At 32.2% G+C, this 72,089-nt stretch overlaps 1 protein-coding gene across 1 annotated transcript; it reads right to left on the bottom strand.

The window, feature by feature from the left end:
• Window positions 1-18,723: 18,723 nt before the first annotated feature.
• LOC139901359 (uncharacterized) lies at window positions 18,724-57,364 on the bottom strand. The gene is made up of 4 exons (XM_071884081.1): window positions 57,346-57,364; window positions 55,027-56,804; window positions 54,175-54,383; window positions 18,724-19,453 (listed from the first exon to the last, which is right to left on the bottom strand). The coding sequence occupies exons 1-4, from the start codon at window positions 57,362-57,364 to the stop codon at window positions 18,724-18,726; spliced, it is 2,736 nt and encodes a 911-aa protein (XP_071740182.1).
• Window positions 57,365-72,089: the final 14,725 nt, after the last annotated feature.

Here is a 72,089-nt window from a genome sequence, read left to right as displayed (position 1 = left end):
TATATCACTGAAGAATTTCTTTAGTCTTTGGTACGATAATCCTTTTTCAAGGAATCCACATACTAAATAGTTTGCATAGTCTGCAAACCATGGTATTTCTTTATAATCTATCTTCAATAGATATTCATCAGGAAAGTTGTCTTGTATGACCGATTCATTTAGAACTTCTAATTCGGGATTTTCAAGACGAGAAAGATGATCAGCGGCGAGATTTTCTGCTCCTCTTTTATCTCGGATTTCAATATCAAATTCTTGTAAGAGTAAGATCCAACGGATTAATCTTGGTTTAGCATCTTGTTTTGAAAATAGGTATCTAAGAGCAGAATGGTCGGTATAGACCACCGTTTTTGCTAGAACGAGATATGATCGAAATTTGTCAAAAGCAAAGACAATAGCAAGGAGTTCTTTTTCAGTAGTTGTATAGTTCGTTTGTGCTCCTTGTAACGTCTTACTAGCATAATATATAGGTTGAAATCGTTTTTCAATCCTTTGTCCTAAAACGGCTCCCATTGCAAAATCACTTGCATCGTACATTAGTTCAAATGGTAGATTCCAATTTGGTGTGATCATGATCGACGCATTAGTGAGTTTTTCTTTAAGAATATTAAAAGATTTGATACACTCATCTGAAAAGATGAATGGAGCATCCTTTTCTAGGAGTTTATTCATAGGAGTGGCAATTTTAGAAAAATCTTTTATGAAACGTCGGTAAAAACCGGCATGCCCTAGAAAACTCCTAACTCCTCTAACATTGGTGGGATGTGGAAGTTTAGCAATTACATCTACTTTAGCTCTATCCACTTCAATTCCTTCTTTTGAAATTTTATGTCCAAGAACGATGCCTTCTTTAACCATGAAATGGCATTTCTCCCAATTAAGTACTAGATTTGATTGTTCGCATCTAAGAAGTATTCGTTCCAGATTAACTAGACATGATTCAAATGTATCACCGAAGACTGAAAAGTCATCCATGAATACTTCCATGCATTCTTCTATCATGTCGTGAAAAATTGCCATCATACACCTTTGAAAGGTTGCAGGGGCGTTGCAAAGTCCAAATGGCATGCGTTTGTAAGCAAAAGTACCATAAGGGCACGTGAATGTGGTTTTCTCTTGATCTTCGGGTGCTATTGGAATTTGAAAATATCCGGAAAATCCATCTAGAAAACAATAGTAACTATTTCCGGCTAATCTTTCCAACATTTGATCTATGAAAGGTAAGGGAAAGTGATCTTTTCTGGTGGCGTCATTTAATTTTCTATAATCGATACATACACGCCATCCTGTTACAGTCCTAGTAGGAATAAGCTCATTTTTCTCATTTGTAATGACAGTCATGCCACCCTTCTTAGGTACGCATTGAACTGGGCTTACCCATGGACTATCAGAGATTGGATAAATTAGACCTGCATCTAGCAGTTTAATAATCTCTTTCTCAACTACATCTTGCATATTAGGATTTAGTCTTCGTTGGCGTTGCACATACGTTTTATGACCTTCTTCCATAAGGATTTTATGTGTGCAATACGAAGGACTTATTCCTTTAATATCATGAATCTTCCATGCAATGGCAGGTTTATGAGCTTTCAACACAGAAATGAGTTGTGATTTCTCATTTTCAGTAAGAGAAGACGATATTATTACAGGTAATTCAGATTCACCATGTAAATAAGCGTATTCCAAATGGTTTGGAAGTGGCTTTAACTCTAATTTCAGAGGTTCTTCTATCGATGATTTATATCGATATTTGTCTTCTTCTTTTAGCATTTGAATTTCTTCTGTTGTTGGTTCATATCCATTAGCTATTAATATAGCTAACATTTCAGCTTCATCAATTGGTTCATTACCTTCTCCTAAAGAACATTCTCCTGTTCCTTGTAATTCTGGAAATTCTTCTAATAATTCTGTATGTGCATCTATAGTTTGAATATAATATCATGTATCATCTGCAGATTGTGGTTGTTGCATTGCTCTATCAACTGAAAAGGTAACACTCTCATCCTCTATACTTAGGGTCAATTTCTTACCGAACACGTCTATCATTGCTTTAGCCGTGTTTAAGAATGGTCTTCCTAATATGAGAGGAACTTGAGAATCTTCTTCCATGTCCAGAACAACAAAATCTACTGGAAAATACTAAAGTACCAACTTTAACTAGCATGTTCTCCATTATCCCTCTAGGATATTTTATTGATCTATCGGCTAGTTGTATGCTTATTCTGGTTGGTTTCAATTCTCCAAGGTCTAGTTTAGTGTATAGTGAATACGGCATTAGATTTATACTAGCACCTAAGTCTGCCAATGCTTCTATTGAACTAAGACTACCCAGAAAACATGGAATTGTGAAACTTCCTGGATCAGATAGTTTTTCTGGTATCTTATTCAACAGCACTGCTGAACAATTAGCATTCATAGTAACAGCCGAGAGTTCTTCCATTTTCTTTCTATTTGAAATTAGATCTTTCAAGAATTTAGCATATCTAGGCATTCCTGAAATCACATCAATGAAAGTAAGATTTACATTTATCTGTTTAAACATATCCAAGAATTTGGATTGCTCGGCTTCAAGTTTCTCTTTCTTCATTTTACTCGGGTAAGGAAGTGGTGGTTGGTATGGTTTAACATAAGGTTTAGCCTTAACTGTGTTATATTCATTAACCTTTTCAACTACCGGTTCTTTTTCCTTATCTTGATCAGGTTGTGGTTCTTGTGGAGTAGGAATAGCTTTATCAGAAGTTACAGGTATTTCAGGTGGTTTAAGTGTTGTACCACTTCTTGTGATAATGGCTTTAGCTGTTTCATTCCGGGGGTTAGCATTTGTATCACTAGGTAGACTTCCCGGTTTTCTTTCACCTATTAACCTTGCTAGGTTACTCACTTCTTGTTCCAGATTTTGAATAGAAGCTTGTTGATTTCTAAATGCTTGAGCATTTTGTTCATTGGTTTGTTTTTGAGATGTGAAAAACTGCGTTTGAGTTTCAACTAGCTTCGTCATCATATCTTCTAAATTCGGCTTTTTATCATCGGTTTGTTGTGGTGGTTTGTTTTGAAAATTAGGTCTTTGCTGATTGTAAGTATTATTGGATACTTGTTGATTGCTAGGACCTTGTTGGTTGTTGTATGGAATATTTCTGTTATAATTCTGGTTTTGATTGTAAATTGGTCTTGGCGGTTGATAATTATTCTGATAATTATTTCCAGGCCTTTGGTTTATGTATGAAATATTCTCTCTTTGTTCCATTGTTAATTCAATACTGAGACAATCTTTTGTCAAATGTGGTCCTCCACACTGCTTACAACTAATTCGTATTGAGTGAATATCTTTAGTCATCTTTTCCATTCGTCTCTCCACAGCATCTATCTTTGCGGAAATGGAATCTAAGTCATGGCTAGAATCGGCTCTAGCTGCTTTAGATGATCTAACGATATCTTTTTCTTGGTGCCACTCATGTGAGTGGGAAGCAGTGTTATCAATAATTTTGTAAGCATCAGTTTCGGTTTTCTTCATAATAAAACCACCAGCTGCTATATCTATGTCTTTCCTTGTAGTGATGTCGCATCCTTGGTAGAATATTTGTACTATTTAACAGGTATCTAAACCATGTTGCGGACATCCTCTTAACAATTTTCCATATCTAGTCCATGCCTCATATAGAGTTTCATTCGGTTTCTGTGTAAACGTAACAATTTCTGCTTGAAGTCTTACGGCTTTAGATGCCGGAAAGAATTGTTTAAGAAATTTGTCAACTAAAACATCCCATGTATCGATCGCCCCTTCAGGTAACGATTCCAACCAATCTTTGGCTTCTCCCTTTAAAGTCCAGGGAAATAACATGAGATATATCTGTTCATCCTCCACTTCTCGGATTTTAAATAGTGTGCAGATCCTATTAAAGGTACGTAGATGTTCATTTGGATCTTCCTTCGGCGCACCACTAAATTGGCATTGATTAGTCACCATGTGTAGAATTTGTCCTTTGATTTCATAATCTGGCGCATTAATGTCTGGATGAGTAATTGCGTGACCTTGGCCAGTGCGTTTAGCTCTCATTCGGTCTTCCATACTTAAAGGTTCCAGATTCTCCATAATTGAATTTGTTGAATCGGAATCACTAGAGGATTCTGATTTAATGGTTCGTTCCTCAACAATCTCTGTTTGAATGATTGGTGGTTCCGGAAGAAAGTTTAATGGTTCAGGATCTACGAACCGTTCCTGAATATTCTCCGGATTCTCAATTGTGAGGTCGGGTTCAAAAAATGGATTATCGGAAATTTGAACTGAAGTACTTGGTCGACTGGATGACGATTCTAAAGAAAAATTAACGGCGGTTATATTTGCTAAATGTCTTGATCTAGTTACAGGTGGTGAACGTACAAAAGGTGGTGATCGTCTTGCTCGGTGCATTCACTGAATATCCTATTAGTTTTTAAAAGGAAAGAAAAATTATACTCCGTAATAAGTTATCCAATTAATAGACTTTTCTGATTTTTCCCACGTTTTGAATAGCCAAAAGATGCAGCAGAGGGGCAGGATTCGTTTGGTCTCAATATAATTGAGGACTGTTTGGCTCCAATAACCCGGTCCACGTACAAATCCAACTATTACTACGAACCAGAAAATTTTGATGTCAATCAATTTAACCACTTAAAATAAATTTTCGTAATTTTAAGAAAATTAGATAAGAAGTAGAATAAAAATCTATGTCCTAAAAACTAGAATAGCGAGAAATAAGAAAGAAAAAGAGTTCGTCGAAAAAGGTCGAAAAAGAAAAATGGTTGAAAAATAAAAGGTGACGGAAAAATTAAAGAAACTTATAAAACTTAAAAGTACTTGACTAACCTAACCTTATTACTACAACTAACTTAAAATTATAATCGCAAATTGAGATTACTAATTGGAATGATAATTGATACATAGGTAAAAGGTGTCTAAAAATATTAAAGCTTACAAGAAAAACTATATCCCAAATGGAAATAACTTAAAAAGAAACTAAAACTTAAAAAGGCGTCGCAAAATTCTAAAGCACCTAAATCTTAGTCTAAGAAAAAGCACTTAAGGAATTCTACGGCAAAGCCTAAAAATCTAGGAGTAAAAATAACTATGGCAAAATCTAAGTTTAAAACTAAATATGAGCTAAAAATACAAATATTACGCTAAAACAATTAAAAAGTGACAAAATATAAAAATATACAAAAAGTTATAAAAAGTACAATTTTTATAAAAATATTATTTTTATATTATTTATTTAATAAAACTACTAATTTTACAATTTAATTAAACTAATTTAACTAAATTAAACAAATTAAATAAAAAGTAAAACTAATTATAATAAAACTAATTATAATAATAATAATTAATTAGGGTTTAAAATAATAATTATTAATAATTACTCGTAATTAATACTGAATTAGGGTTTCTGTCAGCGTGTCAGGTTTACTCCGCGAGTTGCGTTATTTAATGCATCAAACCCCGCGAGTGGCGGGGTTCAGAAATTCAGATGACAGCTTATTTAAATTCGACGCGTTTTTCTTTATTTATTTTTTTTCTTTCTGTTTTTAATTTTTCTGTTTCTATATAAATAAAAGATATTTAAACAAAACTTTATATCTTTATAAACTAAAATAAAAATAAAGAAACTTATAAAACTTAAATATTTAACAAAATCTTAAAAATACATAAATTATTATTTTTTTTTCTTTTTTTTCTTTTTATATTTTCGAATATTTAAAACGTACTTTTATAAAAACGAATTTTAATAAAAGTAAAATAAAAATCTTTATTTTTTCTTTCTATATTAGTGTTGCGCTTCCGGATTTTAAGAGACTCCCCGGCAGCGGCGCCAAAAATACTTGATGTTTTAGCAGAGTAGTATATAAAATAGCTTATATTTTTGCAGAAAATACTATTAAATACGATACAATTTTACACAAGATATTTATTTATTTATAGAATGGATATACTTAAACCTTGCTACAACACTTATAGGCAGTGTACCTAATCGTACAGTAGTGTAGTTTTTAGTAAGTCCGGTTCATTCCACAGGGAATCTTTTTAAACAAAGCTTAACGCTATATTAGTTTACTTTTATAAAAATACAAATATATATATATATATAAGTAATATTATTATTATAAAGGGGGGTTTTTACCGTTTAATGACCGGTTTGTCGATTTTAAAATTTTAGTCGCAGTTAAAACCAAATGTAAAATATTAAAAATAAATACAAGACTTAAATTAAAGCATAAAGTAAATAACGATAATGAAATTGCGATTAATAAAAATGCGATAAAATAAACTTGCGAATATTAAAAGTGCAATTAAATACAATAACAATAAATAAAAATGCGATAATTAGAAGTGCAATTAAATATAAAATAAAGGAAATTAAATATGAAATAAAAGAATTATGCTTATTTAAACTTCCGTAATCATGATGTTTGACGTGTTGATTTTAGTTTTATGCCCATGGGTTAATTGTCCTTTGTCCTGGATTATTTAATATGTCCGTCTAGTTTTTGTCCATAACAGTCCATCAGTCATAAATATAAAGTGCGAGTGTCCTCGTCAAATTATTCTTATACCCGAAGTTAAATATTCCAACTAATTGGGGACTTAAACTATAACAAGATTTTAATACTTTGTTTAATAATTACACCAGGATGTCGACTGAGTGTAACCCAAGGTTTTAATATTTTGTTATCAATTATACCAAGTGTCCTTGTACATAATTTCACCCCTGTTTTAATTATTCTAGTGACTATTAATCCATTCCCGTGTCCGGTTAAATGAACGATTATTCGTACATATAAATACCCCGCCCATCGTGTCCGATTGAGTGTATATGGTAATTTATAGGGACGCCCAATTGTAAATCTTTATATTAACATTAACAAACTATCATTTAGTTAAACAAATATAAAGCCCATTAATAGCTCATAGTCTAATTTCCACAAGTGTCGTTCTTTTGTCCAAACCCCAATTATGGTACAAAGCCCAATTACCCAATTTTAGTAATTAGCCCAACATCATGATTACTTCGTTTTAAATAAGCATAATAATAATTTTGCTACGAGACATTAATGTAAAAAGGTTGAACATAACTTACAATGATTAAAAATAGCGTAGCGTTACACGGACAGAATTTCGACTTACACCCTTACAATATTCGCTAACATACCCTTATTATTAGAATTATAATTAAAATTAAAATTAAAATTAAAATATAAATATAAATATTTACGTAGTATTATGAGAGAAGAAGAAAAAGATTATTTTTTACGATCAGAATGCGCGAGCTTTATAGGGAGTTTCTGAAATTGGGGTTCCGCGACTCGCGGCCATTTTGGCCTTCAAACTCCGCGAGTCGCGGAGTTTACTTTTACAGCTCACACAAGCTTGGCTCTTTGTTTACCGACGGTTTTAAATATAAATATAATATATTAAATAATTATAAGAATTATTTAAATATTATATTATATTTATGTGCATAGTTGACTTGTAATTTTTAGTCCGTTGCGTCGAGCGTTGAGAGTTGACTCTGGTCCCGGTTCCGGATTTTCGAACGTCCTTGCGTACAATTTAATATCTTGTACTTTGCGTTTTGAATCTTGTACTCTTGTAATTTCGAGACGTTTCTTATCAATAATTGGAACTTCTTTGATTGTCTTTTGTACTTTTGAGCTTTTTGGTCGTTTGCGTCTTCAATTCGTCGAATCTGTCTTTTGTCTTCACCTTTTATTATTTAAACGAATATCACTTTTAAATGGAACAATTACAACTAAAAGCTTGTCTTTCTTGAGGAATAATGCTATGAAATATATGTTCGTTTTTAGCATTATCAAACCCCGCTTGAACCCGGTTGAAACCTAGAACCTTATTACCCATAAGGAATATACGGATTGTTGAAGTTTCTGTTAAACTGAGCTCTCCCTTGAAATTGATTGTTGTTATGTTGACTAATATACGCGATTTCCTCTTTTTGATTCATAGTCAACCCTGCGTCACAATTCTTTGCTAAATGAAGCCCACCATAGAATTCACACCTAACTTTCATACTATGGATGTCTTTGTCCAACTTCTCTAAATGTATACCAAACTTATCCAACTTAGCATTAATCGAACCAAAATCATCATAAGCATCGGTGCTTGCGACTGAAGAACAAGATCGAGACAAATCATTGTCTTCATGCCATTCATGAGAGTACTCCGCTTGCTTTTCAATTATTTCAAAAGCCTCTTGCTCTGTTTTATCCATGAGACTACCTCATGCATCTTGATCAATAAACACACGAGTAGTAACATTACACCCCTTATAGAAAACCTGTGCCTTGTGAAAAGTATCCAACCCGTGTTGGGGGCAAGCTCGCAACAAACATCAGAAGCGCAAACATGATTTTTTTTTTTTTTTTTTTTTGCCTCTGGTGAAAAAAATTCATGGTACCACCACTGTTCCCATTCAATGAAACCCAAATATTAACGACCAAAAAACGTTGCAGGATTAAACGTGAAAAGTAACTATATACTAAATATATCAAAAATAAAGAAGTGTAAACATAATTTTTTATTTTTGTTATAAACATAATTGAAATTGAAATTGAAATTAAAATATACACTCATTGCTGCCAAAAGGAACTTTGTTTCGTACCCTTAATTAAGTCATGCTTGTTAAAGTGTGCACATAACAAATGATGTAAACCACATACAAAGATGCCTTATGTCAATCTATTTCCCATTTGTGGGTTTTATGAAGCATTTTTATAAGATTAATTGGATCAATAATCATACATTTGGTAATTATATTTTATGAAGTCCCAAAGAAATACCAAAAAGTGGACACAGTATAATGTCCATTTTTAGAGGGAATATATATTGTTAGGTAATCCTCCACCTTCTAGCTTTTCAACCTTTTACACTTCCTTCCAATGGGCTGTATCACTAAAGTTATGTTACTAGTTAATAAGTGGATGCGCTATAAATGGATTTTGATTCGAGGGATAAGGGACACCAAGTATTTTTTTTATTTTTATTTTTTAATTTTTTTTTTAATTTTTTGCCCAAAACCAATATTAAATATATTAATATATTATTAATAAAAAGATCCGAAGATCTAGTAGTGTTACAAGTGTTACATATGGTGCATTGTCATACATTGATAAACCGCGTCCAACACGAAACACGTTTGACAACCAACTATTACATTTGTGTGACACCAATTGAAGCTCGGAAACAAACCCCGAAGCACATTAACCACAACCAACTACCTAATACAATTACGTGACACCAATTGAAGCTAGGAAGCGAACCCCGAGGCACATTAAACCGCCATTGAGAAGTAGCCACTACTAGAAGAACAAACCTAGAAAAACGACCATTCCTGAACCTATTCAGCAACGCTAACCAGGCTCCACACACCCCTCGATTGCAAGCCCCCACCCTACATTTCGTGCCCCTGCCAAAAAACCACCCGCCGGGTGAAAGGACCCGTTCATATACATTATAAACGATTCACAATAGTTGATTACATTGCGAGGTATTTGACCTCTATATGATACATTTTACAAACATTGCATTCGTTTTTAAAAGACAATCTTTCTTTACATCGAAAATTGACAGGCATGCATACCATTTCATAATATCCACTATCCAACTATAAATTGATTTAATAATAATCTTTGATGAACTCAATGACTCGAATGCAACGTTCTTCGAAATATGCTATGAAAGACTCCAAGTAATATCTTTAAAATGAGCAAATGCACAGCGGAAGATTTCTTTAACACCTGAGAATAAACATGCTTTAAAGTGTCAACCAAAAGGTTGGTGAGTTCATTAGTTTATCATAATCATTTATTTCCATCATTTTAATAGACCACAAGAATTTCATTTCCAGTTCTCATAAATATACGTCCCATGCATAGAGACAAAAATAATCATTCATATGGTGAACACCTGGTAACCGACATTAACAATATGCATATAAGAATATCCCCTATCATTCCGGGATCCTCCTTCGGACATGATATAAATTTCGAAGTACTAAAGCATCCGGTACTTTGGATGGGGTTTGTTAGGCCCAATAGATCTATCTTTAGGATTCGCGTCAATTAGGGTGTCTGTTCCCTAATTCTTAGATTACCAGACTTTAATAAAAAGGGGCATATTCGGTTTAATAATCCATCCATAGAATGTAGTTTCATTTACTTGTGTCTATTTCGTAAAACATTTATAAAAGTAGCGCATGTATTCTCAGCCCAAAAATATAAAGGGTAAAAAGGCAAATGAAACTCACCATACTGTATTTCGTAGTAAAAATACATATAACGTCATTGAACAAGTGCAAGGTTGGCCTCGGATTCACGAACCTATATTAATTATATATATTTATATGTTGGTCAATATTTGTATAGCAATTTAGGTCAGGTCATAGTGTAATCCTATCCTATAGCTCGAGTCTGACTCTACAGTATAGTAACATGTTATATTAATCATGCTCAATTAAGATTTTAGTAAAAGGTGACGTGTGAAACAACGTAACACAAATGGTTTCATAATCATAAAATAGTATTTTAGGTTTTTTTTTTTTTAGAGAAAATCAACACAAAAAGTTAACTGAAAAGTTAACAGAAAAAGTCAAAGTTCAAAGTTCAAAGTCAAAGGTTAAAGTCAAAAGTCAAAGGTCAAAGTAAAAATGAGGTCGCATGCAAATATATAATAACTTATACAAAAATGATTTTCGGTCAAACATGACTAAACGGGCCACTTCAGCTATTTTTAGAAAAATTATCGGAACTCCGATTGATAAACGGCCAAAGATAAAAGTTACACATTACCAAAAAGATTAAGCATAAATATTACACAAGTAAACTAAACCTAGACAACTCGTAGTTGCCAACGCATTTTCGGCGTTTCAAAGTTAATTTTTCAGCTTTAATAAATTTACAAAAGTGACCGAGTAGCCTACTTTGTAGATTTTTAGAAAATTCCTCAAAACTCGTATTGACAAACGGTCAAAGCCTGCAAATTCTCGTTACCACAAAGATATAACATGATTTTTGACAAGAGTAAACACATATCAGGCCGACCATGACAACTGATACAAAACTGACATTTTTAAATAAAAAAATTTCAGCTCTTTTTAGAATTTTAAAATGTGACCAAACCGTCAATTTGATGATTTTTAGAAAAATCGTCGAGACTCGAATTGACAAACGGCCAGAGTCTTTTGTTAGACCTTACAGCAAAGAATTCAGTGGTATTTTTTTTATATATGAAACAACGCAGATCAGCGAGAATTTCAGTTCCCGTTTCGACATTTCATCAAAATTTGCAAAACTTCTTTTGTCCATAACTTGACAACCGTTCAACGAAACGAGACGTGCTTTATATGAAAATTCATCTACTCGACGAGTAGAATCCAAATAACCACTTTTTATAACCCAAAAAATTAGTTCACTAATTATCATCAGCAATTTTAATTACGAAATTAATTATGCAATTTGTTTATTTCATAACTTTCTAACCGTTACTTGGATTCAAGTGATTCTTAAACCAAAATTCAACTATTTTTCGCTAGCTTTCCAACAACATGCATATCTTATACCTTATCTCAATCGTATATGTAACTAATTCAGGAATCAACATAACCTATCTAATGGCAATATCAAAAGTACAAGCATGCATAATCCTATATACTCGAGCACTAGTCAGGGATACACTATTAGTATGTAAAAATTAAATTATGAGTACTCACATATCAATATTGAGATTCAATATTGCAGGAAAGGTACGTAAACGCAACGGAGATGATAAACACTATATTGACCTCACGAGCATACCCATGAACCATACTCAATCACCTCCATAGCTATAACCCATAATTTTCTTAATCCTATCCCACTCAAAAAAACAACTTCGAAATTACTCGGACAGCACTCCGTCGTAATATTTTATGTATACTAATAATATCTTGAGATAATACGGAGTAAATGTATATATGTAAATCGATTGAGAGAGTTTAGAGAAAACTATTTTCAAGTTTCTATGAAATAATGAAACCTATTGAATTCTATTTATAATAGATTTTTGAATTATTAAAGTGAATTATAAAAGTATGAATTATTAAAGTGAATTATTAAAGTATGAATTATTAAAGTGAATTATTAAAGTATGAATTATTAAAGTGAATTATTAAAGTATGAATTATTAAAGTGAATTATTAAAGTATGAATTATTAAAGTTAAAGTAAAGTAAAAATAAAGTAAAGGTAAAGTTTAAGTATAGTAAAAGTATAAAACTATGTACGTATAATACGCGTATAAATATATATAATATTAATTTAAATCGTTATATATATTTAATAAAATAAAATATAAATATCGTTATCTTTATCATACTAGTTAAGTAATGAGTTGTCAAAAGTGGTTCTAGATATTTATAAAAGTTATATACGTTTTAATAATAAAGTTCTTTTTAAACTGAAAACGTTTTTGTACGTTTGAAACTAAATAGATCAATCGAGTCTTTATGAGATTCAATCTTCCACTATCCTTTGTCTAGTTCTCAATGATTGACAATTTGTTCATATTTATAAATCACTTTACCATTTTTCGAATATTGTTAAAATGAAAAGATTTCTCAAATCAACGTGGGCCTTTCAACAGAGACTTGTAATCATAATTTAATATATCTGATAATTCAATCATTTGATCTTATCTTCTAATTTCATTGATAAACATTTTGAAACAGATACAATCATATAAAGTATTTAATCTAATATTTTGTTTACATTTCAAGTTATAATATATATACACATATACATATATAATCATATTCGTTTAATGGTTCGTGAATCGTTGGAACTTGGTCGAGGTTGAATGAATGTATGAACATAGTTTAAAATTCTTGAAATTTAACTTAACAAATATTGCTTATCGTGTCGGAATCATATAAAGATTAAAGTTTAAATTTGGTTGGAAATTTCCGGGTTGTCACACCGGGCAACCCAAGAACACCCACCCCGAGACCGCAACCAGAGACCCGAAAGAACCCCACATTTAGCTAGCAAATCCAAGAAAAACCCGAACCGAGCCACTCAGAGACCCTAACCAATTGACACCCAACCTACGGACAGCCGAGAGACAACCGAGAGATGCCTTCGAAAAACCAATTTATTGGTACTTAACAACGTAAAAGCTGCTAAGGCGGCAACAACGTCGAACCGGTCCGCACCGAATTCGACGACGAGGAAGATGGAACGGGCATAATTAAGAACAAGAAAACAAAAAAGAGAAAAGGCTCCTAATAAACAGAAAACCAAGGGGGCGAAATGGAACAGAAGAAAGGAAAAAGAAAAATGAACGAAACCGGAAACCAAATCAGGCCAAAAGCCAGCGGAAGTACAAGGAAGCCGGCTCACCAAGAAAAACTCGCCCATTTGAAAAAAGAAATATGAAAAAAGAAGCCAAAACCCAAAACCGGCAAAACCACGGAAAGTCCGTCAACAGATCTGGTGAGCAGAATATAACGAGATCCTAACAAAAACCGACGATTACCCTTAAAAGACAGCAGAACTCGCATGGAGTTTGTCGCCTGCCATCAAGAAAAGAATAACGGTCGGAGGTCGCCGGAACAGGAAATCAAAACGGCTGAAAACTTGAAACTGAACGAAAGAAATGGAAACAAGAAACAAACCTCAACCGTAACCGGAAAACATAAAGGACAAGCCTTTCGTCGCATGCCGCCGGAAAAGAGAGAGATAGAGCCACCTGCTTCCACGACAACCGGAGTTCGAGCAGATCTGAAAAAAGGGTTAAAAGAAAGCAGGAAAAAGCGAAATAAAAGTCATCGGACCTCCGGCGAGATGCCGGAGGCCGGAAACGAGACCACAACGGTTACAAAACGAGGAAAAGCCTTCGAAAAGGCAAACAAAGGATGCTGGAGAAGAACAATTGCCTCCTAGAAGGGAGAAAGGTAAAAACTTTAAAGTTGGATAAGTGTTTGGACGGTCGAACAAGAAGAAAAATTACTCCGGTGGACACCAAGTCTTCTAATCTAAATAGATAGATGTAAATTTATAGTAGGGTATAGGAAAGATGGAAGAAAATATGAGATTCTAAAAAAATAAAATTTAGGAAGAGTTGTATCAATAAAACGAAGAAAAACGTTTATGATGTGTATACTTCAACTTGAGTACAAGATATAGAGGTTTATGAAAGATCAGCATAACATACCGTAAAAGAACCATGATCTTAAATGGATATGTAAAAATGATAATATTTACAAGCTTAGTTTTGAAATTAGTTATTGTAATAATTTATTTGTGTTAATTATTTATGGAGGGTTGCTGTGATAAGTTTTGGATAGTTCAAGGGACTGAAAAGCATGCAGTTATTTTAAAGGACCTAACATGGCTTTATCAATTTTAGAAATAGATAAGTGAAAATCTAATTCCCTACTGCAACTATGTGTACCGTCGTACTTATGAAGGGGCAGGGTAGGCGCTTGCCCTCAGTGGATTTGTAATTTTTGGTGCAAATTTTTTTGATTTTTCGATTTTCCCCCAGTGATTTTTTTTGCCCCAAACCCTTCATATTTTGCCTAAAATCTTTCTATTTTGTCTAAAAACCTTCAAATTTTCCTCAAAAAACTCTATATCCTACCCATAAAACCTCCATATTTTGCCACACAAAAAAAAAATTCTTATGTTTTTAAAAAAAATTTCGCCACCGATGAAAATAATTTCTGATTCCACCACTGACTATGTGATTAGGATTGGATGTGGTTGTGATCATAATGAGAATTGCTTCTTTAACCATGTAAATTATTTCATCAACTATAAATTATACGTTAATATGTTATACTATTCAATTAAATAATGCATATGTTTAATGAATAAAGTAATTACAGTATTTAGATGATTAATATATTATTAGCCTTAACTAAAATATAGGACATTTCATTCATACATGTTAAAACATTAGACAACTTAGGTTATTCCCAATCATTCTGTTTCACTAAATCTGTCAAGTTATATACTAATGAACATAAACACAAAGTCACCTCATTCTTGTGTCCACCACTACCTTCTAAAATGATTTCTCCCTCACTTGACTCTGTTTGTGTCTCCACCCAAAAATCATAAAGGTGTCATAAACAATTAAACATTACTACGTATTTATCTATAAATACAGAATGAATTGAGAACTTGTATTATAACCCTAACTTCACAAATGGCAGCTAATGGTTTTCACCTAATTGTAACTCTTCTTGCTTTATCTCATCTTGTGTTCATGACTAATGGTATCTCAACATCTGGTAATTCTTTAATTAGCATGCATGCATCATTTAGTTGCATTGTCCCACCTTATTTGGATATATACATGCATTACATACTCACTGTACAATTGTTTTTAAATCTATTACAGGGAGGGTTCATAGACATTTGTTGCATGAGAAAGTAGATATATTGGCACCTGAGCACAAGCAAGACCAGGTACACTCTATATAAAATTATGTATTACACGTAATCACGAGTTTTTTCAAGTAAGCTAAATAATTTTTTTAATTGAAATGGATTAAACAGATGGTGAATATGGAACAAAATGAGTTTTTAGAAGATGAATTCATGAGTGAGAGGATGGATTTGGAAAAAACCGACTATCCAGGACCAGGCGCAAACAAAAATCACACTCCAAAACCGCCACAACGCGATTAAAATTTGATTATATTATATATGGTCCTAGTTATTTATGGGTGTTTTTTCATAACCTAATTATGGTTTGAGATCAAAGTGATTTTATAAACTAGGGTCTGGTAGTAAGTTTCAAATTAGATGGTGGAGTATTTTGGTGACTTCATTTCTGGTTATTGGTAATGAACAAGAAAGGTGGAGTTCGCGCGCTTCTGCTTGAAAAGTGTTAGCGATATAACTATTTTTTTTTTTTTTTAAAATATTATATATTTTAAACCGTGTAATAACGAGTGTATGTATTCATGTATATTATCCTATCAACTTTCTTCAAATGATAAAGACATAATAGGGCAAAAAAAAAGACAAAAAAAATATTTAAAATGATGAAAAGTGTTCGACTAATAGGGATCCGAAGGAAAAAAAGGTGAAGGGATCCGATAAAAAAAAAAAAGGTGAATGGTGGCCGACCACTATTGATGAATAGTGGCCGGCCAATAGGATTTGAGCATTCCACTTTCATCCTTAGTATATATAGTAATAATAATAATAATTGTGTGCATGTGTGTGTATTTTATGTATCAATAACCTTGTAAGAAGCAGAAGTTATCATTTTACTAAGTGGATAAATATATTGTAAGTTTACTTGTTTAAATTGCAACTATATTTCACGTTTAGTTTGTACAAGTTCTTTTCTATTTCTGTTAAACCATATATTACGAGAAATGAAACAAATAAAATCAAATAAAAAAATATTAACAAGGAAAACTCAACTGGCTTCACATACATGTCAATTGTTATATTGTTCTTAAGTAATTAATCATTTTTTGTTGATCCATTTTATTTGTTATCTAGCTTTGAAGAACTGTTAACTAAGTACTATACGTACAATTGATAACGAATATAAAGTGATATCGTACATCTAAATTTTACTACTTGATAGATTCAAATGAAGGCTCTTTGGTTAAATAACATGATACGGTTTAACAACTGACCTAGCTTGGACATATTGTAAAATTCGATGCAATTCTTGCGACTAGCTTCTTCATATAAAGGTGAATATGTTTCCATATATATTTCGATAACCTTTTGACTATATATAATCAGAATGAAAATGACGATGGACGTGCTTGAGTTTATATTGTATCCCAAGGAACTTGTAACCGTTCCATTCATACATATTTTAGTTTCATTGAACAACTAGTTGAAATAACATGAATGCAAATACTCAATAAGTCACTTGTAGATCTTTCGATGTAAAAGATAGTCATAAATCACGATCTTTGCAAACATGCTAGTTCTTTTTATAACTAGCATGTTTGCAAAGATATGTGTAATGGAGATATGACACGTAAAAGTCCTTCGACTAGACCGACTAGTCCTCGATTAGTCAGAATTTTGAAGTAATCTGGCTAGTCCTTGACTAGTTTCCGACTTAATTGTTTGATTTATTTCGTTAGAGTTGTAAAAATTAGTACAATTTAATAGGTCAAAATCAGAGTTATTAGTTGGTCAACATCTATCCATCCGACTAGTGTCTTATTTGCCCGATACGTAGACATTAAATGGCCGGTTGATCTCTTACTTTAGATATAAATGAGGTGTGAATGCTTTCTTTTTTTCCATTTTTTTTTTATACAAAATGTGACTTAAAATTTATACAGAATGCAACAACTGTATCAGTTTGATCAGTATGAAAAGCCTACATGTATGTTAGAATATCAGAAATCTATACAAATATGATGAATCCTCAATCCAGAATCATACACAAATAAATAAAATCAACCAAAGGTACAATCCTTAACAATATCAAGAACAATAAAGAACAGAAAACAAAATCTATATCAAATAGATATAGATGAAAAACAAGAACTCGAAATTTAAACTCTGAGATTGAGAGAAAAAAACTGCAGCAGCAATGATGAATGAATGTATGTATCTCTGGAAACCCTAGCAAATGGGTATATAATCGAACAACAAGCTTGCAGGCCAAACACATCTTCAACTTTCATAAAATGACATCCAGCACCCTCTACTTTATCTTCTTATAAAAATAATCAGCTTTAGTCCTTCTCTGAATCATCTCATTTCCAAAGAGTCCTATATATAATTGCAGTTAAACAAATTAAGTTAGATAACAAACATAATACATGAATAAGATTGTTTTATCATAAATTTAACACCCTCCCTCAATCTTATTCATGTACACATTTTGAATACCAAGTTTATTACAAAAATACATATGTTGAGCCTTGCCAAGAGCTTTAGTAAAAATATCTGCAATTTGTTTTGTTGTATCAATATACTCAGTTTGAAGAAAACCAGATAAACATTTTTCTCTAACAATATAAACATCAATCTCAAAATGTTTGGATCTCTCATGAAAAATAGGGTTAACAGTAAGTTGCAGAGCAGATTTATTATCACAATACAGTTTTATTGGAAGTAAATTATCAATTTTAAGATCTTTAAGCATCTTTACAATCCAAATTAACTCACAAGTAGTATAAGATAAGGCTCTTTATTCAGACTCAGTGGAAGACTTAGAAACTGTAGGTTGTTTTTTACTCTTCCAACTAATTAAGTTTCCACAGAAATATATACAATATCCGGATACAGATTTTCTACTTTCCAGACACTTACCCCAATCAGCATCAGAATAAGCAACAAGAGAAAACAAACCTGGAGATTTTTTTATTTGCACACCTGAACCTGGACTACTTTTCAAGTATCTTAAAACTCTATATGCAGCTTTAACATGAGAATGTAGAGGACTATGCATATATTGACTTAAGCATTGAACATGATAAGAGACATCAAGTCTAGTCATAGTAAGATAAATCAATTTGCCAATCAACTTCTGATACAAAGTAATATCATCAAATTTTTTATCATGTTCAGTTTCATCAGGATTCAAAACAATATTAGTTTCTAAAGGAGTATTCATGGGTTTACAATTTAGCATATCAAACTCATTTAGTAATTCAAGACAGTAGTTTCTTTGATTTAGACACAACCCTTCTTTAGTTTTAACAACTTAAATTCCAAGAAAATACTTCAAATCACCAAGATCTTTAATTTTAAATTTTGACTTTAAAAAATCTTTGACTTTAGTAATTTGAAGAACATTATTCCCTGCTAGAATAATATCATCTACATAAACTAAAAGAATCAGAAAAATACCATCTTTACTATATGTATATAAAGAGTAATCATTAATGCTTTGTATAAATCCATAATCACTCAGAAAAGAAGATAACTTTTCATTCCATTGCCTAGGAGCTTGTTTAAGACCATAAAGAGACTTAGTTAATTTACACACTTTAGATCCTATATCAGAATAATATCCTTCAGGCAAAGACATATATACCTCTTCAGATAAATCACCATACAAAAAAGCATTATTGATATCTAATTGAAACAAATTCCAGTTATTTTGAACAGCTAAAGTAAGGACACATCTAACAGTAACCATTTTCACAACAGGTGAAAAGGTTTCATCATAATCTATTCCTTCCCTTTGGCTATACCTTTTTGCAACTAATCTTGCCTTATACCTTTCAATTTCTCCATTAGATTTGTATTTAATTTTATATATCCATTTACAACCTATGGGTTTTCTTCCAGTAGGAAGATCAGAAATAATCCATGTATTATTTCTATTCAAGGCCTCCATTTCATCATCCATAGCATCTTTCCAACATTGTTGTTGAGATGCTTCAAAATAAGATGATGGTTCAGTAGATTTTTCAAGACTAGACACAAAACTTTTATCATTAGAAGACAAAAAATTATAGCACACATAATTACTAATAGGATATCTGACTTTAGAAATAACATCATAATCTTTGAATTTAGAAGGAAAATGTAACGACCCTGAATTTTCCAACGTATATTTATTAATATGTATTATTAATGCTTCCGTTTTAATAAATGTATTTTTATACATTTTACTTGTTACCGTATTTGACTTTTCATGCCCCGACTCGTCTATTCGACATGTACTTTTCACGAATAATATTTCGAATATTATTTACGTTCATGATTAATTATTATTAATCATTTTTAATTAACTAATATTAGTAGTTAATTACTTGGGCTTTATTTAATTAATTATTGCATACTTACTTTGTGACGACCCGGAAATTTTCGACCAAATTTAAACTTAATCTTTATATGAATTTGACACGATAAGCAAAGTTTGTAAAGTTGAGTCTCAAGATTTTTTTTTTTGAACTATTTTTATAAATTCATTTGACCTTTGACTGTGCCCAATGATTCACGAGCAATTGTGTGTAACTATATATATATATATATATATATATATATATATATATATATATATATATATATATATATATATATATATATATATATATATATATATATATATATGAAACTTGATATGAATAAGTTGTTATATTATTATTAATATTATTATTATCATAATAAATAATATTAATATTATTATAACTAATATTATTGAGATTATAAATGATATTATTATCATCTTTATTATTATCATTGTAACTTATTATTATTATTACTCTTATTATTATTTTTATTAACTATTAATATTATATATATAATTATTATATATATAATTATATAATTATAGATTAATACACACATCACAATCATCCTTATATCTATTTATTTTTTTTCCTTTTTCGATTCCTTACTCGTGATATATTGTCGGCTGAATAAATTAAGAAGGCTTCTGTGGATGGCTTTGCTGTATGTGTCTTTACTTTAAACATTACATTATCCTTATTACTTTATAGATTAGAGTTACATATATTTATAGAGATTTATAGGATGCATATATACACTACACCCATTTATGTTTCCCTTTCAAATTCCTGTCCATTGACGAACCACCACTACAACCTTAACTCATCACCACCATGTGAACAAGTCCATGTTACTCGACAATACCACACCCGAACCTCCATAATCGATTGATGTTTCTTTCTTCTTTTGACGAGCACAAACACCATTCTTGTAAACCATTTCAAAGACCATCGCGAGTCGTTAATTCCTTCATGATCATCTCCCTCGTTCTCTCTCTTAATTGAAACCGAGACCACCATCAAACACCCATTATAACACCACTAAACCACCATTTAACCATCACGAAACCACTACTCGAGCCATCTCTTGTTGTGTTGTTAAAACCGAGACCCTAACACCACCTTTGTTTTCTTTTAAAACCATCGTTCACCACACCCATTACCATACTTGCTACCGTTTCTGTTTCTAACAAGCTAGCTGCTACAACCATTGAATCACACACCACACTACCACCTTGAGCACCATCCTTACAAATTGGCAGGTACCATAACCCGTTAAACCACCATTAAACCTTCATCTCTCATCTTTCTCTCTCCTTCTCTAAGATATATTTCCATCTCTATTTTATATTTCTGTCAGCCAAATAAGTTGCAATTCACAGCTAATCTTGTCGTTGTTGTGCAGCCGTAAACCATCCAAGGATCACCATAACACCATCTTCACGATTGTTTCATAGGTGTAACCCACCACCTTCTAATACCCTCAACCGAAACCAATCCACCACCTACATCTGGCTTCATTAAATTATCATCACCCCAACCATTAAATCCATCGAGTTGCTGCTGCTATTTCTATCTCTATCAAAATAACAATAATGGTGACTTGATATAAATTAATGATAGAGGTGTGGAGTGCTCTTCTTTTTCTTGTTTTGGCTGACACCCATTAAAAAGATAGTTCCACTTGATATATTTTATTAAGGGCATAATATACTGATAAAGAGGAATAGGTGTGGCGGCTATTATTTTCTATTATAAATTTAAAGGGACCGTAATTCAATTTCAGTAGGATTTGGAAACTGTTTTGGGCCATAAGCCTTTTAAATGTAACTGAACAATTTTTTTTTTAGATTAGTATCTTTGGGCCGCTGGGTCTGTTGGGCCTAGGTAATCAGAAAACTAAAACAAGAACGCATTGTGTTTGTGGAGTTAGCAGTATTACGTATTATTCTCGTGATGCCATTCGGTTTAACTAACGCACCTGTCGTGTTTATGGATATCATGAATCGTGGATGCAAGCCGTACCTGGATAAGTTCGTTATCGTCTTCACAGATGATATCCTCATCTACTCCAAAAGCAAAGAAGAACATGAGCAACATCTTCGACTAGTGTTGGAACTCTTGAGACAAGAGCAACTTTATGCCAAATTCTCCAAGTGTGAGTTTTGGTTGAAGGAAGTCCAATTTCTGGGTCATATTGTGAGCGATCAAGGTATCAAAGTTAATCCCACAAAGATTGAAGCTATCAGCAAGTGGGAAACCCTCACTACTCCGACTCATATCCGCCAATTTTTAGGTCTCGTCGGTTACTACCGAAGATTTATTGAAGGTTTCTCTCTAATTGCGCGTCCTTTGACTACGCTGACTCACAAAGGGAAGAAGTTCATTTGGGAAACCGAACACAAATCAGCATTTCAAACCTTGAAGCAGAAATTGACCACCGCGCCTATCTTATCACTTCCTGAAGGCAGTGACGATTTCGTCGTATATTGCGATGCCTTAAAAAATGGTTTTGGTTGCGTATTGATGCAAAGAACGAAGGTCATTGCTTATGCTTCTCGTCAACTAAAGATTCACGAGCGAAACTACACTACTCACGATCTCGAACTTGGAGCCGTTGTTTTTGCGCTCAAATTGTGGAGACAATATCTTTATGGAACTAAAAGTACTATCTTCACCGACCACAAAAGCCTCCAACACATATTCGATCAAAAACAACTGAACATGAGACAGCGACGATGGATTGAGACGCTGAACGACTATGATTGTGATCTTCGTTACCATCCTGGCAAGGCAAATGCTGTAGCCGACGCTTTGAGCCGAAAGGAGAGGATGACATCTCTTCGTGTCAGAGCCTTGAACATCACCATTCATTCGAATCTCAACATCCTGATTTGAGTAGCCCAAGATGAGGCTCTCAAAGAGGAGAATATTTCTCACGAACACTTGAACATTCTTGTCTCTCGATTCAAGGTTAAAGAGACTGGACTCCGATACTTCGCCGGAAGAATTTGGGTGCCTAGTTATGGGGATATGCGAAGCCTCATTCTAGACGAAGCCCACAAGTCAAGATATTCGATTCATCCAGGAGCCGGTAAAATGTACCACGATCTTAAGAAACAGTATTGGTGACCTAATCTTAAGAAGGATGTTGCAACTTATGTTGGAAAGTGTTTGACTTGTTCAAAGGTTAAGGCCGAACATCAAAGGCCATCTGGGTTACTTCAGCAATCGGAGATCCCGCAATGGAAGTGTGAAAGGATAACGATGGACTTCATTACGAAACTACCAAAGATGGTGGGTGGATACGATACCATCTGGGTTATCGTTGACCGTCTTACCAAATCTGTACACTTCTTAGCCATGAAGGAAATAGATACGATGGAAAAACTCGCTCAACTATACATAAAGGAAAGTGTATCTCGTCATGGTGTGCCTTATCGATTATTTCAGACCGAGATGCCCGTTTTGCTTCCAGATTTTGGCATTCTTTGCAAGAATCCTTGGGGACCCGTCTCGACATGAGTACTGTGTATCACCCACAGACCGACGGGCAAAGCGAACGCACGATTCAGACTTTGGAGGACATGTTGCGTGCTTGTGTTATTGATTTCGGAAAGGCTTGGGAAAGGCATTTGCCACTAGCCGAATTCTCTTACAACAACAGTTATCATTCGAGTATTAATGCCGCACCTTTCGAAGCGTTGTATGGCCACAAATGCCGTTCTCCTATTTGTTGGGCCGAAGTAGGTGAAAAGCAAATCACCGGACCCGAGCTAGTCCATGAAACAACTGAGAAGATTGTCCAAATTCAAGCGAGACTCAAGACTGCCCGTGATCGCCAAAAGAGTTATGCCGACCTTAAATGTAAAGACTTCGAATTCAACGTGGGTGACCGTGTAATATTGAAGGTTGCGCCTTGGAAAGGTGTGATCCGTTTTGAAAAACGTGGGAAGCTTAATCCGCGATATATTGGTGCTTTTGAAATCTTGGAACGTGTTGGACCCGTTGCTTACCGTTTGAATCTTCCGACTCAATTGAGCTCAGTTCATCCTACTTTTCACGATCAAATTTGAAGAAGTGTCTTGCTGAACCGGAACTTGTCATACCGCTGGAAGAACTTACGATTGATGACAAACTCCACTTCGTGGAAGAACCTGTCGAAATTATGGACCGTGAGGTCAAAAATTTGAAACGCAACAAGATTCCGATCGTTCGAGTCCGATGGAATGCCAAACGAGGACCTGAGTTTACCTGGGAACGAGAGGATCAAATGATGCAAAAGTATCCTCACCTTTTCCCAACTCCTCCATCTACCTCAGCTTAAAATTTCGGGACGAAATTTTCTTTAACAGGTGGGTAATGTAACGACCCTGGATTTTCCAACGTATATTTATTATTAATGCTTGCGTTTTAATAAATGTATTTTTATACATTTTACTTGTTACCGTATTTGACTTTTCATGGCCCGACTCGTCTATTCGACACGTACTTTTCACGAATAATATTTCGAATGTTATTTACGTTCATGATTAATTATTATTAATCATTTTTAATTAACTAATATTAGTAGTTAATTACTTGGGCTTTATTTAAATAATTGTTGCATACATACTTGGACTTGGGCTTTATTAATGGATTTGGACTTGGAAGCCCACTCTACTTTTCTTAATGGACTAGTTTTGAGCCCACTATATTACTAGTAACTTATTAAGGTTAAGCTAGGATTAATTATGTTAATGAGGAGACAAAGTTGTCTCAAGCATGCTAGTATCAACTTCCCATACATTTAACCTTATTACTCCTCCTAGCATTCTACATCTTCCCACACATGAAAGCATCAACTTGACTTCCCCATTTGGCACCCCTTAACCGTCGGCCACCTTTGAGTGGGGAGGGAGTTCAAAACTTTTTTTGTGTTACTTATTTGCTTGCCTTTCACTTCATTTCACACATTACACTTACACTACTCTTTTCTCTCATCTTTTTCTCTCTAACTTTGTAAGTAACAAACTTTATTTCTTCTTTCATTTCTTCCTTAAAACCAATTACTAGCACAAGTATCATCATCAATTACTTGTTTTGTTACTAGTTGTTTGTTGTTGTTAAAGATCAAGTTATCTAGCTTGTATCTTCATGTTATCTTGTTACTTCCATCTGTGTTGATGAAGAACCAAGAACAAGGATCTAAGTTTCTATAACTTATGGTTCTACACTTAAATGTTATAAAGATCTAAAACTCATAAGCCTTGAGAGCTTACTTGTGTTCATGTTTTGTAGACTTGAAGTTAATTTTCTTAAGATCCAAACTTTGATTTGAATCTTCTTAAGTATGAAACAAACATGAACATAATACTTGTAACTTTAGTTATTTCTTTCTTTTGTAAGTACTTTAAAGTTACGATATTGTTAATTTGGTCAAGTATTACTAGTTAAACTTGATCTCATTCATCTTGAAACTAAAGTTAAACTTTGTAAGTTCAAGAACATGGGAGTTTAACTTTCTAGTTATAACTTGATAATGCTAAAAACGAATATATAATTCATAGCATTATTCCTCAAGAAAGACAAGCTTTTAATTGCAATTGTTCTATTTACAAGTGATATTCGTTTAAATAATAAAAGGTGAAGACAAAAGACAGATTCGACGAAATGAAGACGCAAACGACCAAAAAGCTCAAAAGTACAAAAGACAATCAAAAAGGTTCCAATTATTGATAAGAAACGTCTCGAAATTACAAGAGTACAAGATTCAAAACGCAAAGTACAAGATATTAAATTATACGCAAGGACGTTCGAAAATCCGAAACCGGGACATTAGTCAACTCTCAACGCTCGACGTAACGGACTAAAAATTACAAATCAACTATGCACATAAATATAATATAATATTTAAATAATTCTTATAATTATTTAATATATTATATATATTTATAAATCCGTCGGCAAGAAAGACTCCAAAGTATCTGAGCTGTAATTTCAAACTCCGCGACTCGCAGAGTTTGAAGGCAAAATATGCCGCGAGTCGCGGAGCCCCAATTTCAGAAAATCCCTATAAAGCTCGCGCATTCTGATCGTAATCATCATCCATTTTTTTTTCTTCTCTCCATATATACGATATATTTATATTTATAATTTATATTTTAATTTTAATTTTAATTATAATTCTAATAATAAGGGTATGTTAGCGAATGTTGTAAGGGTGTAAGTCGAAATTCTGTCCGTGGAACGCTACGCTATTTTTAATCATTGTAAGTTATTTTCAACCTTTTTACATTAATGTCTCGTAGCTAAGTTATTATTATACTTATTTAAAACGAAGTAATCATGATGTTGGGCTAATTACTAAAATTGGGTAATTGGGCTTTGTACCATAATTGGGGTTTGGACAAAAGAACGACACTTGTGGAAATTAGACTATGGGCTATTAATGGGCTTTATATTTGTTTAACTAAATGATAGTTTGTTAATGTTAATATAAAGATTTACAATTGGGCGTCCCTATATATTACCATATACACTCAATCGGACACGATGGGCGGAGTATTTATATGTACGAATAATCGTTCATTTAACCGGACACGGGAATGGATTAATAGCCACTAGAATAATTAAAACAGGGGTGAAATTATGTACAAGGACACTTGGTATAATTGATAACAAAATATTAAAACCTTGGGTTACACTCAGTCGACATCCTGGTGTAATTATTAAACAAAGTATTAAAATCTTGTTACAGTTTAAGTCCCCAATTAGTTGGAATATTTAACTTCGGGTATAAGAATAATTTGATGAGGACACTCGCACTTTATATTTATGACTGATGGACTGTTATGGACAAAAACCAAACGGACATATTAAATAATTCAGGACAAAGGACAATTAACCCATGGGCATAAAATTAAAATCAACACGTCAAACATCATAATTACGGAAGTTTAAATAAGCATAATTCTTTTATTTCATATTTAATTTCCTTTATTTTATATTTAATTGCACTTCTAATTATCGCATTTTTATTGTTATTGTATTTAATTGCACTTTTAATTATCGTACTTTTTAATTATCGTAAGTTTATTTTATCGCACTTTTATTATTCGCAATTTCATTATCGTTATTTACTTTATGCTTTAATTTAAGTCTTGTATTTATTTTTAATATTTTACATTAGGTTTTAACTGCGACTAAAGTTTTAAAATCGACAAACCGGTCATTAAACGGTAAAAACCCCCCCTTTATAATAATAATATTACTTATATATATATATATATATATATATATATATATATATATATATATATATATATATATATATATATATATATATATATTTGTATTTTTATAAAAGTAAACTAATATAGCGTTAAGCTTTGTTTAAAAAGATTCCCTGTGGAACAAACCGGACTTACTAAAAACTACACTACTGTACGATTAGGTACACTGCCTATAAGTGTTGTAGCAAGGTTTAAGTATATCCGTTCTCTAAATAAATAAATATCTTGTGTAAAATTGTATCATATTTAATAGTATTTTCTGCTAAAATTAATAACTATTTTATACCACTCCGCTACCACATCAAGTATTTTTGGCGCCGCTGCCGGGGACACTCTTAAACTCCGGAAGCGCAACGCTAATATATATAAAAAAAAAGATTTTTTGTTTACTTTTATTAAAATTCGCTTTTGTAAAAATACGTTTTGAATATTCGAAAATATAAAAAGAAAAACAAAAATTTATATATTTTTAAGAGTTTGTTAAAAGTTTTATAAGTTTCTTTATTTTTATTTTAGTTTATAAAAATATAAGTTTTATTTAAATATCTTTTATTTATATTAAAACAGAAAATTAGAAAACATAAAAAAAAAAAAAAAAACGCGTAAATTTCCTGTTCCAGGGTTGAAGTTTGGGACCCCGCGACTCGCGGGGTTTGATGTTTGAAATACCGCGACTCGCGGAGCTTTTTCTGACACGCCTGCCAGAAACCCTAACTGCATTTATTACGGAGTAATAATTATTATTATTAATTAATTAAGATTTAGGTTTTAATTAAATTAATATTTAATTTTTAATTATTTAGTTATATTAAGTTTTAATTAGTTTTATTTATATATTTAAATTAATACTTTTATAAAATAATATAAAAATAATAATTTTATAAAAATTGTAATTTTTACAACTTTTTGTATATTTTTATATTTTGTCCCTTTTTAATCGTTTTAGCGTAACTTTTGTATTTCTAGCTCATATTTAGTTTTAAACTTAGTTTTTGCCATAGTTATTTTTATTTCTAGATTTTTAGGCTTTGCCGTAGAATTCCTTAAGTGCTTTTTCTTTAGACTAAGATTTAGGTGCTTTAGAATTTTGCGACGCCTTTTTAAGTTTTAGTTTCTTTTTAAGTTATTTTCATTTGGGATTTAGTTTTCCTGTAAGCTTTAATATTTTTAGACACCTTTTACCTATGTATCAATTATCATTCCAATTAGTAATTTCAATTTGCGATTATAATTTTAAGTTAGTTGTAATAATAAGGTTAGGTTAGTCAAGTATTTTTAAGTTTTATAAGTTTCTTTTATTTTTCCGTCACCTTTTATTTTTCAACCATTTTTCTTTTTCGATCTTTTTCCGACGAACTCTTTTTCTTTCTTATTTCTCGCTATTCTAGTTTTTAGGACATAGATTTTTATTCTACTTCTTATTCTTATCTAAATTTCTTAAAATTACGAAAATTTATTTTAAGTGGTTAAATTGATAGACATAAAAATTTTCTGGTTCGTAGTAATAGTTGGATTTGTACGTGGACCGGGTTATTGGAGCCAAACAGTCCTCAATTATATTGAGACCAAACGAATCCTGCCCCTCTGCTGCATCTTTTGGCTATTCGAAACGTGGGCAAAATCAGAAAAGTCTATTGATTGGATAACTTATTATAATTTTTCTTTCCTTTTTAAAACTAATAGGATATTCAGTGAATGCACCGAGCAAGACGATCACCACCTTTTGTACGTTCACCACCTGTAACTCGATCAAGACATTTAGCAAATATAACCGCCGTTGATTTTTCTTTAGAATCGTCATCCAGTCGACCAAGTACTTCAGTTCAAATTTCCGATAATCCATTTTTTGAACCCGACCTCACAATTGAGAATCCGGAGAATATTCAGGAACGGTTCGTAGATCCTGAACCACTAAACTTTCCTCCGAAACCACCAATCATTCAAACAGAGATTGTTGAGGAACGAACCATTAAATCAGAATCCTCTAGTGATTCCGATTCAACAAATTCAATTATGGAGAATCTGGAACCTTTAAGTATGGAAGACCGAATGAGAGCTAAACGCACTGGCCAAGGTCACGCAATTACTCATCCAGACATTAATGCGCCAGATTATGAAATCAAAGGACAAATTCTACACATGGTGACTAATCAATGCCAATTTAGTGGTGCGCCGAAGGAAGATCCAAATGAACATCTACGTACCTTTAATAGGATCTGCACACTATTTAAAATCCGAGAAGTGGAGGATGAACAGATATATCTCATGTTATTTCCCTGGACTTTTGATGATGTAGCGTGAGGGTACGAAATAGTATTATTTTTAATACAAAATACTACAAAATATGACACAAGTTTTATTAATTTACGGATGGGATATACCTAAACCTTGCTACAACACTATAGGCAGTGTACCTAATCGTAGAGTAGTGTAGTTTTTAGTAAGTCCGGTTCGTTCCACAGGGAGCTGGTGATACTTACTATATTTTTAACTATATTTATACAAAATATATATATATAATTATATAAGTAGTAATATTATTATAAAAGGGGGGTTTTACCGTTTAATGACCGGTTTGTCGATTCTATATTTTAAGCGTAAAGATAAATGACGATAATTAAAGTGCGTAAAATAATGACAATAAATAAAATGACAGTAAATAAAATTGCGAGTAATAAAATGACAGTAAATAAAGATACGATGAGAAATATAATAAAAGAATTATGCTTATTTAAACTTCCGTAATCATGATGTTTGACGTGTTGATTTTAATTTATTACCATGGGTTAATTGTCCTTTGTCCTGGTTTATTTGATACGTCTATCTGGTTTTTGTCCATAATAGTCCATCGGTCATAAATATAAAGTGCGAGTATCCTCGTCAAATTACCCTTATACCCGAAGTCAAATATTCCAACTGATTAAGGATTTAAACTGTGACGCAGTTATCACTTCTGTCAACAATTACACCAGTTATCACTGTATGTAATCCACCCCTGTTTTAATTAGTTTATGAATATTAATTCATCCACTTGATCAGAATGAATAATCAATTATCCAACCCAATTGATTAATTAAATGATTATAACAGATTCCATATGAACGTCACTAAATAGGACAACCATAATCATTATTAATTATTAGGATAATTAATTTGAAGATAGGTTCGACAGACTCCAATGAGTTGTCACTCAATTAGACAATACCCCCCATCTATTAATAGTCAATAATCCAATTTCCACAAGTGTCGGTCTTTTGCCCAAACCTTAATTATGGTCCAAAGTTCAATAACCCAATTTTAGTAATTAGCCCAACATCATGAGTACTTCATTTTAAATAAGCATAATAACGACTTAGCTACGAGACATTAATGTAAAAAGGTTGAACATAACTTACAATGATTAAAAATAGCGTAGCGTTACACGGACAGAATTTCGACTTACACACTCAAACGATCTCTATCATAAATCTTATTATTATCATAATTTAAAATTAAAATTAAGATTATTGTTATATCTGATTACATTAACATTATGATAGAGAATTATAAATATAGATATTGATATTTGATAGATAGAAAAATAAGAAAAAGATAGAAGAAGAAAAAAAAAGATCGGAAAAAAAAGTTCTCCTCTTCATCGTAATACATCGTTCCTTTTATAGGAAAATTAGAATTCAAATTTTCATTTACGACCCCTGAACTATGCTCAATTAACAACTTTTTATTATTTAATATTATTCTTATTATGAATTATTTAAATATTATATTTTATTCTTGTGCATAGTTGACTCGTAATTTTTACACCGTTGCGTCGAGCGCTGAAAGTTGGTTCATGCCTCGGTTCCGGATTTTCGAACGTCCTTTCGTACAATTTTATATCTTGTACTTTGTGTTTTGTAACTTGTACTCTTGTCATTTTTAGACGTTCTTCATCAATAAATTGAACCTTTTGAATTGTATCTTGTACATTTGAGCTTTTTGGACGTTTTGGTCTTTCAAATCTTCGTTTTTGTCTTTAAATCTTCATTTTCGAGCGATTTGCGTCTTTCGTCTTCGCACTTATTTATTTAACTATTACAACTAAAAATAAGGAAATTACATTTAAAAACTTTACATATTGGAACGATATTGCTACAAAATATATGTTCATTTGGAGCACTATCAAATATCCCCACACTTGAGCGTTGCTTGTCCTCAAGCAATACAGAACTTGAAATAAAAACATACATGAATCACTTTTTTATTCATCACATTTTGTACATCAGTGATTTTGATATAGCGGTATAAACAATGACAGTAATGATGGTTAAAGGTGGGTGTGTCATCCACAGTTGCCTCGGGTTTAGGTCAACGACACTTGCAATCAAATAGCCGATTTACTTTCGGTTTCCAAAGCAAAGTGCACATTTGAAAGGCGGTTTACAGTCCCACATGACTATAAAAATTTAGATCCTTTAAGGAAATTGGATCTTTATGAAAACATTTGATCTTTTGAAAATTCAAGCTAGATTTTACCCTAGATAAGTTTTCTGATTTGATCCACCATTGGTGTTGCAAAATATATTTGTGGATCAATATTTTGGCTAAAAACATTTAGGTTTGTGTAATCCACTGCTATCCCGGTATCGGAAAGCACACATCCAGTTTACGTGTTCCGTATATTACCTTTCGGCAAACTACCGTCCGGTTGTAAAGGAAAGCGATGAACAAGAAACTGTTAAGGCAATGTCCCGTGACATGCAGATGATTATGGTCTTTTAACGTGTCGGATGCTAGAACTATCCTTGGTAGGAGCGATAGTAAAGATCATCCTATGATTTTTCGGTCTGGCACAAGGTCCTGTCTCCGACCATGCTATGCAACCACCGTTCTTACGGTTGACACCCGATTTGGTTCAGGTGACCTAATGAATTCCAGGTGAATTCCTAGGATTTTACGTTCAATGGTAATGAACGCATTGAAAATGGGTTTTCAGAAAACAAATCGGTTTGTATTTTTGATCAAAATATTTTCTCGTTCAAGCTCGAGTTTAGATATCATTGAATTCCATGAGTTTGAATTCTCAATCTTTAAGGTCAATCTCAAGGATTGAGTAATATCAGTCTTAAAAGCTGATTTTTAATCTTTAAGGAGATTATCCTTTCTGGGGATCTGATTCATTAGTCTTATCAAGCTAATTTGCACGGTGCCTCCCCATTGTACGAGATAAATCCTTCTCATGGTTAGGATAAATCTGACCACTTGGCGACCCTGTTTGATGCTGAGGTCCGTGGATTTCCTGCTGATTTTAGAGATGACTTTTCTAGATTTTTCGTCAACCTACAGCTGGTCTGGACGACAACTTCATGACCTAAATCAAGAAGCGCGTGTCTTTTTCGGAAGACTTTACTTCCTTCAAATGATGGAATTGATTCATCGTGTAGATCCATCTCTTCTTTTCTTTCATCGGATAAAACAGTTGATTATTGTTCAAAACAAAAGTATTTTCAATTGTTTGTACAAAAATATGTGATAGATAGTTTTTAATTGAATAACTTGGTACATTCTCCCCACACTTAGTTTCTTTCTTTGCCTTTTTATTCTCCTTTATTCCATTTTAAATGAATTCAAGCGTTTTAAGTTGTTTCTCAATTTATGTCCTTTTCGAGGTAACGATAATTTCGGTATTAACACCTAGTTTTCATCGTTCATAAATATGTATAAACATGATTTTGAGTTCATTTAATTGAAAATTTTTCAAATTTTCACAAAATTTGGCAAATAAACTAAGTGTAAACCCGAGAGAATTTATAACCCTTCCCCACACTTGAGATCATGCAATGCCCTCATTTGCATGAAATCAGACTATAATTATAAATTCATGAGGGTGATTAGTGTAGAAAAGTGATTAAAAATACCCAGTTTGTAAGCATATTATTTTACATCACATTTGATATTTTGCGCCTTGTCATCAAAATTAGTAGCTTTTTGTTGAACTTAATGACAGTCTTTGAAAGTGCGCTGTTTTACCCTGTTGTGTACATAACATAAAATACAAACATATATACATATTTTTGAAGTTTGGTATATAATCCCTACGTTCAAAAATTAATATAATATATATATTTTTTTTTTTTTTACATACTTTAGATCAATAAAATTAAATGATAACAAAATTTGTCGCCCCGCCCTCGGGTAAAGCAATTTCGGCTCAACGACCTAGTCTTTAACTCACGACGAGTTTAGAAATCATTTTTTAAACTTAATGAATTAAAGTAAATTTTGTTTTTAAAATCACACAAAACTTAAAAGCATATTAATTTCATATAAAACCTAAAAAAAACAAAAATTCAGAATGGGGGGAGAAAACTAGTTCTTTAGTGTCTGCTAGCGGAAAAGACCAATCGAATTCCATTCTCGGAACTACACGAGAACAGAACAACTAACTACAAACAGCATTTTCTTTTTAGAATATTTGAATCTCCTCACACTTAGGTAGATGTGGTGTCGAAATTGTGATTAACTTCATCGTTAATTTCTCTTGGTCCATAATCAACTTGCATATCCGTGACTTTTTCTTTAAGCCATTGGTCGGATTCCTGTGTAATATCCACAATTTCAACTAGTTTCTCCTTTTCTTTAGGTGATAGATTGGATACTAACCGGTTACATAACTTAAAGTTCCCCTTGGTTCTAGCATCGCGAATCCGTTTAATAAGTTTCTTCATTGAACTATTAATAACGGGATTATTTAATTTCGTATCAACAACGGGGTTCTTTGTTATCAAGTCATCATTAGGTTTTACTTCATTTTCCCCACACTTAGGCGTTTTATTATTATTAAGCACTACCGTTGGAGTTGGTAAAACAACATGGTTGTTACCAATCGTTTTTGCTGGTTCAATGGTTTTGGTTGGTGGAGATTTAGACTTTCGAATCATAAAGGTGATCGATTTGTTACCACTACTAAGTGTCATTCTTCCATTTCCTACATCAAATAACGCCCCGGTGGACGCTAAGAATGGCCGACCTAAAATTAGAGGAATGTTTGGGTCCTCTTCTATGTCAATGACAATGAATTCGACTAGAAAGGTTAAATTACCTACTTGAATGGGTAGGTTGTCAGCAATTCCAACTGGGTGCTTAATGGTTTGATCAAAGAGTCGAACACTCATATCCGTTGGACTTAACTTACCTACACCTAATCTCTTATATAAGGAAAGAGGCATAACACTTACACTCGCACCTAAATCTGCTAGTGCATCATACATGACACAATCACTAAGTAGACAAGGAACAATAAATTCACCCGGATCACCTACCCTAGGTGGAGGTTTTGGTGTAACTGTCTTCACCGGGTTTATATTTACGGCTTTTGTTTCTTGCACTTTCTTATTCTTTTTCTTCTTCTTCTTTCCAGAGGTATCACAATCTTTATTACCTATCACTTGCTCATACTCAACTCCTTTTCTTGGAAACGGGATGGGTGGTTTGTATGGTGCCACCATTGGTTTTACATACTCGGGTGGTGGTGGTGTAACTTCTTCATTGTTACTCTCATCTAAAACCTTCCCATCTTCTGGTGCTGGTTTTTCAGAATTCGTTGAAACCATATTAACATTCTCATTCCGAGGATTTACTTCAGTATTACTCGGTAGCTTTCCTTGTTCCCTCTCACTCATCATGCTAGCAAGAGTACCTACGTGTTTTTCTAGATTCAAAATGGAAGCTTGTTGAGTTCTTAATGACTGATCAAACCTCTCGTTCGTTTGGGTTTGAGTTTCAATAAATTGTGTTTGAGATTCAACTAGCTTAAATACCACGTCTTCCATATTTGACTTTTTCTCTTCGGTTTGTTGTGGTGGTTTATACAAGCCATGTCTTTGTGGATTGAAAGTGTTGTTTTGAGTTGGTTGGTTATTCGAACCTTGTTGGTTATACGAGTTGTTGTTGGGTCCGTTTGGATTGTAAAGAATGTTTTGATTTCGATTGAAGTTTAACTTTGGCGGTTGATAATTATTTCCAGGCCTTTGGTTCATATAAGAAACATTCTCTCGTTGTTCCATCGTTGGTTCAATGTGACAATCTTTCAATAAGTGTGGTCCACCGCATTGCTCACAACTGATTCGTATTGCGTGAATATCTTTATTCATCTTTTCCATTCGTCTTTCGAAAGCATCTATTTTTGCGGAAACGGAATCAAAGTCATGGCTAGAATCGGCTCTAGCCGCTTTAGATGATCGAAAGATATCTTTTTCTTGGTGCCACTCATGCGAGTGGGAGGCTGTGTTATCAATAATTTTGTAAGCTTCAGTTGCGGTTTTCTTCATAATGGATCCACCAGCGGTTATGTCGATGTCTTTTCGTGTGGCGATGTCTACGCCTTTATAGAAGATTTGTACTATTTGAAAAGTATCTAATCCGTGTTGAGGACATCCTCTCAACATCCTTCCGAATCTTGTCCACGCCTCATATAATGTTTCATTTGGCTTTTGCGCGAACGTAACAATTTCTCCTTGAAGTCTCACGGCTTTAGATGCCGGAAAGAATTGTTTAAGAAATTTTTCAACTAAAACATCCCATGTGTCAATCGCCCCTTCAGGTAACGATTCTAACCAATCTTTGGCTTCTCCCTTTAAAGTCCAGGGAAACAACATGAGATAGATCTGCTCATCTTCCACTTCTCGGATTTTGAATAGTGTACAAATTCTTTTAAACGTACGAAGGTGTTCATTTGGATCTTCATTCGGCGCACCACTATATTGGCACTGATTAGTTACCATGTTTAGAATTTGTCCTTTGATTTCATAATCTGGAGCATTAACTTCTGGCTTAATAATGGCGTGACCTTGGCCCGTGCGTGTGGCTCTCATTCGGTCTTCCATACTTAGAGGTTCTAGATTTTCCATGATTGGAAGTGTTGTATCTGAATCACTAGAGGTTTCTGATTTAATGGTTTCTTCCTCAACAATCTCTGTTTGAATGATTGGTGGTTCCGGAGGAAAGTTTAATGGTTCGGGATCTACAAACCGTTCCTGAATATTCTCCGGATTCTCAATTGTGAGGTTTGTTTCAAAAACTGGATTATCGGAAATTTGAGTTTGAGGATTTGGTCGACTTGATGACGATTCTAAAGAAAAATCAACGGCGGCGATATTCGTTAAACGATGTCTTGATCGAGTTACAGGTGGTGAACGTATGACCGGCGGCGAACGTCTTGCTCGGTGCATTCACTGAATATCCTATTAGTTTTTAAAAAGGAAAGAAAAATTATAATAAGTTATCCAACCAATAGACTTTTCTGATTTTGCCCACGTTTCGAATAGCCAAAAGATGCAGCAGAGGGGCAGGATTCGTTTGGTCTCAATATAATTGAGGACTGTTTGGCTCCAATAACCCGGTCCACGTACAAATCCAACTATTACTACGAACCAGAAAATTTTGATGTCTATCAATTTAACCACTTAAAATAAATTTTCGTAATTTTAAGAAATTTAGAGAAGAAGTAGAAAAAAATTCTAAGTCCTAAAAACTAGAATGGCGAGAAATAAGAAAGAAATAGATTGCGCGTCGAAAAATGTCGAAAAATAAAAGGTCGAAAAATAGGCGTCGAAAAATAAAAATAAGAAAGTAGTGCGAAATACGGCGTCGTAAAATTCTAAAGCACCTAAAACTTAGTCTAAGGAATAAGCACTTAAGGGATTTTACGGCAAAGCCTAAAAATTCTAGAAGTAAAAATAACTATGGCAAAAACTAAACTTAATACTAAAAGTTGCGACTATAGTCTAAAAATCTAAAGGTAATAAAACTAAAAAAAACATTTTTTTTTTTTATAGAAAAAATATAATTTTTTTTTAATAATTTTTTTTTTTTTTTACGTTTTTTTTTTTTTTTTTTTTTTTTTTTTTTTTCGTTTTTTTTTTTTTTTTTTTTTTTTTTTTTTTTAATTTTTTTAAAAACGATTTTTTTTTTTTTACAAAAATTTTTTTTTAAAACGAATTTTTTTTTTTCTTTTAAAAAAAAAACGATTTTTTTTTTTTTTTTTACACAAATTTTTTTTTTTTTTTTTTTTAAAAACGAAAATTTTTTTTTTTTTTTTTTTTTTAAAAAAACGATTTTTTTTTTTTTTTTTTTTTTTTTTTTTTTTAAAAACGATTTTTTTTTTTTACAAATTAATAATTTTTTTATAATTATAATTTTTTTTTAAAACTTTTTTTTTTTTTTAATTCATTTACTATTCATGAATAGTAAATGAAAATAAATTAATTAATTTACTATTTACATGAAAGCGACATGATAGCAATTATTAATTATAAGTTACATAATATACCCCTGAAGTATTTAATAAATACGACTTTTTTTTTTTTAAAATTTACGTAAATTTTGATTCTTAAATATTTTTATATTATTATATTTTATTTCAATATTATTATATTATTATATTCTATTTCAATATTATTATATTATTATATTTTATTTCAATATTATTATAATTAAAAATATAGCGTTTTAGCGCTCCCCGGCAGCGGCGCCAAAAACTTGATGATGTAGCGTGAGGGTACGAAATAGTATTATTTTTAATACAAAATACTACAAAATATGACACAAGTTTTATTAATTTACGGATGGGATATACCTAAACCTTGCTACAACACTATAGGCAGTGTACCTAATCGTAGAGTAGTGTAGTTTTTAGTAAGTCCGGTTCGTTCCACAGGGAGCTGGTGATACTTACTATATTTTTAACTATATTTATACAAAATATATATAATTATATAAGTAGTAATATTATTATAAAAGGGGGGTTTTACCGTTTAATGACCGGTTTGTCGATTCTATATTTTAAGCGTAAAGATAAATGACGATAATTAAAGTGCGTAAAATAATGACAATAAATAAAATGACAGTAAATAAAATTGCGAGTAATAAAATGACAGTAAATAAAGATACGATGAGAAATATAATAAAAGAATTATGCTTATTTAAACTTCCGTAATCATGATGTTTGACGTGTTGATTTTAATTTATTACCATGGGTTAATTGTCCTTTGTCCTGGTTTATTTGATACGTCTATCTGGTTTTTGTCCATAATAGTCCATCGGTCATAAATATAAAGTGCGAGTATCCTCGTCAAATTACCCTTATACCCGAAGTCAAATATTCCAACTGATTAAGGATTTAAACTGTGACGCAGTTATCACTTCTGTCAACAATTACACCAGTTATCACTGTATGTAATCCACCCCTGTTTTAATTAGTTTATGAATATTAATTCATCCACTTGATCAGAATGAATAATCAATTACCCAACCCAATTGATTAATTAAATGATTATAACAGATTCCATATGAACGTCACTAAATAGGACAACCATAATCATTATTAATTATTAGGATAATTAATTTGAAGATAGGTTCGACAGACTCCAATGAGTTGTCACTCAATTAGACAATACCCCCCATCTATTAATAGTCAATAATCCAATTTCCACAAGTGTCGGTCTTTTGCCCAAACCTTAATTATGGTCCAAAGTTCAATAACTCAATTTTAGTAATTAGCCCAACATCATGAGTACTTCATTTTAAATAAGCATAATAACGACTTAGCTACGAGACATTAATGTAAAAAGGTTGAACATAACTTACAATGATTAAAAATAGCGTAGCGTTACACGGACAGAATTTCGACTTACACACTCAAACGATCTCTATCATAAATCTTATTATTATCATAATTTAAAATTAAAATTAAGATTATTGTTATATCTGATTACATTAACATTATGATAGAGAATTATAAATATAGATATTGATATTTGATAGATAGAAAAATAAGAAAAAGATAGAAGAAGAAAAAAAAAGATCGGAAAAAAAAGTTCTCCTCTTCATCGTAATACATCGTTCCTTTTATAGGAAAATTAGAATTCAAATTTTCATTTACGACCCCTGAACTATGCTCAATTAACAACTTTTTATTATTTAATATTATTCTTATTATGAATTATTTAAATATTATATTTTATTCTTGTGCATAGTTGACTCGTAATTTTTACACCGTTGCGTCGAGCGCTGAAAGTTGGTTCATGCCTCGGTTCCGGATTTTCGAACGTCCTTTCGTACAATTTTATATCTTGTACTTTGTGTTTTGTAACTTGTACTCTTGTCATTTTTAGACGTTCTTCATCAATAAATTGAACCTTTTGAATTGTATCTTGTACATTTGAGCTTTTTGGACGTTTTGGTCTTTCAAATCTTCGTTTTTGTCTTTAAATCTTCATTTTCGAGCGATTTGCGTCTTTCGTCTTCGCACTTATTTATTTAACTATTACAACTAAAAATAAGGAAATTACATTTAAAAACTTTACATATTGGAACGATATTGCTACAAAATATATGTTCATTTGGAGCACTATCAACTTTAAAGGGAGAAGCCAAAGATTGGTTGGAATCGTTACCTGAAGGGGCGATTGATACATGGGATGTTTTAGTTGACAAATTTCTTAAACAATTCTTTCCTGCATCTAAAGCCGTAAGACTTCAAGCAGAAATTGTTACGTTCACACAAAAACCGAATGAAACTCTATATGAGGCATGGACAAGATATGGAAAGTTGTTAAGAGGATGTCCGCAACATGGTTTAGACACCTGTCAAATAGTACAAATATTCTACCAAGGATGCGACATCACTACAAGGAAAGACATAGATATAGCAGCTGGTGGTTCTATTATGAAGAAAACCCAAACTGATGCTTACAAAATTATTGATAACACTGCTTCCCACTCACATGAGTGGCACCAAGAAAAAGACATTGTTAGATCATCTAAAGCAGCTAGAGCCGATTCTAGCCATGACTTAGATTCCATTTCCGCAAAGATAGATGCTGTGGAAAGACGAATGGAAAAGATGACTAAGGATATTCACTCAATACGAATTAGTTGTGAGCAGTGTGGAGGACCACATTTGACAAAAGATTGTCTCAGTATTGAATTAACAATGGAACAAAGAGAGAATATTTCATACATAAACCAAAGGCCTGGAAATAATTATCAGAATAATTATCAATCGCCAAGACCGATTTACAATCAAAACCAGAATTATAACCGAAATATTCCATACAACAACCAACAAGGTCCTAGCAATCAACAAATATCCAATAATACTTACAATCAGCAAAGACCTAATTTTCAAAACAAACCACCACAACAAACCGATGATAAAAAGCCAAATTTAGAAGATATGATGACGAAGCTAGTTGAAACTCAAACGCAGTTTTTCACATCTCAGAAACAAACCAATGAACAAAATGCTCAAGCATTTAGAAATCAACAAGCTTCTATTCAAAATCTGGAACAAGAAGTAAGTAACCTAGCAAGGTTAATAGGTGAAAGAAAACCAGGAAGTCTACCTAGTGATACAAATGCCAACCCCCGGAATGAAACAGCTAAAACCATTACCACAAGAAGTGGTACAACACTTAAACCACCTGAAATACCTGTAACTTCTGATGAAGCTATTCCTACTCCACAAGAACCACAACCTGATCAAGATAAGGAAAAAGAACCGGTAGTTGAAAAGGTTAATGAAGATAACACAGTTAAGGCTAAACCTTATGTTAAACCATACCAACCACCACTTCCTTACCCGAGTAAAATGAAGAAAGAGAAACTTGAAGCCGAGCAATCCAAATTCTTGGATATGTTTAAACAGATAAATGTAAATCTTCCTTTCATTGATGTGATTTCAGGAATGCCTAGATATGCTAAATTCTTGAAAGATCTAATTTCAAATAGAAAGAAAATGGAAGAACTCTCGGCTGTTACTATGAATGCTAATTGTTCAGCAGTGCTGTTGAATAAGATACCAGAAAAACTATCTGATCCAGGAAGTTTCACAATTCCATGTTTTCTGGGAAGTCTTAGTTCAATAGAAGCATTGGCAGACTTAGGTGCTAGTATAAATTTAATGCCGTATTCACTATACGCTAAACTAGACCTTGGAGAATTGAAACCAACCAGAATAAGCATACAACTAGCTGATAGATCAATAAAATATCCTAGAGGGATAATGGAGAACATGCTAGTTAAAGTTGGTACTTTAGTATTCCCAGTAGATTTTGTTGTTCTGGACATGGAAGAAGATTCTCAAGTTCCTCTCATATTAGGAAGACCATTCTTAAACACGGCTAAAGTAATGATAGACGTGTTCGGTAAGAAATTGACCCTAAGTATAGAGGATGAGAGTGTTACCTTTTCAGTTGATAGAGCAATGCAACAACCACAATCTGCAGATGATACATGTTATTATATTCAAACTATAGATGCACATGCAGAATTATTAGAAGAATTTCCAGAATTACAAGGAACAGGAGAATGCTCTTTAGGAGAAGGTAATGAACCAATTGAGGAAGCTGAAATGTTAGCTACACTTATAGCTAATGGATATGAACCAACAACAGAAGAAATTCAAATGCTAAAAGAAGAAGACAGATATCGATATAAATCATCAATAGAAGAACCTCCGAAATTAGAGCTAAAGCCACTTCCAAACCATTTGGAATACGCTTATTTACATGGTGAATCTGAATTACCTGTAATAATATCGTCTTCTCTTACTGAAAATGAGAAATCACAACTCATTTCTGTGTTGAAAGCTCATAAACCAGCCATTGCATGGAAGATTCATGATATTAAAGGAATAAGTCCTTCGTATTGCACACATAAAATCCTTATGGAAGAAGGTCATAAAACGTATGTGCAACGCCAACGAAGACTAAATCCTAATATGCAAGATGTAGTTAAGAAAGAGATTATTAAACTGCTAGATGCAGGTTTAATTTATCCAATCTCTGATAGTCCATGGGTAAGCCCAGTTCAATGCGTGCCTAAGAAGGGTGGCATGACTGTCATTACAAATGAGAAAAATGAGCTTATTCCTACTAGGACTGTAACAGGATGGCGTTTGTGTATTGATTATAGAAAATTAAATGACGCCACCATAAAAGATCACTTCCCCTTACCTTTCATAGATCAAATGTTGGAAAGATTAGCCGGAAATAGTTACTATTGTTTTCTAGATGGATTTTCCGGATATTTTCAAATTCCAATAGCACCCGAAGATCAAGAGAAAACCACATTCACGTGCCCTTATGGTACTTTTGCTTACAAACGCATGCCATTTGGACTTTGCAACGCCCCTGCAACCTTTCAAAGGTGTATGATGGCGATTTTTCACGACATGATAGAAGAATGCATGGAAGTTTTCATGGATGACTTTTCAGTCTTCGGTGATACATTTGAATCATGTCTAGCTAATCTTGAAAGAATGCTTCTTAGATGCGAACAATCAAATCTAGTACTTAATTGGGAGAAATGCCATTTCATGGTTAAAGAAGGCATCGTTCTTGGACATAAAATTTCAAAAGAAGGAATTGAAGTGGATAGAGCTAAAGTAGATGTAATTGCTAAACTTCCACATCCCACCAATGTTAGAGGAATTAGGAGTTTTCTAGGGCATGCCGGTTTTTACCGACGTTTCATAAAAGATTTTTCTAAAATTGCCACTCCTATGAATAAACTCCTAGAAAAGGATGCGCCATTCATCTTTTCAGATGAGTGTATCAAATCTTTTAATATTCTTAAAGAGAAACTCACTAATGCGCCGATCATGATAACACCAAATTGGAATCTACCATTTGAACTAATGTGCGATGCAAGTGATTTTGCAATGGGAGTCGTTTTAGGACAAAGGATTGAAAAACGATTTCAACCTATATATTATGCTAGTAAGACGTTACAAGGAGCACAAACGAACTATACAACTACTGAAAAAGAACTCCTTGCTATTGTCTTTGTTTTTGACAAATTTCGATCATATCTCGTTCTAGCAAAAACGGTGGTCTATACCGACCATTCTGCTCTTAGATACCTATTTTCAAAACAAGATGCTAAACCAAGATTAATCCGTTGGATCTTACTCTTACAAGAGTTTGATATTGAAATCCGAGATAAAAGAGGAGCAGAAAATCTCGCCGCAGATCATCTTTCTCGTCTTGAAAATCCCGAATTAGAAGTTCTAAATGAATCAGCCATAAAAGACAACTTTTCTGATGAATATCTATTGAAGATAGATTATAAAGAAATCCCATGGTTTGCAGACTATGCAAACTACTTAGTTTGTGGATTTCTTGAAAAAGGATTATCGTACCAAAGACGAAAGAAATTCTTCAGTGATATAAAACACTATTTTTGGGAAGAACCACATCTGTTTAAAAGTTGTCCCGATGGAATAATACGCCGATGTGTATTTGGAGATGAAGCTAGTAAAATATTAAACCATTGTCACACAGGACCAACAGGAGGGCATTATGGGCCTCAACTAACAGCAAGAAAAGTTTATGATGCTGGATTCTATTGGCCTACAATTTACAAAGATGCACACCTTCTTTGGAAATCCTGTGATGCTTGTCAAAGGGCCGGAAAAATAAGTCAACGTGATGAAATGCCACAAAATGTCATCCAAGTATGTGAAGTATTTGACATTTGGGGTATTGACTTTATGGGTCCATTTTTAAAATCTCATAATAATCTATATATACTCGTAGCCATTGATTATGTATCTAAATGGGCGGAAGCACAAGCTCTCCCAACTAACGATGCACGAGTTGTAGTCAACTTTTTAAAACGTCTTTTTGCAAGGTTTGGAACACCGAAAGCTTTAATAAGTGATCGGGGTACTCATTTCTGTAATAATCAACTTGAGAAAGTTCTTAAAAGATATGGAGTAACTCATAAAATCTCCACCGCATATCATCCACAAACAAGTGGACAAGTTGAAAATACCAACCGAGCTTTAAAACGTATTCTAGAGAAAACCGTAGGATCAAATCCGAAGGAATGGTCCATTAAATTGGAGGATGCACTCTGGGCTTTTAGAACAGCCTACAAAACTCCAATTGGAACCACACCTTTTAGACTTGTTTATGGAAAAGCATGTCATCTTCCAGTAGAAATTGAACACAAAACATTTTGGGCTTTGAAGACATGTAATCTTGATTTACATGAAGCCGGACGTCTACGATTAAGTCAACTAAATGAATTAGAGGAATTAAGACATGAAGCATACAAAAATTCGTTAATCTATAAAGAAAGAACGAAGAAATGGCATGATAAAAGAATCAGAAGTTCAAAAGAATTTAAAGAAGGAGACGGAGTTCTTCTTTTCAATTCATGATTCAAGCTATTTCTTGGAAAATTGAAATCAAGATGGTCTGGACCATTCATAGTCAAAAGAGTTTTCCCATACGGAACGATAGAATTAATAAATTCAAATGGGATTGAATTTAAAGTTAATGGTCACAGAGTTAAACATTACATACATGGTCCGATGGAAGTCGACAACGAAGTTAATCACAATTTCAACACCACAGCTAACTAAGTGTGGGGAGAATCAAGTCTTTAAAGGATAATATGTATTTCTGTTAGAGTTAGATTGTCTGTTTTCGTGTAAATCTCGAAAATGGAACCCGAATGGTCTTTCCCTAGCAGACCCTAAAGAACTAGTTTTCTCCCCCCATTCTGAATTTTTATTTTTTTTAAGTTTTTACGAAATGAAGACTGCCTGTGAACTAAACCATGGTCTAATGCTACACGCTTTGATCACTAAACGTAATAATGACATACTACTGAGTGAATTAGTATCAGTAATCAGAGAAAGAATGGACGGAGTTAGAAAAGAATCCAGATGCGAAGATAATAAGTTACAATTTGGTAAAGGAAAATCAAAATCCGCAGCGAAAAGAAGAGCACGACACCTAGAACGATGTCACAAATGCGGAAAATGGTCACATGGAGGTAAATGTTCAAATAATCAAACCTATTCAAACACTGAATTTGTTACTTTATGCAGAGACGGACCGTTCATATGTTTAGAAGAAAAGACACTGAATGCTCGAGGTTACGCCTATGTAGCCATGGAAAACCAATTAAACCGACTATCTTATGAATGGGATAGATCATATAACTAAGAAATCTATTTCATAGGTATGTCTGTACAGTTTTTATTTTTATTTTTATTTTTAACCTTTTGATAATAAACGCTAATTAGTTCGCTAAAAAGTATTAAATTGGTATTGAATAAAATTAGGTTTGGCGACCGAAATTATTGATATCATTCAAAAATTTATTACATCACTGCGAAATTTAACGTTTATTCTTAAGGTATAAATATCTTTAAACAATCAACCCAAAATATTTCAAAAATTCGTCATGAGTTAAATTAGGTTTTGGAACCGAAATTACTTTACCGAAAAGTGGAGCACATATTTTTGATAATATTTGATTGATTAAAGTGGGATAAAAAGACAAAAAGATTTTTAATTTTATTTTTACCATGTTTTTAAAATTAATATTTAAATCTTAAATTAATATTGTAAACTTTGTAAAAACAATATATTTAAAATTGTAAATATTTGAAAAATTAATATAAGTTTGGTGTGAATTTATAATATGAATTTTTAAATTAAGTTTGGTGTGAATTTTTAAAATATGAATTTTTAATTTTATGCATTTCAAATTTTAAGTTTGGTGTGAATTTTTAATATTAATTTTGAATTTTATATTTAAGTTGTGTGAATTTAAAAACAAAAATTTACTTTATCTCATTAAGTTAAAAATATGATTTTTAAAATTCGTCGTAAGTTGAAGACTAGGTCTTTGAACCGAAATTGCTTTACCCGAGGGAGGGACGAGAACTTTTATTATCATTGTTTTTAATCTTATTGAATTAAAGTATGCCAAAAACATTAAAAACCCAAAAATCTTAGCTTTTAAAACAATCGCTACAAAAAGACAAATTTTAAAATTTTGTCGAGGGACGGACTAGGACATCGATCCGAAACGACCTCGTCCTAAATAACAAGGGAAACAAAATTTTAAAAATTAAGTACTTAATTGTTTTATAAGTTAATGATTATATAAAAAAAAAAAAAAGCAAACTCCGCGAGTCGCGGAGTTTGAAGGCTTAATAGGCCGCGACTCGCGGGAGGACCGGATTACAGAAAAAAATAAAACGAGCTGAAACAGCTTAGTTTCACTCCCCAAAACCGAAAACCTGCGAAATACTCCGAAAAAATACCCAAAAACACCCCCAAAATCACAATTTTTAACCGTTAATCACCAAATCTTTTACTAAAATCATGTTGAGAAGGATGCTATCTAGGAATTACTCAAGAAAAACGGTAAATTTCTACACCTAAATACCATTTAATCCGAAATTTGGTGTTCTTGAGCAATTTTTTCCCCAATTTGATTTTGATGCTTTTTAGTGTAATTATGCTTAAATTGTTTATGTATTATGCTTGTATAACCTAGATTAATGCTATTTAATATGATTAGAAGCCTTAAACTTCAAATTTTGAGTAATCTAGGGTTTGTGTTCTTGAGCAAATTTGGGGCTTTTTGATATAAACAGGTTATGGCCGATTTTTGTCATGAATTGTTGCTAAAATAAGTAGTGTAACATGTTTAGGTAGTTAAATGATCCAAACTTTGAGCCTAAACATGATTTTGAGAATTAAAGTAGACTTTTTCAAGTCTAAAAATTCATGAATTTGATTTTTGAGAGATAATGCCATTTGAAACTTGTTTAATTGTTAGTAATGATTATTTTGACATGTTATTTGAGTTGAATGCTTATGAACTTGGCAAACATTTTCGTATATGCTTATCTGAAAAAGTGTAGATTTGATGAAAATGTGAAAATGAGCTTAATTTTGATATAAATTGATCATGTCATTGTGATTATTTTGATTGATGATTTTGCTGACACTAATGCATATTTGGATGCACAAAAATTGTGTTTGATGTGTTTTGCAGACTGAGAGGGGTGAATCTTCATCACAAGCCCGCAATGCTCCTTCTGAGAATGCGGAACAACAGGAGGTGGATAACTACTACAAGCAGGATATACCTCATCCAGTCATGACCTTTTCTGATATGCACTTGGAAGAGTTGCACCCGAACTTGAGATTTGACAGACTTTGGATAGATTATCCAAAATACCAAAGGGGGTTGCATACGCTTCATTCTAAGGTTGTTGAGGTACCGAGGGTCATAGAATGGGGACCTTTAGAAGCTGTAGAATTGGCCGGGCCAATTAGGGAATTACTTGTACAGAGGTATGGTAATTCTTCTTTTAATGACTGGGTACGTTTATTCACCATGCGTAGACCTGTATATAAAGTATGGTGTGAAGAATTGTTATGTAGTATAGAGTTGAATGATCGGGTAGCTAGTTTAACCGATCGTTCTTTTATTAGATTTTTGTTAGGTGGTTCGATGCGCCACATGTCTTTACTGGACATGGCTCAGGCTTTACGTATATATACGCCTGAGGAGTTAGCATCTGCCGATTGTAGAGGGTTGATACTAAACGGTAGAAAGATAGATGAAAATTTTGATACACACGGTGTGTGGAGTCAAATGACAAGCCATCACCGTTTCAAAGGGGGAAATTACTCTTATTTGGATATAGATAGAGCCGAATTAAGAGTGATTCATAGGTTTTTAGCTAATTCGATTACACAAAGGGGTAAAAACAAGGAAAAGGTAAATGAACAGAATTTGTTTTATCATATGTGTATTCGAGACCCACAAAGCGCTGTAAGTATACCGTATTGTGTGGGTTATTATTTATCAGCTATGGTTCGGGGGATGCGACCGCATAGCATAATAGGAGGTGGTATTTTTATTACTTTGATTGGTGAATATCTCGGTGTGGATATAAGTCGGGGGGGATTATTAGTAGAAGAACCAGAACCCCACGATACTATAGGTTTAAATGTATACCATGGTGCGAAAGTTTTGAAAAGGCGAAATAACGCCGCAGTACCATACCATGGTAGACATCCACAGGTTGAGAGAAACCAACAGCAAGGTAATGTAGGAGGGGGGAATGAGATGCAAGAAATGCAAAGGTTTATAGCTTCTCAGGAGTACGAAAATGCTAGACAGAGAGCATTTGAAGATTGGCAAGTTCATCAGAACCAAATCATAGCTCATTGCCAACATATAGGTAGAAACTATATTCCTACACCGAAACCCATCTTCCCTCCCTGGTCTACAGAGATGCAGCCACCGTATCCTACGTATGACCCTGCCGAAGCATTCTATAGCACCTATGGTTATGCCTGGAACCCCTATTGGTACCAGTATCATCCCTAGTATACTTAGTTTTATTTATTTTGTAATTTGTAATGATTGATACGTTTAATACTTTTGTTAATATTGTAATAGTTTTTATAATTGTCTAACTTTTATTCTTAGATTTTAATAATTTTTGAATGTGGGGTAATATACCAAACTTCAAAAATATGTATATATGTTTGCAGTTTATCTTATGTACACAACAGGGTAAAACAACGAATTTTCAAAAACTGGCATTAAGTTCAGCAAAAGCAACTAATTTTGACGACAAGATGCAAAATATATGTGAAATAACAACAAGACGGAATGAACAAATGATGTGCACCATTTATCATTCAGCAAACAAACGCCAATATATTTGGAAACTTTGGTAAAAATTTAATCATTTTCACACAAATCACCCTCAATAATTTAAATTATTCCTGATTTCTTGCAAATGAGGGCATTGCAAGATCTTAAGTGTGGGAAGGGGTTAAATTCTTTCGGATTTTAAAATTTTTTACTTTATATACTTGGTTACCATTAAAAATACTAGTAAAGCAGTAGTTGTATTAGAATCTAGTGCTCTCTGATAATAAAGAACAGCCCTGGTCTTATATACTGACTACCCAATTCTAGTAAAATTTTTTAAATTTTCAATTAAATGAACTCAAAATCATGTTTATACATATTTATGAACAATAAAACTAGGTTTTAACACCGAAATTATTGTTACCTCGGAAAGGACATAAATTGAGAAACAAACCAAAATGTTAAAATTCATTTAAAATGGAATAGAGGACGATAAAAAGGAAAATAAAAGCCAAGTGTGGGAAAATTTACCAAGTTATCTTAAACATATGTCACATATATCTGTAACAAATAAATGAAAATACTTTTGCTTTGGACTAAACTAAACTGTTTTACCCGATGAAAGAAAAGAAGAGATGGATCTACACGATGAATCAATTCCATCATTAAAAGGAAGTAAAGTCTTCCGAAAAAGAAACGCGCTTCTTGATTTAGTTCATGAAGTTGTCGTCCAGGCCAGCTGTAGGTTGACGAAAAATCCAGAAAAGTCATCACTAAAATCAGCAGGAAATCCACGGACCTCAGCATTAAACAGGGTCGCCAAGTGGTCAGATTTATCCTAACCATGAGAAGGATTAATCTCGTACAATGGGGGGGCACCATGCAAATTAGCCGGATAAGACTAATGAATCAGATCCCCAGAAAGGATAATCTCCTTAAAGATTAAAAATCAGCTTTTAAGACTGATATTACTCAATCCTAGAGATTGACCTTAAAGATTGAGAATTCAAACTCATGGAATTCAATGATATCTAAACTCGAGCTTGAACGAGAAAATATTTTGATCAAAATTACAAACCGATTTGTTTTCTGAAAACCCTATTTTCAATGCGTTCATTACCATTGAACGTAAAATCCTAGGAATTCACCTGGAATTCATTAGGTCACCTGAACTAAAACGGGTGTCAACCGTAAGAACGGTGGTTGCATAGTGGTCAAAGACAGGACCTTGTGCCATACCGAAAAATTATAAGGGTGAGCTTTACTATTGCTCCTACCAAGGATAGTAATTGCATCTGACACGTTATAGACCATAATTAAAAGCATGTCAGGGGACATTGCCTTAACAGTTGCTTGTTCAACGCTTTCCTTTACAACCGGACGGTAGTTTACCGAAAGGTAATATACGGGACAAGTAAACTGGACGTGTTGCTTTCCAAATACAAGGTTAGCAAGTGGGTGACACAAAACCATAAGTTTTGAGCTAAAATTTTCAAATCTGAAACCCACCAAACCCACAAAAATATTTTGCAAACACCGGTAAAGGGTTATTCCGGAAAACTTATCTAGGGTAAAAACTAGATTTAATTTTCAAAAGATCAAATGTTTTCATAAAGATCCAGTTTCCTTAATGGATCTAAATTTTTATAGTCATATGGGACTGTAAACCATATCGTTACTACCATTGTTTATACCGCCGTAAAGAAATCACTGATGTACAAAGTGTGAAGAATAAAGAAGTGATTCTAGTATTTCAAGACGATATTGCTTGAGGACAAGCAACGCTCAAGTGTGGGAATATTTGATAATGCTAAAAACAAACATATAATTCATAGCATTATTCCTCAAGAAAGACAAGCTTTTAATTGCAATTGTTCTATTTACAAGTGATATTCGTTTAAATAATAAAAGGTGAAGACAAAAGACAGATTCGACGAATTGAAGACCCAAACGACCAAAAAGCTCAAAAGTACAAAAGACAATCAAAAAGGTTCCAATTATTGATAAGAAACGTCTCGAAATTACAAGAGTACAAGATTCAAAATGCAAAGTACAAGATATTAAATTGTACGCAAGGACGTTCGAAAATCCGGAACCGGGACATGAGTCAACTCTCAACGCTCGATGCAACGGACTAAAAATTACAAATCAACTATGCACATAAATATAATATAATATTTAAATAATTCTTATAATTATTTAATATATTATATATATTTATAAATCCGTCGGCAAGAAAGACTCCAAAGTATCTGAGCTGTAATTTCAAACTCCGCGACTCGCTGAGTTTGAAGGCAAAATATGCCGCGAGTCGCGGAGCCCCAATTTCAGAAAATCCCTATAAAGCTCGCGCATTCTGATCGTAATCATCATCCATTTTTTTCTCTTCTCTCCATATATACGATATATTTATATTTATAATTTATATTTTAATTTTAATTTTAATTATAATTCTAATAATAAGGGTATGTTAGCGAATGTTGTAAGGGTGTAAGTCAAAATTCTGTCCGTGTAACGCTACGCTATTTTTAATCATTGTAAGTTATGTTCAACCTTTTTACATTAATATCTCGTAGCTAAGTTATTATTATGCTTATTTAAAACGAAGTAATCATGATGTTGGGCTAATTACTAAAATTGGGTAATTGGGCTTTGTACCATAATTGGGGTTTGGACAAAAGAACGACACTTGTGGATATTAGACTATGGGCTATTAATGGGCTTTATATTTGTTTAACTAAATGATAGTTTGTTAATGTTAATATAAAGATTTACAATTGGGCGTCCCTATAAATTACCATATACACTCAATCGGACACGATGGGCGGGGTATTTATATGTACGAATAATCATTCATTTAACCGGACACGGGAATGGATTAATAGCCACTAGAATAATTAAAACAGGGGTGAAATTATGTACAAGGACACTTGGTATAATTGATAACAAAATATTAAAACCTTGGGTTACACTCAGTCGACATCCTAGTGTAATTATTAAACAAAGTATTAAAATCTTGTTACAGTTTAAGTCCCCAATTAGTTGGAATATTTAACTTCGGGTATAAGAATAATTTGATGAGGACACTCGCACTTTATATTTATGACTGATGGACTGTTATGGACAAAAACCAAACGGACATATTAAATAATTCAGGACAAAGGACAATTAACCCATGGGCATAAAATTAAAATCAACACGTCAAACATCATGATTACGGAAGTTTAAATAAGCATAATTTTTTTATTTCATATTTAATTTCCTTTATTTTATATTTAATTGCACTTCTAATTATCGCATTTTTATTGTTATTGTATTTAATTGCACTTTTAATTATCGTACTTTTTAATTATCGTAAGTTTATTTTATCGCACTTTTATTATTCGCAATTTCATTATCGTTATTTACTTTATGCTTTAATTTAAGTCTTGTATTTATTTTTAATATTTTATATTAGGTTTTAACTGCGACTAAAGTTTTAAAATCGACAAACCGGTCATTAAACGGTAAAAACCCCCCCTTTATAATAATAATATTACTTATATATATATATTTGTATTTTTATAAAAGTAAACTAATATAGCGTTAAGCTTTGTTTAAAAAGATTCCCTGTGGAACAAACCGGACTTACTAAAAACTACACTACTGTACGATTAGGTACACTGCCTATAAGTGTTGTAGCAAGGTTTAAGCATATCCGTTCTCTAAATAAATAAATATCTTGTGTAAAATTGTATCGTATTTAATAGTATTTTCTGCTAAAATTAATAACTATTTTATACCACTCCGCTACCACATCATAACTTCACACACTTATGTTGGATCTAAGTTTTTATAGCTTATGGTATATTAATTTTGTTTAAAACAAGAGCTTATAAGCTTACATACATATTACAAGATAAAAATCTAAGTTTCATGACTTATGGTTTCATTAAAGTGAAGATCCAAGTTCTATAACTTAGGGTTTAACTTAAGAACACTAGATCTAGACATTTTAGTCTAGGATCTTCAAGATCTAACTAAGATCTAAGATCTACAACTTAGGATCTTGTTTATTTAGTTTACTTTCAAGTTTGTAGCTTAACATTACTATTATAACTCATGTATATGTCGGATCTAAGATCTTGATGTAACTTTGGTTCATCAACCTTCATACAACTCTTAAGTGAGTTGTGCTACATATCTTAGACTTACACTAGTGTCATGATGGTCAAAACTTGGTAAAAATAATGCAAACACATCAACGAGTTGTACACTTGAAGCTATAAGCATCAAGGATGAGAACTGTGATGAGCATCAAGCACCAAGAACCCACCGGAATACTTTGCTTGCTGTTTTTTGGGTCTGATCAGTAACCTGGGCTACTGGAAAATTTTATTTCCAGTTAGTTCGGTTTGAGTAGATGATTTTCTGTTTAGGCCTCTTCTTAATCCGAGTTACGGTTTAGGATTTATGGCCTTCCGAAAGTCACTACACCCTTTTAACGTTGTGCTGAAATTTCTGACCTACTCGCACTTAAACCGTCACCACGGTCAAACGAAGACGAGTTTGGTTCTGGAAATTGGTCAGCAACTAGGGGACTCATATACAGAGCCATGGCCACTGGTCTCACCTCATTTCAAGGGTTTGTATAGAGGTCGTGGCGACTGAACGAAGTCAGCCTTTATTTCAAACTCTATTCTTGATTGAAACTTACTTTACACTTTTTGATTAATGATGAATGATGATGATACTTAAGACCTAATTTACATACTTTTAAACCTTTGGGAATGATTTACTGACTTAGTAATTTTTGACTTAGGTTGAGGACCTTTCGGACCAACTACTTGCTTACTTATCTCGTATCGACTTTACTACATTCCACTGTGAGTTATGGCATCCCCTTTTACTTTAACTATTTTGGGACTGAGAATACTTGCACATTTTACATTTTACATACTAGGCACGAGTACTTAAACTTTATATATGTGTGGGTTATACAACGACATAAACTTTCCCCTTAGCTCGGTAACGTTTAGTCATTGGTCTTTGAACTGGTGAATGCGAATCTTAGATATGGATCCATAGGGTTTGACATCCACACTCGGGCTAGTAGCGCTAGCATTTAACGGGTGTTTAATACTTCGTAAACATACACACTCACCAAGTGTACTTTTAGGGGGTGATATTACGTTAAGCTAGTTACCAAGTGCCCACGGTTAAACATATAGTTTTCATACTGTTTTGAAATACGAAATCTCGTGGCCTTCCTTACATTAATGTTATACTTAAACTATAGCTCACCAATATTCATGTTGATATTTTTAAGCATGTTTTCTCAGGTGCTTAGAGTTTGGTTGCTTCCGCTGTACTAGTCTTGCTGTAGACTCCCGCTGCTTTTAGAGATGTCTCCGCATGAAACATTTACTTTGCATTCAAACTATGTTACTTTTGAAACAATGAATTTGTAACGACCTATGGGTCACGTACTATTATTATTGCCTTCTATTCGTAGAAGTACACTATCGTATGTTAAACATTTGATGTTGGTTAAGACATCACCCTTTTTATGAATGCAAACTTCTTTTGAAACAGCATATAGTGTTTGACCTTGTAATGATCCTGTTGTTGATGATCCGTACACGTTGATTTTGTACGGGGCGTCACAAAAAAACCCTAGGTCTAGAAGACCTTCTAGGGCCATCTTCTGTGCCTTCTTCATTGTTGTTTTCATTATTATTAATTTGATTTTCAAAAATATTGCCCTCAGGAGAATCTATCTCTGTATCTTGTGACATAGTGGTATCACTATGATCTGAAGATAAATCTTCATGATCACTATGATCACTGCCACTATGCTCATCATCATTTGTTCTCTCCTCATCATTGGGACTTTGAACCTTTGGGTTTTCAGAAAAAGAATCAATAAAATTTAAATGATTTAGATCATTAGTACCATAAAAACAACTTTTGAAGAATTTTTTAGATTAATTGGAAACACAGTTTCATAGAAATGAACATCTCTTGAGAAAAAACAGTTTTTGACTCAACACTACACAGTTTGTATCCCTTTTTAAAATAGATCTTTTTCAAATTTATCATTATTATTTAAAATAGTAGAATAACATAAACAACCAAAGGTTCTAAAATGAGAGAAACTAGGTTTAGAATCATAAATCATTTCAAAAGGTGATTTTCCATAAAGCACAGAAGATGGGACCCTGTTAATTAAGTAAGCAACAGTTAATATAGTTTCAGTCCACATATTTAAAGGTAAACCACTTTGAAAAAGTAAAGACCTAGCAACATTAAGCAAATGTCTGTGTTTTCTCTCAACAACACCATTTTGTTGTGGAGTATAAGCACAACTTGTTTGATGAACAATTCTTTTTTTATTACAAAACTCATTAAACTTAGTGTTAATAAACTCAGTACCATTGTCAGATCTTATGATCTTAATAGGTTTATTGAATGAGTTTGAATCAGATTAGCAAAACTCTCAAAACAGTTAAACACTTCATCTTTAGTTTTAATAAGATAAACCCAAACAGCCCTAGTAAAGTCATCAACAATAGTCAAAAAATACCTAAAACCATCTCTACTAGTGACTCTGTAAGGCCCCCACAAATCTAAGTGTATTAGGTCACCTAATACATTTGATTTGTGATCACTAGTAGAAAAAGAATCTCTAGTTTGCTTTGCTTTATGGCAAGTATCACAAACAAATTGTTCATTTTTATCTTTCCAGTTAAGAGTGTTTTTTAATAGGTCTAACACAGGTTTAACAGGATGCCCTAGCCCATGATGCCACAAATTAAAAGAAGCATGACAACTTGAAATACAAGTAGTATTATCACCTTGACTATCATCAAACATATAAAGACCATGATTAATACTACCAGTCCCCACAATCTTCTTTTCCAACAAATCCTGAATGTAACACTTTGAATCATTAAAACCAACAAATATGTTTTTATCTTTAGATAATTGATGAACAGATAATAGATTGACACAATATCCGGGAACCACCAGCACATTTCTTAGAATGATATGACTGTTTAATTTTAAATCACCAATTTTAGTAATTTTAGCAATAGTTCCATTAGGATAACCTACTGTCATACCTAATTTAGTGACATCAAAAAAATTTTCCATTTTTTTAATAGAACCAGTCATGTGTTGAGATGCTCCTGAATCAATTATCCATCCATTACAATTATTAAATCTAATATTAGACTCATTAGCCTTAAAAAAAGTTTCAAACTTAGAATTAAACAAAACATTCCAATTATGAAAAGTACCTGCAACATTTGCTTGTACATTTCTGTTCCTTCCAGAAGAAGAACTTCCAATCAGACTCATAATTTTATTGATTTGATCAGTGGTAAAAGGAAGATCACTATGACTAGACATAGAATTATTATTCTGGACATTTTTTGAAGTGAAATTTGTTCTTTTTACCCAACCAGGAGGATAGCCCAAGATTTCATTACATCTATCTATGGTATGACCAAGTCTGTTACATTTTGAATACTTAAGATTGGGATTTGGTCCTTTACCAAATCTTTTATTATTATCAAAACTTTTAGACACAAGAAAAGCAGATTGAGTATTTTTTTCAATAACATTTGAAGAGTTTTTGTGAGACTCTTCTTTGGACACAATTGAGAAAGCAGTTTGAACACTTGGTAATGTTTTCCTAGTTAAAATATTACTTCTAACAGACTGATAGTAGTCATCCAAACCCATTAAGAATTGCGTTAATTTTATCATATCATTGTGTTTTTTAAACTCAGGATTTGCACAACCACATGAAGGAAGTTTGACAAGAGCATCAAACTGCTTCCATAAAGAGTTAAGTTTATGATAATAATCTAAAAGTGAATCACCATTTTGAGAAATAGTGTTAATTGTTTTATGTAAGTTAAAGGTAATTGATTCATCTATCTTGTCATATGTTTCCTTTAATTCATCCCATACAGTTTTAGTAAGACTTGAAAAAACTTGTCCAGAAAATAATTCTTCACTCACAGAATTTAAAACCCAAGATAACACAACAGAGTTACACCTATCCCATTGTAACCCAAGAACATCATCAGTAGTACTCTTTATAACAGTACCATCAATAAATCTAATATTATTTTTAGTTTGTAAAGCCAACAACATAGCCCTACTCCAGACATTATAATTCTCAGTTCCCTTTAACTTTAAAGAGATGAGCCCAGTGATACTAGTATCACTGGCATGAAGATACAATGGATCACCAAAATCAAGATCACTCACTTGAGTAATCTTGGGACCACTACCAGAATCTTGATTAACTATAGTAACAATCAGATAAACACACAAATCACAGAAAAAGACAACAAATAAAACACACAGATAAACCTAAAGGAAAACTCAAGTAGGGATCCAGATAGTTGAATTTTCAAGAAATTCAACCCAGGTCTTCCTTGAGATCCTCTCTTTTACAATAACAGATTAATAAACAAGAGATAACAAATAATAGATCAAACAGAACATAAAGATAATCAGATAGTAGACCAGAAAACAAATAGATTACAAATAAGACAAACACAATAGAATATAAGTGAGAAAGAAAGAGAACTCCCATATCAAGCACAGAAAAGGAGACCAATAGAGAAGAAACGCAGCGGAAGAACTGTAGGCCTAATTTTGAAAAATTAGGGTTTCATACAATCAATCTTCAGACAGACAAGAAAGCGAAACCAAATCACCCACAATCTTTGTCGAATCCAATACACCTTTGATTGTTAAAGAAAAACAATCAATCGAAGAAGAAAACGAAAAACTTCAAATCCTAGATTCGAACGAAAAAACCCAATCGATCATATCAACAACCTTGTTGCTCTGAAACCATGTTAGAATATCAGAAATCTATACAAATATGATGAATCTTCAATCCAGAATCATACACAAATGAATAAAATCAAGCAAAGGTACAATCCTCAACAATATCACGAACAATAAAGAACAGAAAACAAAATCTATATCAAGTAGATATAGATGAAAAACAAGAACTCGGAATTTAAACTCTGAGATTGAGAGATTGAGAGATTGAGAGAAAAAAACTGCAGCAGCAATGATGAATGAATGTATGTATCTCTGGAAACCCTAGCAAATGGGTATATAATCGAACAACAAGCATGCAGGCCAAGCACATCTTCAACTTTCATAAAATGACATCCAGCACCCTCTACTTTATCTTCTTATAGAAATAATCAGCTTTAGTCCTTCTCTGAATCATCTCATTTTCAAAGAGTCCTAAATATAACTGTAGTTAAACAAATTAAGTTAGATAACAAACATAATACATGAATAAGATTGTTTTATCATAAATTTAACAATGTACTATTCTTACTGACATGAAAATTTCTCATGTTTCAAGTCCACACACCGGTCTAAATGTCTAATAAAAATTCTCTTGTTTCAAGTCCACACACTCGTCTAAATGTCTAATAATTGCCATTATAATGGGCCAAAATGGGCTTGAATTTATACGGGTTGGTTTTTGATGCGTGTTGGATTTAGTCAAGCTAGTAATAGTAGTATAGTAATAGTAGTAGATTAATTATGTTGTATTTAAGTGTGTAAAAAAGTTGGTCAATCAAGATTCTTCACCAAATTACATGCATGTTCACCACTAGTTACTCAATCTTCTCTATTTAATTAATTAAGTGATTACTTAGCATCACTATACGTGCACAAATATTCCATATTATTAGTTAGTGGTTTAATATGCACAAGTAGTGGTAGTAGTTTAATTAAATAGTATTCATTCTTCATTTCTAGTATAAATGGTAGTAACAAGGGATATCAGGTCCCTGCTACGCTGGAAAAAAAAAATATGATATCCCGATTTCAATACTTATTTATATATCTAGCTATATCTATATGTGAGAGTGTTGATTGGTCACATGTAAATGTGAAAACTGTTGGATGGTGAAGTACAATCAAATAAAGGTCTAAGTGTGGAGCTGCATGAGGTTCGCAACCAGGATGACAACAGTCGCGATCGCAAAATTCAAGGTTTCGAGGATCGCGAAAGGGACACTTGAACTCCAACTAGGGCTGGTCAATCTTTGGTCAAAGTTTTTGCATGCCCCGAGCGAAATGATTATAAAATGCCCCCGACAGTTACGCAAATATATATCTTTATGAGGTTTAAACTATGGGTATTGATATTTTTTCGAAATGATGCCCCTAACCGGGTGATGCCCCGGGCTGTTGCCCGCTTCGCTCATAGCCTTAGCCGGCCCTGACTCCAACTAGAATTCACTCTTGATCACAGGTTCGCAACGTGAGGAATGTTTGGCCTGAAAGCTCGCGATCGCGAGATATGGTCTGGGTGGCCGGAATCCTTGTCACACACGTATTACTTGTTCTAACCAAATTACGATTGCTTTGAGCACTATAAAAGGACCCTATTGTAACCCAGACATGTATGCACGAATTTTATCAATAAAATCTCTCTAATTTGGTAGTGGATTAAAGTAATCTCATTGATTACATATAACCACTTTAAATATTGTGTTCGGTTTAATTTTCTTGTTTGTTCTTTCGTTTATCTTGGGGTGAGTAATTTTCTAGAATTACTCGTGTTGTTTGGGACCTAAAAAGTTTACAACTGGTATCATAGCTCAAGAAAGATGGCGGAAGACGGGAAATTCAGAATCGACCGGTTTGATGAAAAAGACTTCGACTTTTGTAAGATGCAAATAGAAGACTATTTGTATCAATAGAAGCTTCACCTACCCGTGTTGGAAACTAAACCCGAAGGCATGAGCGATGTCGATTGTACGTTATTGGATCGCCAACCTTTACAAGCTATTCGTCTTTCACTTGATAAGAATGTCGCCTATAACGTTGTGAATGAGAAGACGATGTTTACTGGTTTGAAGGCACTCTCCAAAATGTACGAAAAATCTACCGCTTCTAATAAGGTTTTTTTTATGCGTCAATTGTTCAATACGCAGATGAAGGAAGATATGAGTGCAAAGGATCATATCAATTAGTTCAACAATATCATATCGAGGTTAGCTTCGGTGGAGATTGTGGTGGATGATGAACTAAAAGCTCCAATCTTGCTTTCATCATTACTGGAAAGTTGGTCGAGTACGTTTACTGCAGTTAGTAGCTCTTCCGAAACTACTAAGCTAGCGTATGAAGGAATAAGGTATCAGATTCTCGGGGAAGATACTCATACGAAATACTCAGGAAAATCATCATTCGGGTCTTTGTTAAGTACCAACAATCGTGGTAGGAAAATTGATCGCAGTGAGAAGAATGGTAAGAGAAAATCTAAGAAAAGGTATTCATCAAAGGACCGAAGTCAAGCTATTTGTTGGGGTTTCAATCAAAAGGGGCACTATCAAAGTAATTGCAAGAATTCCCTAGCTAAAGGTGTCAACTTGACCGCGGATGATACGGATGATGCACTATTGTGTAGTGTTGAGACTTCGGTGGAGTATTGGATCTTGGATTCGGGAGCTTCTTTTCACACTACTCCCACTATGAGCGTGTTGAAGAATTTTTGGTCATATCGAGGTAAAGTGAGTTTGACAAACAAAAAAACGCTTAATATTTAAGGTATTAGAGATGTTATATTGAAAACCACTCTTGGTTCTAATTGGACTTTGAAAGACGTAATGTTCATTCCTAAGTTGTGATAACCCGAAAAATTTTGACAAATTTTAAATCAAATCTCCATATGAATTGATATTTCTGACACGATAAACAAAGTCTATTATCAAGAGTATCAAAAATTTTGAAATGTGTTCATACATTCATTTAACTTCAACTATTTTTCGACGATTCACGAACAGTAGTATATGATTATATGTGTGTATGTGTGTGTGTGTGTGTGTGTGTATATATATATATATATATATAATAAATTGCAAAACATTAACAAGTATTAATTGTTATACTAATATTATTATTATTACTTTCTTTATTATTATTAAAATAAATATTAATATGAATATTAATACCAGTATTATTAATATTACTATATATAATATAAAAATATGAAATTTTATATATTTAATTTATTATAATTGTTACCATTATTAATATCATAATTATTAGTGAAATTATAATTTTATTTATTATCATGATTATTATAATTAAGAATACTAAACACTATCTTTTTATTTAAAATTATTAATACCATTATTTTTATCATTATTCTTATTATAATTAGTATTATTTTGATATTATTATTATTATTATTATTATTATTATTATTATTATTATTATTAATATTATTATTAATTCTATTATTATTATTAGTATTTTTATTATTATATTTATTAATATTATTAAAATAATACAGATATATTTTTTTTACCTAAATTAGGTCAAAACACTATCTGTATTTTTTTTTAATTTATCTACTAATCATGATCGAGCTTTATTTTTTTTTTTTTATTTTCTTGAGTGGCTGTCGACTCATTTTTTCAATCAATTCTTAGTACAAACAAAATCGATCCTATCATGCATACTGATTCAATTATTCGTTTACTATCTATATATGATGATATCCTCTGCTAAAATTAGAAATCAAACAAAAATTTTAAAGAAAAAGCTCGATAATCTCTGTTCTTGGTTCATTTTATCAAAAGCTCAATTTCAAATGAATTTTCAAAATCTAATAATGCACTAATGTTAGGAATCTTGTACTCAAACTATCTGCTAAGTTTCACGATCCAATATCTCAAATTGATGTTGAATTTTCGAGTCAAAGTTTTGAAGTCAAAAGTCAACCGAATTGTTCATCGAGAAATTAGTAATCGTTTTGATGTTTCTGTTGAAATTAACGATCCAAAAGTTTCTAATGATGATTTACAACATGTTTCATGTTGTAAATATAATGTAAAACATCCATAAATTTGATCAAAGTTTATTTTTATTTTTTTCGCGAACAGCACATCAGTTTTTTTATTTTTTTTATTTTGATTGTTTGATTGAACAAAAGTATCCAACGCGAGTTAATTTTAATTCAATTTCAAGTCCTAAATCGAATTTGTAATTCGCGGTTATGATTTTGATTTGATTTTGCTTGGTCGATTTGATTAAGATGAAGAAGAAAGAGGAAAACAGAAAGGAACAGGTTACATGAAAATGTTGAGTCCCCAAAATAATTATGGATTTAATTATGACAAAACTGTAATTTATTTGCACTAAAATGTTATGTGCATCCAGCACAAGTTTGTTTATGTATAGATAGCAAATATTGCTGTGTCAAGTGTTCAGTATGCTGCATAGTCTACCAGCACAAGGTAGAGTGTATTCTTCGAATCAGCACAGGGTGAGTACCCAGCAATTCAAGAATATCAAGTGACTCAGCATAAGAAGGACCAGTAAACATGGTAAGCAGCATACAACACAAGATAGGCATGCTCCATTACAAGCATGGTGGTTTCCTGAGTGGTCTACATCAATTGTACTATTCAACAAAAGTCAAAGACAAAGTTGAACAGGAAAGGACACGCGTCGGCGGCTGACAAGTGACCTTACAAGACCACGTGGGAATGCAGAAGTTTAACGCATGTGTAGACATGTGCTATACTTTGTCAATGCCTAGGGAACACAACATTCTATTTGTTTAAACGAATAGTGCTGCCAAACCAAATTGGGGTGTTCCTGCAAATAGCTACCAAAGAGGAAAGAGGAGAGCACGCTCTCTAATGCAGTTGTCCCCACAAGTACAGACATCCTATGTACCAGTGGGCAATAGAACCATTACACGGTTAATAGGACTACTATAAATTGTTGTATTCACTATTGTAACAACTAGTGGTGTGGGTTTTGTTATTTAGAGTCCAAAACGTGTAATAGCTTTAAGTTTATCCTTATAGCTATACTTAGGTAAATCTGTATCAACCAACTATCATCCCGCCAAGGATAGTTGTAATTCTTTGTGATTTAATCAATAAAGAATAACCGTTGAAAAATTACCTTTGACTCTATTTACATTACATGCTTGAATACTAAACTGTATTTAATTGGTTAGTTAATTAAAAGAAATTGTATTCACCCCCTCTACAATACTCTTGTTGTTAATCAAGGGACCAACAACTGGTATCAGAGCTTCAGTCTTGATAATTTAATATCTTGGATCTAAATTCTCTCATGGCTGCATACTCAAAAACAGCTTACCTTGAAAATGGCTCATCCAATAGACCACCCAAATTCGATGAAGATGAGTATGAAACTTGGAACGCAAGGTTCATGCTTCACCTGGAGTCTATTGACCCACTTATGCCTGGTATTGCCACAGATGGTCGATTTGTCCCAACTGAGACTATTGATAGCATCCCAGCTACTGCTGACACTTGAAATGTCCCGTTCATATTGATTATAAACGTTCCATATTAATTGATTTCGTTGCGAGGTTTTGACCACTATATGAGACGTTTTTCAAAGACTGCATTCATTTTTAAAACAACCATAACCTTTATTTTATCAATAAAGGTTTTAAAAGCATTACGTAGATTATCAAATAATGATAATCTAAAATATACTGGTTACACATGACCATTACATAATGGTTTACAATAGAAATATATTACATCGACATATGTTTCTTGAATGCAGTTTTTACACAATATCATACAAACATGGACTCCAAATCTTGTCCTTATTTTAGTATGCAACAGCGGAAGCTCTTAGTATTCACCTGAGAATAAACATGCTTTAAACGTCAACAAAAATGTTGGTGAGTTATAGGTTTAACCTATATATATCAAATCGTAATAATAGACCACAAGATTTCATATTTCAATACACATCCCATACATAGAGATAAAAATCATTCATATGGTGAACACCTGGTAACCGACATTAACAAGATGCATATATAAGAATATCCCCATCATTCCGGGACACCCTTCGGATATGATATAAATTTCGAAGTACTAAAGCATCCGGTACTTTGAATGGGGTTTGTTAGGCCCAATAGATCTATCGTTAGGATTCGCGTCAATTAGGGTGTCTGTTCCCTAATTCTTAGATTACCAGACTTAATAAAAAGGGGCATATTCGATTTTGATAATTCAACCATAGAATGTAGTTTCACGTACTTGTGTCTATTTTGTAAATCATTTATAAAACATGTATGTATTGTCATCCCAAAAATATTAGATTTTAAAAGTGGGACTATAACTCACTTTCACAGATATTTCCTTCCTCGGAAATAAGACTTGGCCACGGATCGATTCACGAACCTATACAAATATGTACATATATATCAAAGTATGATCAAGATATAATTACAACCATTTTTATTATGTTTTAAAGATTTGAGTGTATTAAGTCAGCTGTCCTCGTTAGTAACCTACAACTAGTTGTCCACAGTTAGATGTACAGAAATAAATCGATATATATTATCTTGAATCAATCCACGACCCAGTGTATACACGTCTCAGGCTAGATCACAACTCAAAGTATATATATTTTTGGAATCAACCTCAACCATGTATAGCTAACTCCAACATTACTGCATATAGAGTGTCTATGGTTGTTCCAAATAATATATATACATGGGTCGATATGATATGTCAAAACATTTGCATACGTGTCTATGTTATCCCAAGATTACATAATATATTAGAATACATGTATAATACAATATAAGTTAGCTAGGATATGATTTGTATAGATTTGTTAAACATTTCTCGTAGCTAAAAAGATCAAAAATATCCAATCTTATTTTACCCATAACTTCTTCATTTTAAATCCGTTTTGAGTGAATCAAATTGCTATGGTTTCATATTGAACTCTAATCCAAACAGAAAATGTATAGGTTTATAGTCGGAAATTTAAGTTACATGTCAATTACTAAAGAGGTAGTCATTTCCGTCGAAAGAACGACATCTTGATGACCATTTTGAAAAACATACTTTCACTTTGAGTTTAACCAAGATTTTTGGATATAGTTTCATGGTCATATGAAAATTCATTTTCCCAGAAGAACAACTTTTAAATCAAAGTTTATCATAATTTTTAATTATCCAAACCAAAACAGCCCCCGGTTTAACTACAACGGCGTATATCCGATTTTATGGTGTTCATCGTGTTTCCAGGTTTTAAATTGTGATGACCCGGGAATTTTCGACCAAATTTAAACTTATTCTTTATATGTTTCTGACACTATAAGCAAAGTATGTAATATTGAGTCTAGAAAATTTTGAAACGATGTTCATATATTCAATTGACCTTTGACTACCCTCAACGATTCACGAATAATTAGATATAAATAAATATGTATATATATATATATATATATATATATATTTGTATGAAATAATAAAGTGCCAATTAGTCAGTAAAATTGAACATGTAATATAAAACAAAGGTTGTTATTAAAAAAAAATAAATCTATGGATATGATTCTTATACATAAATATTATTATATGTAAATTATCATATAATAAAAATTCAATAAAAGTTATTATGTTATATGTAATTTCAAGATAAAGTATAAATGTTATAATAATAATATGACCATTACTTACTGTATTATTATAACATTAATGTTTGTAATATTATTAATAATATTATATCTAACATAAACTATATTTGTATATGAAATCTAATTTATATAGGTGATAATATTATTAATACCATTATTATAATTAATAATATTAATTAATATTATAACAAATAAGAATATTATTATCATTGATATTATTAGTACTAATAAATAAAAGTATCATTATTGTTATCATATTATTAGTTACCATTTATTATTAGTCTTTATCAACAATATTATTATTAGTATTGTTAATATTATTAGCATTAATATAATTATAGTAGTTAATCATCAAAAACAAGAAATTAGATTTATATGTACTTAGATATATATAATCAAATTATAAAATACATATATATGTATATATATATATATATATATATATATATATATATATATATATATATATATATTTATATATATAAACACATATAAATATATAAAAATATAGAATTATATATATATATATATATACTTATACAATATCTATACATATATATTCGGATTTATACATATAAATGGGAAAATTACATACGCATTATGTGGCAATCGTTTTCCAACTATTGATGATTTGATTTTACTGTCTAATTTCGTACCAATCAGTGTTTGTATTATGAATAAATCCAAGAAGTTGTTAACAATCAATTCCACTCTTGTCAGTTCCTATTTTTTTCTCTTAAATTATTACAGAACGAACGACCAACTTAAACCAACAATTTCTCTGAGTTATTAACAAATTCATCCAATACATTATCTCTCATATCAATTACTGTCAATATCAAACGGTTTTAAAGATCACACTAATCAGCAGAAGAAGGTAAAAACTCGAATGCCCTGTTTTATTCCATTTTTTTTAAATTAAAAGATTTCATAATCAATTCCAATTTCTGTTAATGTAGTTATGTTAGAGATCTTCCACTTAAACTAACTGGAAAGTTTCAAAATCCAAATCATTCTATCAAGTTTCAATTCTGGAGACAAAGTTAAAACCTTAAAAAGTCAACTGAATCGTTCATCTTAAAATTTGAACTCACATTGATGTTTATGGACCAATTGATGGTTCAGAAAGCTTCCATAAGAGATTTAAGACATAATTCATGTTGGAACTATGATCTAAAACAGTTTTAAATCTAAAATTTGAATTGGTGTTCTTGGTCTAACTAACCGTGTTTAACAACAGATTAAAATTGAATTAAATTTAAAAATCTAATATTGCAGTTAGATTGGTAATCCTCTAGTCAAACTATCTGGAGAGTTTCAGATTCCAATTGCTAATAACGATTTCAAATTGAAGAGTCAAAATTTTGGTATTTAAAAGTCAACAGAATTGTTAATAAAGAAATTCGAGTTCGTTCTTGTGATCCTGATTAAATTAATGATTTACAAAGTTTGTATGAATGATTTAGAATATTTTTCATGTTATAATTAAAGGCTAAAACGTCCAAAAATTGTAAATTTGATTTTAGTCTGTATATTATTATTTTTTTCCTCGCAGACTGTTACAGTTTATATATTTTCTTATTTTTATTTTTTTAATTCTAATTAAACTAATTAATCACAACAGGTATTCTGTTTCATCTAATTATTATAAAAGATATTGATTCGTTATTGAATTGGATTGGAACTTGGTCGAGTTCATTATAGAAGATGAAGAACAACTTGCATTTATACGAGTTATATGAAAATAGAATTGTATAAGTTATCAGAAAGACAGTCATGGTTTGATGGTTAGGAGTGTGTTCGAGTATGCGAGTGATCACGGGTTCGAGCCCGGCTTGGGGCGTTTTTTTTTAAAAGGGCTTTTAAAGGTAGTTTTATGATTTTATTTATTTATTTATTTATTTATTATTATTATTATTATTATTATTATTATTATTATTATTATTATTATTATTGTTGATGCTAAGATTATTATTGTTAAAAGTAATTGAATTATAAGTATTATTATTATTGTTTTTTATTATTAGTATAAGAATCATTTTTAAAGTGTTATTATTATTGATAATACTAATATTATCATCTTAAAATAAAATCGTATCATTTTATTACTAAGTATAAATACTGTTATCATTATTACGATTATGATTATTATTATCATTATTAGTATGAAAATAATATAATTTATTATTATATTCATTAATAATAGCATTAGTATTAATTTATGATTATTAATAACAGTATTAATATCAATATAAGTATTACTATTTTTGACATAAGTATTAACACTATCCTTATTATTATAAGCATTAATAATAGTATTGTTTGTGACGACCCGGAAATTTTCGATCAAATTTAAACCTAATCTTCATATGATTTTGATACGATAAGCAAAGTCTGTAATGTTGAGTCTCAAAATTTTTAAACTGTTTATATGGATTCAGTTAATCTTTGAACTATTTTCATATATGCAATTACCCTTCGACTGTTCTCGATGATTCACGAACAATTAATTGTAAATAGATATGTGTGTATGTATATATAAATAATAATTTGAAATATAATTTAAAGTATTATATGTGTTGTTATTAAAAATTAATAAAATAAAAATAGGATATTATAATAATTATTATTTAAAATATATCTCTATATATAAATAAGGTATATTAAAAATAAATATTAAATGATTTTAATACTCGTTTGTTGTTCAGATTGATATTAAGCAAGTTAAATTCAAACTTATGTAATTTTAAAATAAACGGTGATACGAAAATGAGTTCTATAAATTTTAGGCTTATTAAAAATGTATTTAGGAACTATTTGTTAAGTTTTAACACTTTTTATATTTTACCCATAATTGAGAGGGATAATTGATGTAATTTTTATTTAACAATTTAATGATCGAATTTTATACCATAATGATCAAAATAAATAAATAAAGTTATTTTAAAATATGGGATTTTTCTGAACACTTTTATCCGCCACTAGTTATCAACGGAGCACGAAATCAAGTCCGTGTTATAAAATAGAGAATAGTGTCGGCAGTGTAGTTCCAAGGATTGACAACTAGCAATTTGATTCAATGTTTTTAATTGTTACTTTTTGTGATTATATATTATTATTATATATACACATTATTCATGCATTTATGAGTTCTACTACTTGTGTTACAATACCAACACTCCCATTCCAACAATAAACTTCTTGGTCCGATCACTAAATCTGTCCAAAACATCAACCACCCATTATCATTAATACAAACATCCAAGTCACCACCATAACCCCATTTGTTGTTAGTATACTACTATTAATGCTATGAATCTTATACTTCTGCTTGATCTTAACCCCAACCGAGAACCATCGACAACCACAACTTATACATCTCTTATCATTACTCCCTTGTTTCCTACTCTATTCCCTGGAACGAACCATGAGCTACCCATATCAATCCATAAACTAAATATACTTATATATACATTTATGCTAGACAAACATCTACTTCCTATTTATATTTATGTTTCATGATCAACCTTAAAACCCACCTCTATTCCTTCTTTCTTTCTTGTTTATGTGAACCATCGACTCCCGTCACCACCGTGACTACAATGATCCGTCACCACCACCATCTACAACCGGAGCAATCACCACCCCAACCATCACTCTCTCTCCCTCTCTTGTTCGATTATAACACATCACCACCCTAAACCGTTTTCCATCTCCCACCATCACCCGTCAAATTGTTTTCACAAAACCTCACCACCATTAAAAATCACCGATTGTTGCTGCTCGCTATATTTTACTGGGTTTATAATTCAAACGAGAACCAAACCCACCACCTTGTTTCCATTATTCGATCACCCTAAATCAACATGACACATACACCGTATATATTATATAATGTTCTTATGTTCTCTAGCAAGAGAATGAATTCTATCTTCCTGAGAATGGACTACGAAATATATATTTTATCTTTTCAGACCTACCATTAATATAAATAAAGATGAAAGTTCAGTGGGAGACAACGATGTTGTCAAGTGGCCATCATTCACTGTTACACTTTTCTAGTCCACCACACCTTTATCCAAACCGCTACCCTACACCACCACCTAGAACCGTTCACTGTTTTCTGTTTAGACAAGACCCAAAGTCCATCAAAAAACTGCAGATTATTCGCTGGGTCTGTTTGATTTTCGCTATGATTAACCGAGAGCAAACCATAAACAATTCACATCATCGAAACCCATTTGTAAACATCACCATCCTGCTGTTCACTTTATGTTTGAAGACCCAAACCGCCATAAAAATTATTGCTATTGTTTTTGTTTTTGTTTTTTTTTTGTTCCAAACCGTTGCAAAACCACCACCGTAAAACCCTATTACGCGATTACCGTTTTCTGTTTTAGTTCGAGTACGACGATGATAAAGTGACGGTTTATATGATGGGGAAGATGAACAATACTTGTTAACGATGATAAGATTATTAAAAAATGATTTGGAAGCCGTTGTTGATGATGGAAGAATGATGGCTGCTATGCCGATTTAAGTTAAGAAGGAAACAGAAACCGTATATTTTTTTTGGGCTCCTGTGTGTTTAGAATATATGGACTGATTTGTGGATCCATTAAACGAATATTTTTGGGCTTATAAATCGCTATTTGGGTTTCATTATATTTAAAATGTTGGGCCATATCAAATCAATGCATAATGAGGAAAACTGAATCGAGATTAAATAGATTTAAGTTGGGATTTAAATCAGAAATGAAAGTATAGAGAAGTGGTTTGGTGTCGTTTGGATTAAGTGAGAGGTCTCTGGTTCGAGCCCGGCTTGATACAATTTTTTTAGGAAAAGCTTTTTAAGGTAGTTCATTTATTATTATTATTATTTTTATTATTGTTGTTGTTATTATTATTATTATTATTATTATTATTATTAATATAAATACTATACTTATTATTATTAGTAAAAAGAGTATTAGGATTATCATTACTATTAATATTATTATTAATATTATTACTAAGTATTACCATTAAATTATCTTTTTCAAAATTATTATTATTAACAAAAGTATTTTTATTAAAAATTATCATTTTTATGAAAATTATCATTTTTGGAATTATTATTATTATTATTAGTATTAGTATTATTACTATTACTATTAGTATTAACAATATTCCTATTATTATTTTTAACATTATAATTATAATCATCAATATGTTAGTATTATTATAACTTTTATTTAAAAACAAATAAAATTATACAAAAATAAGCCTAATACATATGATATAACTATATTAATATTTTAATGGAACATATGAGTTCTAAAATGATATCACTAAATAAATACATATATAAATTTGTTCGATTACCATTATATGTGTTAATATACATAATGGAATATATGTTCGTGAATCCGAGGCCAACCCTGCATTGTTCAGTATAGTCATATGTATTTTTACTACAAAATACATTAGGTGAGTTCATTTGCTCCCTTTTACTCTTTACATTTTTGGGACTGAGAATATATGCGCTATTTTTACAACTACTTTATTAAATGCTTTTGAAATACATTTTGAACTGCGAATACATGCAAATGCTTTATTAACTGTTTTACAATATTTATATATGTGAGTTTCATTTGATCCCTCTTTACTCATTACATTTTTGGGCTGAGAATACATGCAAATGCTTTATTAACTGTTTTACAATATTTATATGCATGAGTTTCATTTGCTCCCTTTTTGAATGCTTTTGCAATATATATTTTTAGGACTGAGAATACATGCACTGCTTTTATAAATGCTTTACGAAATAGACACAAGTACTGAAAACTACATTCTATGGCTGGATTATTAAACCGAATATGCCCCTTTATAGTATGGTAATCTAAGAATTAGGGAACAGACACCCTAATTGACGCGAATCCTAAAGATAGATCTATCGGGCCCAACAAGCCCCATCCAAAGTATCGGATGCTTTAGTACTTCGAAATTTATATCATGTCCGAAGGAGGATCCCGGAATGATGAGGATATTCTTATATACATATTGTGAATGTCGGTTACCAGGTGTTCAATCCATATGAATGATATTTTTGTCTCTATGCATGGGACGTATGTTTATGAGAAATAGAAATATGAAATCTTGTGGTCTATTAAAATTATGAAATGATTATTTATGCTAAACTAATGAACTCACCAACCTTTTGGTTGACACTTGAAAGCATGTTTATTCTCAGGTACGAAAGAAATCTTCCGCTGTGCATTTGATCATTTTAAAGATATTACTTGGAGTCATTCATGACATATTTCAAAAGAAGTTGCATTCGAGTCGTTGAGTTTATCAAGATCATTATTAAGTCAATTATAGTTGGATATATTATGAAATGGTATGCATGTCTATCAACTTTAGATGTAATGAAAGATTGTCTTTTCAAAAATGAATGCAATGTTTGTAAAATGTATCATATAGAGGTCAAGTACCTCGCGATGTAATCAACTGATGTGAATCGTTTATAATCGATATGGACTTCGTCCGGATGGATTAGGACGGGTCCTTTCAGTTGGTATCAGAGCGGTGGTCTTAGTGAACCGGGTCTGCATTAGTGTGTCTAACTGATAAGTCGTTTGGATGCATTAGTGAGTCTGGACTTCGACCGTGTATGCATGTCAAAAGTTTTGCTTATCATTTTTGTCAGAAATCATTTGTTTATCATCCTTAGTAAATTACCTGCTTATTATTCTTAGTCTAGGCACATCTTATTGCATTGACTGCATGAATAGTGTATAGACAAAATTCATATCTTAGCGTATCTGCTAATTCATATCTTAGCGTATCTGTTATTGTTATCGTTACCTGACAGCTTCCGTAAATTCCTCCGTAACTTATGAGATTTTAGTATTACATATGTATATGAATATTATGTATTGCAGGATACTAATCTACATCTTATAATCTATTTCTTATCGAAAATCCTTCATCTGATCGTACGAGATGAATTCTTCAACTAGTTCGAATTCCTCGGATTCCGACAGCTATTCCTATATGGAGTTTCACCTATCAGCGTCACCAGAATGAATCAATCAATCAGTCATCCCCAATTAATCCGATGAGT

The sequence above is a fragment of the Rutidosis leptorrhynchoides genome, chromosome 3, assembly GCF_046630445.1.
Source record: "Rutidosis leptorrhynchoides isolate AG116_Rl617_1_P2 chromosome 3, CSIRO_AGI_Rlap_v1, whole genome shotgun sequence".
Lineage (NCBI taxonomy): Eukaryota > Viridiplantae > Streptophyta > Magnoliopsida > Asterales > Asteraceae > Rutidosis > Rutidosis leptorrhynchoides.
Note: the sequence above shows the minus strand (reverse complement) of the source record. Positions and strands in the feature narration are given on the sequence as shown.

Excerpts from the sequence above, each read along its gene's own strand:
- LOC139901359 (XM_071884081.1), bottom strand. Across the intron at positions 54,384-55,026 it reads ACTTTACTAGGGCTGTTTGG|GTTCAAAGTCCCAATGATGA; the intron begins GTTTATCTTATT and ends GAAAACCCAAAG. Across the intron at positions 19,454-54,174 it reads ACAGAAGATGGCCCTAGAAG|TTTTGTGTCTAGTCTTGAAA; the intron begins GTCTTCTAGACC and ends TAATGATAAAAG.